This window comes from Trifolium pratense, linkage group LG1 (genome assembly GCF_020283565.1).
Source record: "Trifolium pratense cultivar HEN17-A07 linkage group LG1, ARS_RC_1.1, whole genome shotgun sequence".
Taxonomy (NCBI): domain Eukaryota; kingdom Viridiplantae; phylum Streptophyta; class Magnoliopsida; order Fabales; family Fabaceae; genus Trifolium; species Trifolium pratense.
The window spans coordinates 48140637-48201584 of NC_060059.1; the positions used below are offsets into that span (position 1 = coordinate 48140637).

The 60948-nt window shown below is 31.9% G+C and overlaps 5 protein-coding genes and 1 long non-coding RNA gene across 7 annotated transcripts; 5 read left to right on the forward strand and 1 right to left on the reverse strand.

Moving 5' to 3' along the window:
• The first annotated feature begins 4998 nt into the window (after positions 1 to 4998).
• On the forward strand, positions 4999 to 24367 carry LOC123885407 (tyrosine-protein phosphatase RLPH2-like). The gene is made up of 4 exons (XM_045934689.1): positions 4999 to 5634; positions 7426 to 7493; positions 7660 to 7839; positions 23950 to 24367. Exons 1-4 carry the CDS (start codon positions 5115 to 5117, stop codon positions 24118 to 24120), a joined length of 939 nt encoding a protein of 312 aa, XP_045790645.1. The 5' UTR covers positions 4999 to 5114; the 3' UTR covers positions 24121 to 24367.
• LOC123885415 lies at positions 8877 to 14384 on the forward strand. Of its 2 annotated transcripts, none has more exons than XR_006801157.1 (4): positions 8877 to 8988; positions 10014 to 10159; positions 10872 to 10977; positions 14047 to 14384. It is a non-coding gene; the product is annotated as an uncharacterized LOC123885415 (long non-coding RNA). The 2 variants fall into 2 exon arrangements; XR_006801156.1 differs by having other exon boundaries at positions 8883 to 9529.
• Positions 19766 to 22799, reverse strand: LOC123885399 (protein FAR1-RELATED SEQUENCE 12-like). The gene is made up of 2 exons (XM_045934678.1): positions 20510 to 22799; positions 19766 to 20401 (listed from the first exon to the last, which is right to left on the reverse strand). The coding sequence occupies exons 1-2, from the start codon at positions 22793 to 22795 to the stop codon at positions 19880 to 19882; spliced, it is 2808 nt and encodes a 935-aa protein (XP_045790634.1). The 5' UTR covers positions 22796 to 22799; the 3' UTR covers positions 19766 to 19879.
• Positions 24368 to 35039: 10672 nt separating the features above from the next.
• LOC123902848 (probable serine/threonine-protein kinase kinX) lies at positions 35040 to 40637 on the forward strand. Its single transcript, XM_045952650.1, has 3 exons — positions 35040 to 36085; positions 37484 to 37670; positions 39873 to 40637. Exons 1-3 carry the CDS (start codon positions 35249 to 35251, stop codon positions 40376 to 40378), a joined length of 1530 nt encoding a protein of 509 aa, XP_045808606.1. The 5' UTR covers positions 35040 to 35248; the 3' UTR covers positions 40379 to 40637.
• An 8355-nt stretch (positions 40638 to 48992) lies between these two features.
• LOC123901321 (dehydration-responsive element-binding protein 1F-like) lies at positions 48993 to 49617 on the forward strand. Its single transcript, XM_045951621.1, has one exon. It carries the CDS (start codon positions 48993 to 48995, stop codon positions 49542 to 49544), a length of 552 nt encoding a protein of 183 aa, XP_045807577.1. The 3' UTR covers positions 49545 to 49617.
• Positions 49618 to 52196: 2579 nt separating this feature from the next.
• LOC123887452 (denticleless protein homolog A-like) lies at positions 52197 to 54617 on the forward strand. The gene is made up of 12 exons (XM_045936772.1): positions 52197 to 52231; positions 52610 to 52706; positions 52804 to 52861; positions 52985 to 53033; positions 53124 to 53200; positions 53296 to 53374; positions 53477 to 53553; positions 53638 to 53719; positions 53808 to 53876; positions 53973 to 54043; positions 54116 to 54161; positions 54352 to 54617. The coding sequence occupies exons 2-12, from the start codon at positions 52610 to 52612 to the stop codon at positions 54388 to 54390; spliced, it is 744 nt and encodes a 247-aa protein (XP_045792728.1). The 5' UTR covers positions 52197 to 52231; the 3' UTR covers positions 54391 to 54617.
• The last annotated feature ends 6331 nt before the right edge of the window (positions 54618 to 60948 follow it).

The following is a 60948-nucleotide window of genomic DNA, read 5'->3' on the forward strand; positions in this document are numbered from 1 at the left end:
TTAAGATCTGGAGCACGCCTTGGCAATGGTTGTATTTGAGAAGGGAGGCACAAACAAAGTAAACACTATATTCAAAATTCTATCATTTCTCATTTGGTTTAAGTTTTGAGATAAATCAGATTGTCAATCTTTTCACCTGCATAAACTGGCCAAAATTCAATTTTGCATTCCCTCCAACTCTCGACCCCCTTCGATTTCGATTCAGATTAAGCGACAAAGAAGAAGAAATTATGCGACGAAGAAGAAAGCACACAATTCAGGGAACGATTAGCACTTTTTGTTTGAATTAATGTGTTGACAACAAGGTTGCATGTGTTAGTATCGAGGAATAATAATAGTAGAAGAAATGAGAAAAAAGAGAAAAAGGACACAAAAATATAACGTGGTTCAGCACACAGTGTGTGTGCCTAGTCCACGGTTGCACTAGAGAAGAGCTTTATTACTTGGTATTTAGAAGTTTACAAGATGTCTATATATATAGCACTTAATGAGACATAATAAAAATAAAATAAGCGATGTGGGACTAATTTAGACCACACAACTCTAACAATTCTCCCACTTGGGGTCTAAGTTTCAAACAACAACAACTTCTTGTAAACATTGAGCTCATCTGCTCATTCCCTAGTGCAACGCCTTCGTCTTCAATTATCCTCGAAGGCCAGCTGAGGTTATGCAAAGCCTCAGCTTGTCAGTAGTGACAGTCTTGGTTAACATATCTGCTGGATTCTCTGATCCTGAGATCTTTAGCAATGACAACTCTCCATCATTTATTAGCTCCCTGATAAAATGGTATTTCAATTGAATATGCTTGCATCTAGAATGGAAGACTGGATTCTTAGCAAGAGATAGAGCACTCTGACTATCACTGAACAATGGAGCATCATCTTGTTCTTTCCCCAATTCTTTGAGAAAATTCTGCAACCAAATCATCTCCTTAGCTGCTTCTGAGATGGCTATGTACTCGGCTTCGGTGGTTGAGAGAGCAACACTATATTGAAGTTTAGACTTCCAACTCACAGCCGTACCTCCCAAAGTGAAAATGTAACCGGTGGTGCTTTTTCGAGTATCTAAATCTCCTCCCAAATCTGCATCTGAAAAACCTTGTAAGGAGATATTACCTTTTCTGAAGCACAAACACATCTCTGATGTACCCTTCAAATATCTGAGTATCCATTTTACACCTTCCCAATGCTCCTTTGCTGGATTTGATAGGAACCTACTGACAACTCCCACTGCATGTGCTATATCAGGTCTGGTACACACCATAGCATACATCAAACTCCCAACTGCTGACGCATATGGTACTTTTGACATGTAACATTTTTCTTCATCTATCTGCGAAGACTGACTCTTTGAAAACTTCAAATGAGATCCCAGAGGAGTATTTCTGGTCTTGGCATCTTCAAGGCTAAATCTATCAAGTAACTTGTGTATATATTTCTCCTGAGACAATTTCAAAGTTCCTTCTGATCTGTTTCTGAGAATTCTCATACCAAGTATTTGTTTAGCTGGACCAAGATCCTTCATTTCAAAGTTTTCTGCTAACTTCTACTTCAACCTGTTGATTTCTGCCATATTCGATCCTGGAACTTCAAAACCTTCTGGCTGAGTCATGTAAATGTCTTCCTCTAAATCTCCATGTAAAAACGCAGTTTTGACATCCAACTGCTCTAAGTGAAGATTCTCTGCAGCTACAATACTCAAGATAACTCTGATGGTGGTCATTTTGACGACAGGAGAGAAGATCTCTGTGAAGTCAATTCCCTGTTTCTGTTGAAACCCTTTCACCACAAGTCTCGCCTTGTATCTTCTACTACCATCAGATTCTTCCTTTAACCTGTAGACCCATCTATTATGTAAAGCTTTCTTTTCTTTTGGCAACTTGGTCAAAGACCACGTTCCATTCTTTTCAAGAGATGTCATTTCATCTTTCATTGCTAGCTCCCACTTAATAGAGTCATTCCCCTGCATAGCTTCACTAAAACATTCTGGTTCACCAGCATCAGTTAACAACAAATAATGTAATGAGGGAGAATACCTATCTGGTGGTACTGACATTCTGCTAGATCTTCTCGGAGGAGTTGATGGTTCTGATTCTGACTCAACCTCAATACCTGTATTCTGGCTTTTAATGGCTATATCACTTTCTGAAATTTCTTCAAGTGTTGCCTTTTCAGGAAGTTCTGGTACTTTACTAGCACCCACAGATTCTGCAGAAAGTCTGTCCTTATAAAATAAATTTTCATTAAAAGTGACATTCCTGCTTCTGATGATTTTCTTGTTTTGGTCATCCCAAAACCTGTAGCCATACATGTCAGATCCATAACCAATGAAATAACACTTTCTTGCTTTCGGGTCCAGTTTATCTCTATTACAAGAGTCAATTAGTATATATGAAACACAACCAAAGATTCTTAAATGTGAAAGTTTTACCTCCTTTCCTGACCATACTTCTTCCGGCAATTGATAATTCAAAGGAACTGATGGTCCTCTATTGATGAGATATGCTGCTGTGTTTATTGCTTCTGCCCAAAATACTTTAGGCAAACCAGATTGGATCCGGATACATCTAGCTCTTTCGTTTAAGGTTCTGTTCATCCTTTCTGCAACACCATTTTGTTCAGGTGTTCCTGGTATTGTCTTAATCATTCTGATCCCATGTTCTGAACAGAAATCTTTAAACTCTTGACTATCATACTCTCCACCATTATCAGATTTCAGACTTTTAATCTTTAGACCTGTCTGATTTTCAACTTCTACTTTCCACCTTTTAAATACAGAAAACACATCTGATTTATTTTTAAGAAAATAAACCCATACCTTTCTGGTGGAGTCATCGATAAAGGTGATGTAATAGCATGAGCCTCCAATAGATTTCACCGGAGCTGGTCCCCAAACATCTGTATGCACCAATTCTAGCTTTTCAACTTTGGAATTCTTCCCTGTTCTTGAGAAGCTAACCTTTTTCTGCTTTCCAAAGATACAATGTTCACAGACACCAACATCAACATGCTTCAAGTTTGATAACTTACCCTTTGTTGCCATAAGTTTCATTCTTTTTTCACTCATGTGCCCAAGTCTTTGATGCCATAAGGATGAATTATTGACAACCTCAGTAACTGCTATCATATCTTCATCTGCAACCATGTAAAGAGACCCTTGCTTCTTACCACGAGCCACAACAAGATTACCTTTTGTTACCTTCCAAGCTCCATCTCCAAAAGTGGTGTAATGTCCTTCACTATCCAACTGCCCTATAGATATCAGATTTCTTTTTAAGGCTGGAATGTGTCTGACATTGTGCAATGTCCAAAGAGTTCCACTAGAGGTCCTGATGTCAATATTGCCCCTTCCGACAATGTCAAGAGGTTTTCCATCTGCAAGATAAACTTTTCCAAACCTTCCAGAAACATAATTAGATAACAATTCTTTACAAGGAGTGGTGTGGAATGACGCACCTGAATCCATAACCCATGAATCAACAGGACTATCCAAGCTACATATTAATGCATCATCAAATTCATCAGTTGCTGCATTTGCGGATTCATCATCATCATGCTTTTTATTTCTGTGACTCTTGTTCTTCTTTGGTGCCTTGCACTGATTGGTAAAGTGGCCTATCTTGTCACAATTCCAACAAACAATATCACTTCGAAACTTTGTCTGACCTTTCCCTCTTGACTTTGATCTACCTCGACCATTCTGAGACTTTTGAGTTGTCCTTCCTCTGCTTTCAGTATTCAATGTTGAATTAGAAACATGACTGGAAGACTCCCCTGAGGCTCTCCTGCGAACATCTTCGCTTAAGATCAAGTTACGGATGTCATTGAGCTTCAATGTGTTATCCCCTGTAGAACTACTGACTGCTGTAACAGTTGCATCCCAACTATCCGGTAGTGATGACAATAGGATCAGTGCTTTCACCTCATCCTCAAATTTAATCTGCACTGATTCCAACTGGGAGAGAATAGTATTAAATTCATTAATATGATTAGTTATAGAAATACCTTCTCCCATCTTGAGGTTGAACAACCGCCGCATCAAATATACTTTGTTGGCTGCAGATGGCTTCTCGTACATATCTGATAACGCCTTTATCAAACCTGCAGTAGTCGTCTCGTTCACAATGTTGAATGCAACATTCTTGGCCAATGTCAATCTGATCACGCCAAGAGCTTGTCGATCTAACAAAACCCAATCTTCCTGCTTCATGTCATCTGGCTTCTTCCCTGACAAGGGTTGATATAACTTCTTCTGGTAGAGATAATCCTCTATCTGCATCTTCCAGAAACTGAAGTCTCTGCCATCAAACCTCTCAATCTTCACCTTCCCTTCTTCTAACGCCATTGCTCGACTATCTCCTCTAAACTGAGAAGACTCCCACTAATTCCTCTAAACTAAGGAATTCCCTTGGAATAACCAAAGGCTCTTGATACCAGTTGTTAGTATCGAGCAATAATAATAGTAGAAGAAATGAGAAAAAAGAGAAAAAGGACACAAAGATATAACGTGGTTCAGCACACAGTGTGTGTGCCTAGTCCACGGTTGCACTAGAGAAGAGCTTTATTACTTGGTATTTAGAAGTTTACAAGATGTCTATATATATAGCACTTAATGAGACATAATAAAAATAAAATAAGCGATGTGAGACTAATTTAGACCACACAACTCTAACAGCATGGATACCAGCTGTGCTGGAGACAATTGTTATGACAAAAAGGTCAACGTTTCTAAATGTCAAAGGAGGTTGACATTTGTAGCACCGATGAAAAGTGTGTGCTTTGTAAAGTTGCAATGACATGATTGATTCGTTCTGGCATCAAGTGATTTCAACCTTCTTCCTATCTAGTTTTCACCACAAATTTAATTTGATTCAGAAGTCAGTTCATTCTGACGTCAAGTGGTTCCAGTCTGCTTCTTCGTGTCTAGTTTTTAGTTGGAAGTGTGTGTTGTCTTTATATTAGTAGTGAATATCCCAAAACCATGAAAAATTGCCTTTTTTATTTTTTATTTTCTTGTGATTTTTTCCGTTTTTCTCCTCTCTTTAGTTAAAATAAAATAGAGCCTCATAAACCCGAACCAAAAGCATATACAAAGAACCAACTACAACAACAATGTCAGAACCCCCTGAATCCAGTAGGATCATATGCTGCATCGGCGACATCCACGGCTACATAACCAAACTCCAAAACCTCTGGTCAAATCTCGAAAACACAATCAACCCATCACAATTCAAAACCGCCACAATAATCTTCTTAGGCGATTACTGCGATAGAGGTCCACAAACTCGTCAAGTAATCGATTATCTCATTTCTTTACCAACTCGTTACCCTAATCAGAAACACGTGTTCCTCGCTGGAAACCATGACTTTGCTTTCGCCGCTTTCCTCCGCCTCCTCCCGCCACCGCTTGATGGATCTGATTTTTGTGATGGGTGGAAGGAGTTTGAGGAAAGTGAAGAGAGAGAAGGGTGGTTTAATGGTGATGGATATGAGAAGATGCATTTACAAGGGAGAAGATGGAGTGGGAAAATTAAAGCTAAGTTTAATGTTGCTAAAGGGACTGAGTATCAGGGTTCTATTTATGATGCTGGTCCCACTTTTCAATCTTATGGAGTTTCTCATGGGTCTGCTGGTAAGTATCTTTTTCTTATTCTTCTTTTTTTTTCCAAGAATGTTCTTATTCTTGATCGGTGTATGTTTGGTTCTGCTATGAGAAAAGTTGATTGAATGTGATTTATGTATAGTGATTAGTGAGTTGAATGTAAAATGATTTATGTTTTGGATACATTCGGGTAAAAGTGAGTTGAATATTAAATTCGAGTGTAAAAAATCAATTTTAGAATCATAAGCTACAATTTCTAGTTTCAAGTATAATTAATTCCGGAGGAGAATCAATTCTACTTTAAAGAAATCACCATGGTTCGATCCTCCACAACTGCGATCAGGTGGGGGCTGAAACCACTTAGGCCAGAACTGTCCCCGAACCAGATTAGGCAGACCAGTGGGCCGGAATGCCGGATACTGGTGGTGAAAATCCCCCCAAAAAAATGTCAAAATCAACACCTCTAGAATCTATTATGGTCTCTAAAAGTGGAAGCAAACATATATATTTGACTGGAAAAGTATCTTTTGGATAAAAGCAACAGAAACAAATGTTAGTGCTAGTGCTCACTGTGTGAGTTTTTCCTTGTTTTCGTTGAATCAACATGGTCATTAGTAAAGATGTGGAAGACCCTCTACTGTCATCAAAGTTTTGAAGACTACATGGGACACTTTGTGACACTTTCTCACCTAGCAATTGCCTTACTTTTGCAGAACTGTTTCACTCTCGTACCTCACATTATTGATATACCAAAATTATTCCTGAAGTTAGAAAATTCTAATCAAATATATCCCTCCGTTGGTATTTATAGGACTAGAATGACATTAAGTTGCTAATATTGGAGATAAATTTAAAACTAACTGAATAATTTCAAGGATACATTTTATAACAGATCTAAACAAGGTGGTGAGTGGTGACTAGTGAACTTGACTAACATTTTGCAATTCTATGGATCATTTTAGAATATTGATAATGTGGAGGACTAGGTACCCTTTAACTTTCAAGGACCAACTTGAGTATTTACTTCTTTTTTTTGTTAGTTATGTCTCTATGTCATGCCGAAGATGCACTAGTAGAAGGGACATTGGATTTATTTTTTATTAATAAATTGGGGTTTTGAATGTAATTAGAAAATGTTTTTATAATCACTAATAAGTATTACTATATCTGATTTTAACCATTTTTATTATAGTGAGAGTTTTTTTTTTTTTTTTACTAAAATTATAGTGAGAGGTTTAAATGTGATGATTGTATCAATTTCTTTTTTATAACCTGTATGATTCCATCAGTTGATTACAGGATGGGATACATATCTATTTCCTCAAGTCATTGTTGATTTTCAAAGTTATAAAATGAACTTTAAGTTATTTTTTTGACTCGGCTGTTATAAGTTATAAAATGAACTTTAACCTGCATTGCTCAATTTAGAAAATCACATGATACCGAGAATACCTGTTAATGAAACATGGTCCAGGGTAGATTGGACTAACAAGATAAAAAAGCTAGGGAAATGTTGATGCGCTGTTGAAAGTTATTTATTTAAGTTAAGTTATTTGTGAATGTAACTGAATTATAGGTGCGCGTCAAATATATTTTAGAACACACGTGTTTGAGAGAGCTTATAAAGTACCTTAGGATATATCTGAAAGCTGTTTTCAGCTGATTTTAATAAGCTTTCTATGGTCATTTATTAAAACAGCTTAACATATATGAAAGTAGTTGAACCACATTCTATCTTTTGGTTATGAAAACAACTTATATAAGTGCTTAATTAAGCTGCTCACCCAAACACAAGGTATAAAAGCAATTCATTGCATGCAGATCTGGTTAATGCAGTTCCTGATGAGCATAAGAAATTTCTTGCCGATTTGGTGTGGGTCCACGAAGAGGTGATGCTTACTTTCTTTGTCTCTTTGTTTCTATAGTCATATCACATGGCTCAGATTTCCAACTTATTCATGGTTGTTCCTTGGAACAAAAATCCTTGTTTTGTTTGCAAACTGATGTTGAATAAATGAACAACTTATGAAGTCTCTTTGGATCATGTTTTACCAGGATGATGTCTTTATAAACACTGATGATGGAGTTAAGTGCTGCAAGTTGATTGCTGTTCATGCTGGTTTGGAGAAAGGTGTAGATGTGAAAGAGCAGATGAAAATTTTGAAAGCTCGAGATACTCGGATACCAAAGGTGCAGCCTTTAAGTGGTAGAAAGAATGTATGGGATATTCCAGAGGTGATAGCTTGCTTCTTACTTTCATATTATTGCAACATACTATGAAACACCGACACACACATGAAACATACTGACTCCGACACTTTGTTGCTAATAATAAATTTAGAAAATAAATTAATCCAATGTAATCACACGTCTTAGTGTCATGTCAGACACTGACATGTGTTTGATACCAGACTTCAATCAAAATTGTTGGTGCTATAGAGGTGACATATTTACTAGGGGTGGGCATCGGGCGGTTATGGGCGGTTTCGGGCCCAAAAACAGCCACCGAGCAAAAACCGACTACCAAAAACACAGACCCACCACCGACCAAATAAGCAATCGGCTTGTTCGGGTGGCGGATGCAGCGGGTAACGGTTTTCACGGTTCGGTTTTTACGGTTTTGGATGCTCTTCTTCTTTGTTAAAATGCCGTCCCAATTAGCGGTACTTCGGCGACCATTTCTGGTTATTTCAACGCATTTGAAGTGCAGCTCATGAACTTGGAAAGGGAAGATTTCGATCTATGCAGCATCGACGATGAAAAGAGTGGTTGTGGCTTGTGGGCGTTGTTGCAGAAAGAGGAAAGAGGTTGTCGTTGTTGTTTAAAGATCCATGGTAGTGAGAAAAGTGTGGAGCTGAAAGACTTGATAGAGAAGAATTTTTGCTATGGTGTTGAAGAAGCAAAACACAAACAATTAATTTGTAATATTTTTTATTAGTAACAAGAGTAGTAGTTTAAAAAAAATCAAGAGTACTCTGTAAAGAAAGAGAAAGTTTGAACGCTTTAAAACTTTCTAAGTTCAAGTCTTCAAGATACTAGTAGTATTTTCTAGAGACTGGTATTGGAAATGTAATATGTTATTATAATAATAATAATAAAAATAGTTAAGGAAAACCCATGGAAATATAAAATATAGCTGGACTATACTGGCCTATAATGCTATCATAAATGACATAAAGCAATTGAGAATCTTTGCAGTGAAACGTTTTATCAAACTGACAAAGTTATTCACTTTATAATAATAAAGTACCCCAGTCTGACTGTAAAAAAAGGTATATTTATAGGGAGCTTCTATGGTGCATTCCAGCTTTGGAATGTATGGGTGCATTCCAAACTTTTAACCAATAGAATTCAATTTAATTGCCACATCAACTAAGGTCCATGGTGAGTCTCTTTTTCCTTAATAAACTTTTGTTTATTGCATATGAGTCCTCCATCAAATGAAAAATACAAATCAAAAACATTTTTAATTTCAATTTAAAATCATAAATCATTTACACTTTTTATTTATCATTTTTAACATTATTATTTGAACATATTAAAATTGAAAGTGAAAAACCCTAAATCCCAAATTCCCAACTGTTCTTCATCCAATTTGTTCATCCTTCTTCGTCCTCCTCCATGTCCTTCTCCTTCTTCGTCTTCGTCCTTCTCCTTCTTCGTCGTCGTCCATTTTGTTCATCCCAAATTCCTCCACTACTCTTCGTCTTCGTCTTAATCTTCCTCATCCATAGTCTTATTATGTCAGACTTCAGTTTTATTCGTTTCACTAATTGATATCAACTAAAGCATAATCGACTTCTTCCCTCTCACCCAATGTCGTATCCGTGTTCCTGGTCAATTTGTAATTCGCACCGGTTGTTCACCCAAAAACTCTTCACAGTTATTTGTTCTATGGTTCAAAGCATCGTCGTGTACTTCACAGGTAATTGTTTGTGTATTTTACCCTTTGAAATTATTGAATTTGGGTTTATATTATTAATTGAAGTTGATTCAAATTGTTACCCTGAAACGATCGATTTTTAATTATGTTAAAGTTGCTTTGAATTCTTACTGCATAAACCATCAATTTGGGGATTAGGTTTGTATTTACAATTGAAGTTGATTTCAATTCGTACCCAAAAATGATCATTTTTACCCATAAAGTTTTGAATTGGGGTTTTGGTTTTGGTTTTGTTAAATTTTGCTTGTCAATTTGATTTGGATTGATTTGATTTGTGAATTTAGATGCTGACACTGTGTTATTTATGGGTTGGGAATTAGGGGGATTAGGGTTTGTATTTCATTTGAATTGTGAAATTAGACTGTGATATTATTCACACTTAATAAGTGTGCTTATGTTAATTTTAATGTGATATTAGTGTGTTATTCTGAATTATTTGATCAGTTTTTGTTCATATATCCTGCAGTTAAGTAATGGATGGCAATATATATCCACTCTCATCCAAATTCAGGAATCCTGCGTTTATGAGGTTATCAGGACAGAAATGGAATAAAGGAGCTAACAGTTGACTTGTTTGAACTGGAAAACAGACAATGCAGAAGGGCTTAAAGGGTAAACAAATCAAGTTTTATAATGTAAACCTTATAGTTAATGATCTGTATTTGAGTTGAATAAGCACTAGTACATAAACTTTTAGTTAATGATATGAAGTCATTGCTATCAATTTAGCTAATGCTCAGTGTTATAGTTGAATACTGTATAATACATTGAGTTGTAGTACAATAACAATTTAAATTGAATATTGTAATCTTTTGAGTTGAGTAAAACATAGTACATTAGCTTCAGAAGGCTGTTCAATGTACCTTAACTTTTGATAAGCTATGATTTATACAATGTAATGAGAAAGATGAAACTTTTTATAAACAAGTCTAATTAACTTTTAAGCTCTCTTCCAAGGCTAAGTTAACTATTGATAAGCTATTATTTATGTAATGTAATGAGAAACATGCAACCTTTTTAATCTGTTCAATGTACGTTAACTGATTACCTGATGTGAATGATGAATAAGTTTTGTAAGTTATCATGAGAAAGGTGTAACTTAAATAAGTTTTTGTAACTTTAACGAAGATGATCCAACTTTTATAGAACAATGCTGTGTATTTTGGTCAATAATTTTTTTTATATTGATTATCCAATTTTTAAATAGTTTTGATTAAATACATGAAACATGTCTATTTCCAATACCAAATTTTGTTACAATGCTAAATGTATGTTTATAAGGTGATAATTACAGAAACTTAAGTTTTATTGCAATTTGAAACAGGTTACAAAAATATGCACGCAACATGGTGATTAGACTTGAAGTCAAAAATGTTAAGAAGGAGAAGGTGAATGATATCAGTTTTACTTAGACATAGAAGAACTAAGAGGTACGTTTATAGTATACATAAAAACTGTCATGTGTATTTGGTGTGTATGTAACATATAATGTTTTGAAATTTGTATGAAATAAACAAATAAATCATAGTAATGTAATAGTAACCATGTCATGCCAATGTGTGAAAAGGCATAGCATCAGATAGCAACAGCTTAAGACAAACATATAATAAACCTTAATCATAGAATAAACCAAATAAATGTCATATTTTCCAAACTAATAGCTTAAGACCACAAACACCGTCAACCGAATTCACCAGAAAATCCAAAATAAAACTTCAAACTGAATAAACCAGGATATCAAAATAAAGACCATATTGTGCAAAATACAACCACTGATTAAGGTAACAGTACAAAAAAAAAACAGGGAAAATAAACCATAATATCCAAAATAATACTTCAATGTTCAGACATCCATCCCATAGTCTAAGAACCAAACTTGAAACTTCAGATATCAACCAAAGCCTTCCTTTTCTTGTGCATATCATCCCAATACTTTGCAGCATTTGCCAATAGTGATTGTAACAACATATTATTAGATGAATGACAGAGATATAAAGCAAGCTTCATCCTTGTGGCAGTGTTAACCTACATATAATGAAAAAACAGTGGATGAATTAGAAATTTGCTTAGATTGAAAAATGTTTTACAAAAAACCATGACATTAATTCAACTTACAGTTATGCCTCCATAGTTACTATTGTATGGACATTCAATCATCCATTTAGCAACCCACACTCCACAATCATTCCTATGATTATTCATAAAATTGCATTAGTACGACACTAATATGTAGTTTAAGTAAAATCATTAATAGAGATAGGGGTTAACAATACTTACGATCCAGGTCGCTGATGCGGGAGACACGTAGGTTCAATCCTGGTGAAGTTTGTGATTAGGTTATCATGACCAATTAGATTAGCAACATCAACAAAACAAGGAAGAAGCAGGATTTCCTCAAGCTTGACAATCTGCCACAATAGTAAATATAAAGTAAATATAAAATTTGAATTAAAAAATCGAACAATAAATTTGAATGTAAAACAAACTATAGATCACATGCATACCAATCTAATAATTGAATGACGCCTAGGATGATATCTTTCATCTGAAGGTAAAGAGTCCAACCAATAAACTTTTCTTTCAGTAAACTCAACAACCACCAAAAACCAATGTGCTCCCCCATCATTCATAGGAATAAAAATCTGTAGTTATAGAAATCATTTTTAGTGGCATGAACTGATTTTCAGGTTTAAATCACACACTAAGCAGAATTTATAGAAAACTCACCTTTGAAACCACAGAGTTTGTTGGCATGAGTTTATCCTGATATATTTTCCGGATATAGTCAGCTGTGTATTTGTCATCCAGAGCATATTGCTTAAAAAGTAATGTAGTTTAAGTCAGTGGTTATTACTCAACTAATGTAAATGTAAATGTAAAATAAATCAATGTTAGTTGGGTAATTACCGCAAAATATGTAGGCAAATACCAAACAGATTTCATTTTTCCTAACGATTCAACCAGCCAATTGCTTCGTGCAACAACCAAGTTGATAACCTGTATAGCCAAATGAAAACAACGTTATGTCAAATTTTAGTTCACTTTCATCTGTCATAGCCAAATAATTACAATGTTAGGTCAAAATATAACCTCTTGGTCCACATTACACCTAGGCATCAACGACTTAATTGCTTTCCTGTCCCCATGAACACCTGATGTAGATTTAATCAGAACCTCGCCACTGCAACAGGTAGATGTATGAATTGTTAGATGTATTCAAATTAAATGGGCTAAATAAATTTACAGTTAGGTTTAGCAAGATATATTAAAAACACATACCCATGTTTCTGCTCATCATCGCCCATAAAGGCGTATGCAATAGTGTAAGCGCAAATATCATTCAGATTCATTTTTGGGGATGGCCTAAATGTGACAGGCATCCACTGTAATAAAACAAACGTGGAATAAATATTTTTATTAGTACTAAATGAAAGTGTTGTATTAGGTTTAAATATAAGACGATTAAATAACTTACCTCAGGAATAGGGACTCCGGTGTCGAAAAATTCATATCCCATCGGTGTCGATGGATGGTAGTTAATGTGGAAATCATTGTCATCCTCCTCTTCTGGCTGACAGAACAGAATTTTGTTAATCTTCTTATATTGCCTAGCTTCAAGCAATGCAGTCCACTCCTTGATATCCTTCAATCTCGAAGGTGCCGATGTTGATCCCAAATTGTGACAGATTTTTTTGTTGGCTGCTTTTGTTTCTGTGGCAGGGTATTGTTTTTTTTTCTCCTTTGCTTTTGGTTTTACAGGGGTTGATGCTGTTGAGTCACAATCTTTTGAATCTTCCTGGTCATTCCACCCTTGGGTGGTAGTGTGGTGACTGTTCAAACCATTTAACAAGATAAATTAAAATTACCTACTGGTATATACAACCATTAAGTCATATGTAGTAGCTGAAATATAAATTATTAAATAAAACAGTAAACTTTATTATATTTTTGTTGAAAATCATGATAGATTCAAACACACACATACACATACAAATCCAAAGACTGTTTCTTTATGAATGTTGATGGTACTTTTCGTATAAATTTGTTTAGAATCATCATAGATTCAGACACACACACACACAGACTGCTTATGAATCAATTATTAGATTAAAAAATTAGATTCAGACACAAACACACAACATATAAGGTACTACAAATCTGATTGGTTATGAATCAAATATTAGATTCAGACACACAAACACACCTCATATAAGTTTCAGTCACAAACACACATCATATAAATATTAGATTCAGACACAAACACACATCATATATATTTCATGCGTGTTTACAATAAGAAATGAGTCAATACCTGGATGATATGTAAACAATCTCAGCTTTGAATTTCTTTTTTGTAGTCTCAGAATGCTGCTGAGTTTCAGTCTTCTCAGTCTTAGTGTTCTGAGTTTTTGTCTTTAGAGTTGTAGTGTTTGTGGTAGTGTTTGAAGTAGTGTTTGTAGCTTCTTTTCCTCTCTTACTGGTTTTTGATTTTCTTTCAGGCATGGCGCGTTTTGTGCTTGGACTTGGTGGATCAGTGTTTATCATTGTGTTTTGTTTGCTGGATGATGAAGTTTGCTTAGAGTTGGACGGTTTTTGTGTTCAGAAAAGCAAAAGAGTATTATGCATGAGTAAAGTTAAGAGTTGGACAATTTGGGAGGTTGATACGTATTGGAAGTTGTAGCTACCTAGGTTTTATTTTTCAATAGCCTTTTTTAGTTGTAATAATTAGCAAGTGCAATGTGTGTAAGACTGTAAGTAGAAGGCCAAGCATCACGTTTTTGTGTGCTCAATGTAAGCTAACCAACATGAATTAATGTGTTGTCCATAATAATAAATTGTAAGCATGATTTATTTCGTAATTGATTTTTTTCAAATAAAAAGAATACTAACCTATGGCCTTATATTTGTATGAGTTCATAAGTGTCGGTGTCGGTTTCGGACGAGGACACCGACACGTGTCTAACACGGACACGCCTAATTTGAGGAGTGTCGGTGCTTCCTAATTCATAACTCAAATATCATAAAAAAAAAAAAAAAATTATAAAAAAATTATTAAATTTTGAATTCGTTATTTAATTTAGTTTTAAAATATCGACATGGATCCTTGTTTTTTTTAAATTAATAATAAATAATAATCATTTTTTTTTCGTAATTAATTTTTTTCAAATAAAAAGAATATTAAATTTTTATTTTTATTTTTAAATAAGTTACTAACCTATGGCCTTATGTTGGGCTATTGGTCGTATGTGATTATACACTGAGTTATATTTGTATGAGTTCATAAGTGTCGGTGTCGGTTTCGGACGAGGACACCGACACGTGTCTAACACGGACACGCCTAATTTGAGGAGTGTCGGTGCTTCGTAATTCATAACTCAAATATCATAAAAAAAAATTAATAATTATAAAAAAATTATTAAATTTTGAATTCGTTATTTAATTTAGTTTTAAAATATCTGTATTACTTTGTTTTTTTTTAAATTAATAATAAATAGTAATCATTTTTTTTTCGTAATTAACTTTTTTCAAATAAAAAGAATATTAAATTTTTATTTTTATTTTTAAATAAGATACTAACCTATGGCCTTATGTTGGGCTATTGGTTGTATGTGATTATACACTGAGTTATATAAGTGTCGGTGTCGGTTTCGGACGAGGACACCGACACGTGTCTAACACGGACACGCCTAATTTGAGGACTGTCGGTGCTTCGTAATTCATAACTCAAATATCATAAAAAAAAAAAATTAATAATTATAAATAGTAATCATTAAATTAGAAAACTTGTTTTTACAAGTTTTTAATTGTCATTATAATGACAAACTACGAACAAACTACTAAAATACATGGGAGCCAAAATACATACAACATCGGCGGCAAGCATCAAGTTTTCCAAAATATAATCAAAATACTAATGGTTACAAACTTTGAAATCAACTTAAGCTCCTCACATAAAAGGTATGGTCATCATATATGCTAGATGTGTTGAACAGTAGGCGGTCTCCAACTTTAAATCCGTTAATGGCAACAACTTCCCTCCATCCCCTAAAGATCGATACCACGAACGGATCCATTTGATACTCTAGCTCACACTTATGCTTTTCTCTGATTGTTCCAATAATGTAGATCTCATCCAACATCGTGTCACACAAATACTCCCCCATATCGTTTGGCAATATCTGCAACAGATCAAAGAAAATTTGATAAGCATCAATTTGTCTTAAATTCGGATAATCAATTTAAACATTAACAAAAACAATTGGATTGAGATACCAACCAAATATGGAACAATTTCTGGATCATCCTTCATAGTAATTTCGAAGGTAACAGCTTTCCGGAGGGCTCGTGATCGGGTATGCCAAGTAGGGAATTTATCAGGAGTAATTGGGTCCTCTTTGGGAATGATCTGGAACTGATCGTTCCCCAAATATTTGAAGAGAATTGGATGATGACCTTGAAATTGGTAATGTTCTCGTATAGTCATCCAACCGTCCGTAATTCTAAGGACATCATCATCATTGTTGAACTCTACGCAGAGTTGAAGACCTTTGGAATCAAACAGGTACCAAAATTGACCCAACTCAGCCTTGCAGTTTTCGTAAAAACTTCGTTCAACCTCGCCCTGGACCTAAAAAATAAACAAACCGAAACTAAGCATAATTGACGAAAACAGACACAGGACTCAATTTGGCGAGTAACAATAACCCAACTCTAAATCAGTGAAACATTCATACTTATTTACAAACGGAAACAAATAAAATTAACATCACACATAACATGCTCTGTTTTTTGGACAAAGATTTGTGACATGCTCTGTTTTTTGGACAAAGATATGCTCTGTTTTTTAAAATTTTTTTACTCTAACTTGTCTAAATCAGTGTAAGATCTAGATCCAGTTTCAAAACGAAATAAAAATAAATAAATACGAACAACATATAACATGCTCTGTTTTCTAATCTATGGTTTGAACATCATGCGATTTTTTAAAAATCATATTTGGCGACATGAACAGTCAAAAAAATCAACAACGAAATCAACAAAACATACTATCAAAGTATCAAACTTACCTCTCCTGCAACATGAACAGTCAAAAAATAATCCCTTGCTGGCTTTCGAAGAACATCGGCAAGAGTTTCCACCATTTTTTTTGATTGATTATCGTCGCAGGAAGTTTGAAAGACGGCCGAAAGTTGAAGGTGAAGGAAGGGAAAAAGAAGAAAAATGGCGTGTGAGAGAGTGGAGATATGAAGGGACTGGTTCAGTCTTGGTGAGAGGAAGAAAAGATTTTTGGTTAATGATCTTTCTTGGGAGAAGAAATGTAATGGTTTGTAATGATGATTGTTGGTTAGCAAAATTAATTGTTGTGTTATTGGTAAGGCGCGACGAAACAATTGGTACTGGAAAGTGGGAAATAACACTGTATCAAGTTGTAATTTGAATCGTTTAATTGGTTTGAGACTACAAACATTTACAGTGTCATGCAACACATGTTTTGGATCGTAGGATCAACATCGTTTGTCATCTAATGGTTGACATTAACAAGTTTACTTTCTGACTTCCTAAAATAATCACCGTCCGATTAAAACGAATCGACATGGAACATTGGATGATGTAAACACGTTAGCAGTTGTTGCATTGGATACATCACTCGTTTTTTAGCTATTAATCTTAAAATTAATATTTGTTGATGTTTTATTTTTTAAAACCATTAATCCTTAATAACCGGGATCATACATCTAAGTCTACTATTACGGTTATCGGTTCTTAATTGAAATTTAAACTTACTACGAACAAATTTTTTTAAAATTTAAAGTAATTACTCGTTTGAAATTTAAAAGTCACCGATATATGTTGGATCAATAGATAAGGCCATTAGTCCTTAATCGAAACCGAGATCATACATCTAAGTCCACTATTAGGGTTATCGGTTCTTAATTGAAATTTAAACTTACTACGAACAAATTTTTTTAAAATTTAAAGTAATTACTCGTTTGAAATTTAAAAGTCACCGATATATGTTGGATCAATAGATAAGGCCATTAGTCCTTAATCGAAACCGATATCATACATCTAAGTCCACTATTAGGGTTATCGGTTCTTAATTGAAATTTAAACTTACTACGAACAAATTTTTTTAAAATTTAAAGTAATTACTCGTTTGAAATTTAAAAGTCACCGATATATGTTGGATCAATAGATAAGGCCATTAGTCCTTAATCGAAACCGAGATCATACATCTAAGTCCACTATTAGGGTTATCGGTTCTTAATTGAAATTTAAACTTACTACAAACAAATTTTTTTAAAATTTAAAGTAATTACTCGTTTGAAATTTAAAAGTCACCGATATATGTTGGATCAATAGATAAGGCCATTAGTCCTTAATCGAAACCGATATCATACATCTAAGTCCACTATTAGGGTTATCGGTTCTTAATTGAAATTTAAACTTACTACGAACAAATTTTTTTAAAATTTAAAGTAATTACTCGTTTGAAATTTAAAAGTCACCGATATATGTTGGATCAATAGATAAGGCCATTAGTCCTTAATCGAAACCGATATCATACATCTAAGTCCACTATTAGGGTTATCGGTTCTTAATTGAAATTTAAACTTACTACGAACAAATTTTTTTAAAATTTAAAGTAATTACTCGTTTGAAATTTAAAAGTCACCGATATATGTTGGATCAATAGATAAGGCCATTAGTCCTTAATCGAAACCGAGATCATACATCTAAGTCCACTATTAGGGTTATCGGTTCTTAATTGAAATTTAAACTTACTACGAACAAATTTTTTTAAAATTTAAAGTAATTACTCGTTTGAAATTTAAAAGTCACCGATATATGTTGGATCAATAGATAAGGCCATTAGTCCTTAATCGAAACTGAGATCATACATCTAAGTCCACTATTAGGGTTATCGGTTCTTAATTGAAATTTAAACTTACTACGAACAAATTTTTTTAAAATTTAAAGTAATTACTCGTTTGAAATTTAAAAGTCACCGATATATGTTGGATCAATAGATAAGGCCATTAGTCCTTAATCGAAACCGAGATCATACATCTAAGTCCACTATTAGGGTTATCGGTTCTTAATTGAAATTTAAACTTACTACGAACAAATTTTTTTAAAATTTAAAGTAATTACTCGTTTGAAATTTAAAAGTCACCGATATATGTTGGATCAATAGATAAGGCCATTAGTCCTTAATCGAAACCGAGATCATACATCTAAGTCCACTATTAGGGTTATCGGTTCTTAATTGAAATTTAAACTTACTACGAACAAATTTTTTTAAAATTTAAAGTAATTACTCGTTTGAAATTTAAAAGTCACCGATATATGTTGGATCAATAGATAAGGCCATTAGTCCTTAATCGATGCCGAGATCATACATCTAAGTCCACTATTAGGGTTATCGGTTCTTAATTGAAATTTAAACTTACTACAAACAAATTTTTTTAAAATTTAAAGTAATTACTCGTTTGAAATTTAAAAGTCACCGATATATGTTGGAACAATAGATAAGGCCATTATTCGTTAATCGGAACCGGGATCATACATCTAAGTCTACTATTAGGGTTATCGGTTCTTAATTGAAATTTAAAGTTACTACGAACAATTTTTTTTAAAATTTAAAGTAATTTCTCGTTTGAAATTTAAAAGTCACCGATATATGTTGGATCAATAGATAAGGCCATTACTCGTTTCAAATTTAAAAGTCACCGATATATGTTGGAAATAATTCAAAATGAAGTTTACGATGTCGGTTCCTACTTTAAACCGAAGTTTAGTACGAGTTAAATTTTGAATAATAATTAATTACTCATTTAAATAATAATTACCCCCCAAAATATGTCTATTAAAATAAATTAATTTTAAATATCAAATTAACTACAACTTTACAAATCATACAAAATGAAATAATTAAAACATAAAATTGGAAATAATAATGTAAAAAAAGACCCCAACAGGATTCGAACTCCTGCCAAGTCTTTCCAAGATAAACGCCCTAACCACTGCACCAAATCAATTAATTCGTTATTCTTTCGCGCATCAAAATATAAATAACACAAATACTTACATGGCCTGCTTAAACATATTCCTTGCTCCTTTTTTTTTTTTTTTTTTTTCTCCTTTAGCATATGTTTTCAGTAATAGTGTTAACAAACATTAAGTACCAAAAATCAATCATAATTTAACAGTACCTTAAAAACAATAATTTATGGTTCAATTCATTCCAAATCTCAATGTAAATGTACATTTAAAAAATAAACTTAGTTTCAAAATATCATAAACATTACAGCCCAAATAAAGAAAAACTCATTGTTGTCCATCAGCAGATTTCATCACCTGTTGTAACAGACCATAACACGAAGTTGAATTTGCACCAACATTCATTCCATACATTTGGTATATAGGTGGTACATGTGGTACAGAAGTTACATGTTGTGCAGGTGGAACATGTTGTCCAGATGGTACGTGCATCTGTTGCATAACCGGATGTAACATAGGAATCATATGTTGAAATCCATACATCGGAGTGAATTGCCCGGTCGCACTAGTAACATCAATATGTGTTGGTGTTGACACATTAGCGCCACGCTCTTTCAGTTGCACCGAACATTTATTTTTCTTTTGCACAATACTTTCACAACGATCTTTCGGTAGCTCTGAACATTTCTTCTTTTTTGGTGCCACTCTACTTTCGCAAAGGTCTTTCGGTTGCTCTGCACATTTCTTCTTTTTCTGTCGCACACTACTTTCACCAACGTCAACCGGTAGCTCTGAATTTATGTCTTGCACACTACTTTCAGCGTTGCAACTTTTTTTTCTCTTTTTGTCCTGTTTATAACAATAAAAAAGAAATTTTACTACAAATATAAAACAATATAATTAATAAAACATATTATATGAGTCGAAAGATAAACAATCAAGAATTATTAAAATTACCGAACAAGTCCTCGCATTATGAGTTGTACTCTTGCAATGAGTACAATGCCTGAGAGCTTTTGCGTCATTCTTTTTTTTTTTTGGAGCACCTTTACTCTGAACCGGGATAGGATCACCAACAACTGACTTTTGTGTTCCAATAGGATCCTCAACACTGCAATATTTTTTTTTTAAATTCATGAGGTCATCCATAATGTCACCATACACACCACTCTTTTTAGAAGCTTCTTTGCAAAATGATGTCAGAACAGAACAATATGCACCAAAACGGGCAAGCTCAATCACATCGGAATCAACTGGATCATTAACATCCACCATGTTCAAATAATCAATTTTAGCATCCTTGGTCCATCGCGACAATACCAAAGTGCTAGGAATGTGATCAACATGTTCTTCCTTCATCACGTGAAAAATATGAGAACAAGGAAGTCCACGAGAATCAAACAACCGGCACGAACATTGGAATGTATCACCATCGTAAACAACTGTTCTTTCATACACATCCCGACAATATTTAGTCAAAGTATAAAACTTAGTATCTCCAATTTCCTTTTTATGCTTAACAATCAATTCACCGGCCTTCATAATTTCTTCTTTCACTTCTTTGAAAATCTCCGCTGTATAGATTTTAGCGGCATTGCTCTCAATCAAACGTAGTTGAGTTGTCAACACAGGTTCTGAAAACTTTGACTTAAAATCTTCAACAAGTTCATTGTTTCTGTAGCCTCTTAGAGCCTGCTCAAAATTTTGCATAAATTCAAAGATGCATCCTTTCTTTCTGACATAACTCTTTATTATTGCATTGATTGCTTCACATTGAGACGTAGTTCTTATACGTCCAAAAAACTTATCCCGCAGGTATGCAGTTGCCCATAGTAACTTGTTCTCGTAGGTTTTGATAACCCAAGGATGTCCTTCAACTCCATTTTCTTTAATCATCTCTGACCAATACTCTTCAAAATCATCCTTTGAAAAATTTGAGAACATGGCTTTTTTAAATCCCTTCAAAAAACCTGAATTCTTCACATTCTCACCTGCATTCTTATTCAAATGCCAGGCACATAACCGATGGGTCGCATCGGGGAAAACCTCTTTTATAGCCTCCCTCATAGCCCCATCTCCATCTGTCACCACAGCTTTTGGGCGTTTATTTTCCATACACTCCAAAAAACAATTCAACACCCACTTATACGTCTCCGTGGTTTCATCTGATACCAACGCAGCGCCAAAAATTATTGTTTGGGAATGGTGGTTACAACCTGAAAATATAACCAGCGGGAGGTTGTATTTGTTCCTCTTGTATGTTGTGTCAAATGCAACCACATCTCCAAAACAGAAGTAGTCAGATCTACTGGTCCCATCAGCCCAAAAAAGAGACTTCATCCGTCCATTGCTAGTGTCAGCAGCATATTCAGCATAGAGCATGGGATCAGTAGCTGACTTTGCATTAAGATAATGTAGCGATGCGGCAACATCACCATCTTTAACAATATCACGCATTTTTTTATCAAAATAATTATAAAGATCTTTCTTCGTAAACCCAACACCACCATATCCACCCTTCTGAGCAACCATGTACCCCATAATATGACAAGTTCTAATTCCACGTGACTGCATACCATCAACCTGAGCTCTATCTGCTTCGCTAATTTTACGATAAACCGGGTGTAAGTGCACAAACCTAGCTGATGTTAATTCATGGTTATGAGTCTCTTCAAACACAGACACTACAAATCTACCCTTATCGGCTTTGTATGTCACACGAAACCTAGCCGTGCATTTCGTACGTGTCAAACGTCTATGCTCTCTTTTCCTATCTAACCTAGATATGTGTCTCTTATCTCGTAAACCTTGTCTACTGCATACAAAAAGCTTGTTTGTTATTATTTTACTACCATCAGGCCCTATTTTTTTCTTATCATCACTTTTCCTAACGGAAAAACCTTTACATTTACCGTATTGATAATAAAATTCATAAGCTTCGTCAACACTACCAAATTCCATACCACGAATTTCATCAGCAGTCATAGAATTAATACGTACCGCTCTTTCACCTATAGATGCTTCATCACCAAAATCATGGTCATCATCATCATCATCATCATCATCATCACCATCATCATCATCATCATCATCATCATGGTGGTCACCAGTATCATCGCCATCATCTGACCTATCATGCCCACCGGACACCGAATAGCTGGAATCCTCATCATCAGATGTATGACTATCGGTTGAACTAACTTCATTCGAATCAACATCTAGAGACTCATCAATTTTTACCATTGTTGTGAACCTGAAACACAACAATTGTCACCATAAAAAACAATACCTCCAAAATTCATAAACAAAATGAAAGGTAACTAACACAACTGAAAATCAAATTTATACACACGACTAATTTTATACAGAAAACAAATTAAATCTAATTCCCAAATTGAAAATCAAACTAATTCTTAATAACTAATTACAAATAAAACTGCAATTCAATTTCAGCATGAACCCTAACTCCCAAACGAAATCAAACTGATTTTCTGCATAAACCCTAATTCCCAAATTGAAATCAAATTAATTCTTATGCACACGCAAACTATTTCTGTTTCGTATTTACCTTATGCAAACGCACACGCAAACTTCTTCCACAAACTCGCCGTCGAATGGAGTTTCTTTCAAACTCAGAAGACGAAAACGATGAGCTAGCAAGTTCGTCCAACAATGGCGAGCGTATTGGAGGTTAATGTTGATGTTTACACTTTGTTGGTGATGAACACAAACTCAAACTCAGAAGATGATGATGTTGTGTATTTGCTGGTAATGAACACAACCTCAGAAGAAGGAAAACGATGTTTGATTGAAAAAAATTCAAAAGTTAATTTGTCATGTTTTTGTTTTATTATTTAATTTTAGTTTTAATTGATTTTACATTCATAATTAAAATTAACAAAATATAAATATTGGGGTAATTGTGTAAGTTTTAATATGTAAGGGACTTAATTGAAATATTAAAAGATGGTAAGTTCCATGGTAAGTACCATACATAAAGGTTGTATCATATCATTCAAAGTTGGTCAACACTGCATCCTCATTGGCCAGTTTTGGAATGTACCAAAACATTCCAACTAAGGAATGTACCATAGAATTTTCCATATTTATATTAAGAATGTTATTGATCGGGCGGGTCGGCTATCACTGGGTGTAATATTTTCAAACCGGACCCGTCCGAATAAACTCACCACTAACTGACTTTTCCTCATATAATAACCCGACATCCGACTCGACCCAATTGTGTAGTAAATTTTCGGATCGGATAAGACGGGTTTCGGGCGGGTCGACAACTTCTGCATAGCCCTAATATTTACATGTCATGCACATTGTTAGTATTTTTTTTCAGTTGCTTTTGTAGCTTATTCAAATATATTGGATTTACTGTTTTCTTGTAGGAACTAAGTGCAAGTCCAACTATCATTGTTAGTGGTCACCATGCAAAACTCCATGTTGAAGGCTTAAGGTTGATAATTGACGAAGGCGGTGGATACCCTGATAAACCAGTAGCTGCAATTCTTCTTCCTTCCATGAAGATTATTCGTGATACTGATGTATTGGCAAAATAGGTTTGTATTTGTGATAGTCTTGCTCGTATACAAAGTAGTCAAGTTATTAAGACTCTGATAAATGCTAGACCAACATTGTAAGGCTGTAACATTGTGTCTATTCCTTCTCATCTTAAACTTGGGTATGAAAGCAGCCATTTTCTTTGCGCGTGTAGGGTTCACAATGACAAGAAAATATCCATTTAGATAAGAAACATGCATACACAATAATGTATATACTAGTATTATTATAATCTTCATCCTCAAATGTAGAACTCTCTTAAAAACAATTCTTGTCACGATACTCTCGCAAGAGGGCTTGTCACAGTTCATGAATATTGGGTACAAATAACCTTCCTCTGAAGTACAGTAACCCATGAACAAAATCTTAACAACTTATGCATGTGATCATCATTTCTGAACTACTAGTATTAGTTTTTTCCCCTTCTGTTTTATATACATAATACTCTTTTAGTCTGTTAAATTAAGAAGAAATGGTATTGGTGATGGTGATGAACACATGATAATATGATATGAAAGAGATGAACAACAACATTATATCATTAAACTTCTCAAAACTACATCAGCAACTCAATTCAATTTTATAGGAATTGGGTTGAGGGTAGTTGTATCTGGGTGGGAATTCATGAATTGTTCATATGACAGGAAGTCTTCTTATCATTCCTTTAAACTTGAACGTGGTGCCTATTTTCCAGCAACACGTGTTGATTTTACATCTAGGTTTGGGGGCCTAAAAGCACTGCCAGGGGCCTAAAAAGCAATTTTCATGAGCTTTTGAACCACAAGTTTGACTGTGAATTAATTGGGCCCTAGCCCTTATATTGTTGCATCAAGAGCCAAACGAACAAACAGCATATTATGGAGATTTTAACAGATAAATAATAAGTAAATATCCATGAACGATCAGATGAGATGATGCAGGTATCTTCTAACTTAACTTATGTTTTTAGTTCGACCTCTGATTTGGAACCAAAGACCTAAGTTAAAACTCTTCGATAAAGTTTGTCACCCATTTAGATCTCACAAGATTCAATAGATTTACGTCTTCTAACTTAACTTATGTTTTTAGTTCGACCTCTCATTTGGAACCAAAGACCTAAGTTAAAACTCTTAGATAAAGTTTGTCACCCATTTAGATCTCACAAGATTCAATAGATTTATGCCAAAAAAAAAGAGTATACAATGCAAGTCATTTACCATTTTACAGTTTCAACAAAAATGGGTTAAAGAAGGGTTTAGTCCCTCATTGTTATATAAAAAAGAAGGTTGAAGAAACTACCAGGTGCAGGCGGTTACTTTGTATTTGGTATTTTTGACAGGGATTTACTTTTGTCACCCTACCGGTTACTCACACGTCCTACGAGTTTCCCATTTTACCCTTCCGCTACTTGAGTAGCGAACATGTAAAAAATGAATAGTTTTTGAGTAATTACACCCTACCAAAAATTTTATAACATCCGCTACTTAAGTAGCGGACGTTATAAAAATCTTGGTTAGGTGTTTTTTACTCAAAAAATCTCATTTTTATAACGTCCGATACTTAAGTATCGGACAAAATCCTAAATGGTGCGATGTCATAAAGTCTTACATTTGAAGTACAACTTTCATATATAATGCAAAAATCTTGGTAGAGTGTTTTTTCCTCAAAAATCTCATTTTTATAACGTCTGATACTTAAGTATCGTCTATCGGACAGAATCCTGAATAGTGCAATGAAAGTCTCACATTTGAAGTACAACTTTCATATATAAAGCAAAAAGTCTTACATTTGAAGTAGAACTTTCATATATAAAGCAAAGAGTCTCTCATTTAAAGTACAACTTTCATATATGGTTAAAATATTACAAATTTATAAAAATGAGAAATTTTTATAACATCCGCTACTTAAGTAGCGGACGTTATAAAAATCTTGGTAGGATGTGGGATCTCAACTGATTCAAAAACTAAGGAATTTTTACACGTCCATCACTTAAATGTCAGATAGTATTCCGTGACCTAAGTAGTGGACAGGGGTAGTATGATAATTTCGTAGACATGCCCCAGTAGGGTAGCAAAACTAATTCTCCTTTTGATATTGTATAATTGAAGCAAGTTAATTGAGTTATTTTAAACTCATCAAAACATAAACCTATCCAAAGTCCACACAATGACCAGTTCATAAAAAATACGGTCTAGGGGCCACAAGTCGACTGCATAAAACAAACAAAATCTACTCTATGCTTCATGTAAGATGATTTTTGTTCTATGTACATGTTCTGATTTTAAAGAAACAAAGTCAAGATCAGTTGAATCTAGTTCATCCGAAATGCAACAAGATGAATCGTACCAAAAAGCATATCTTCCACTGTTAGATATGAAGAATTCGGATTTAATGTGTAACTACTTTAGTAGTAAATGGTAATGCACACTGTTTTTTCTCTCTAGTTTTTATATATTTTTTAGCAATTATTAATTTATCAAATAAAATTGAGGAAATAATATGAATTTAATGGATATGTTATGCCTGGTGTAAAATATTTTTACAGACGTCCAATAGGAATTAACTATTCCTCCACATCATTTCATGGAAGTGGAGATATAGTGGAGTCATTTGACTGAATACATGATTGATATTAGATGACAATGTAAAATTATTTTACACATAATATAAAGTTTTTTTTTTTAATTTTAAATATCAACAAAGACATATATAAAGTGTAGCTTATGAAATTTTTGATAATATCGCAAAGATAAGAGAAAATGAATATTTTAAAATATAAAGAATATGTAAGAACATTGACCACTTAGGTCGGATATTATTGACCCAGAACAATCCTCTACGCACATTTAAAATACAAAGAAGTAAAATACAAATTTAAAATAAAAGATATGTAAATGATAAAAATCTTATTTTCACGCACATTTTTTCACTGAGGATATTACATGGCCCCAAATGCTTGCTATTTTATTTTTGTCTTAAACAATCGCTACAAATTGGAAAATCACGTAATAAATTAGGAATTACAGTATGAGGTACAAAATTTCATTATGAATATATACAAACAACAATATCAAATTGAGTTGATTTATTGTCAGTTGCCAAGGATCTTGTCGAGTAATTTAGATCCATGAAGAAGCCTCCACGACATTTACTTCAATGACTCGTTTCACAAAACTTAACATTGGATTCCATCACAATACATATTTATATATTTATTCAATCATTCATGTTTTCACAGCATGAAGCCAAGAACATGTTTACTCGTATAAGAACCAAACGACGTTGTTGCCGCAATAGTCATGCAAGTTAATATTGTAATTTCAGTATGGTGGAACATGATCAATTCATATACAAACATTTATTTAAAATATTAGTTCCATATCTATCACTAATTATACACTCCCTAACTAACAACATGTTCCATATAATGCATTTATTTAAAGCTTACGAAGAAATTATTTTTTTTAAAAAATGCATGCGTCAAGAATAGTGTTGTATAAGTTGTCTTTAGTCAAAAAAGTTGTATTTGATATAAATTTTTTATGAACAATCATATGCAATTTTAATAATTTCATTTGTATATGCATTTAAGAAATTATATTCGTTTATTATGGATATGGTCCAAAAGGGGACGACCATACTACTTATAATAATATATTTGTTATTATAAAATTTAGTTAAATTGATCATAGGTAACTTACTTCGTATTCTAAAATTTTGTGAGAATTATAAGCGGCAGTTTTTAAAATTTTCACAAAATATTTTTGTAGAAGTTAAAAATCTCCGCTAATATGTTTAGGGTCCGTTTGGTGCACATGTTAAGAGATAGGATAGAATAATTGTATCATATCCTGCCGCAATCCAGTGTTTGGTGATACAGCAGGATATGATAAGTTAATCCTGAACCTTATCCTATCCTGTCTCTCTAGTTATAATTCTTATCCTGAATTTGAGCTAGGTTATCAGCAGGATATGATAAGAAAAAAATTACTGATTTATTTTATAAAATATATTTTAAAATACATAAAATAAAATTAATAAAATATAAATAAAAAATAATTAATTTTTAAATATATATGTGGTTTTCTCACAGGGGTAATTTTGTAATTTATATATTGTAAAAAATTAAAAATTTACTAAAATTACAATATTTTAAAGTAAAATGATTATTAAAAAAATTGACAAATATGGATATTAATTTAAATTTTATAAAATTAAATATAATTCTTTTGCAATAGTAGTTTTATTATTTACGTATAAGATATATCATATATTTATTTGACTTATCTAACATGTATATATTATTGAGTTATTTATTTGATCATGATTCATATAAAAAATTAAACTTGATTATTTTCTCATGATTTTTATTTGAAATTATATAAAGTTATTTGATTACTTATTTATATTTTTTATTTATAAAATTCAAAGTATTACAAAATAATTTTAAAAAAAATAACAATTGTTTTACAAGAGTAATTTTGTCATTTAAATATGTTATATATCTTATCATATTATTATGAGCAAGTATGTATTAAAAACAAAATATAATAGTTATCATGTTTGTTATCCTGTGTGCACCAAACACAGGATATGATAACTGAGTATAACTGTTATCCTGCTGTTATCCTATCATATCTTTATCATGTTTTATATCCTATCATGTCACTATGCTATCCTGCGCACCAAACGGACCCTTAGAGTCTTTTAATAGAATGACTGGATTTCATGCACACTTATTAAAAAAAAATTAACATTAATTTTAAAAAATTAAATGAGAAAAAAATTTCATAAATTGAAAGTACCTAAATGTCCACAAAAATTGCATTGCTAGATAAAGAAAGAGAACCTCTAGTTTATTAAATGGATCTCAGTTACCTTATTGAATTAGTCTCTGTGATTGCGCGCGGAAGATACCTTTAGTTTAAAAAAAAGTAAAAAAATAATAAAAATAAAAAGAGAGAACCCTCTAGTTGGAATGTTTGGTAGTGAAGAAAGAGATAAATTAGTGCCTTGTGTCGTTTTCCCAATACATTACTGGATACCCTTATTATAGAAGGTATGGTTTTGTCTCCTTCATGCCTTAAAGAAAGATTTTCATGTCTGCTTGGAGTGACTCAATGACCTATTTTAACTATTTACACTAAAATGTCGTATTCGTTCGTTGTACCATTCGAAGTCTCCAAATTAATTTATAATAATAAAATATGTTTGACCAAAACCTTTAGAAAATACTACAAATAACTGGGGGAATGGGAACAACAAAAACTACAAAAGCCATATTTTCCCCATGCCAACAACGCGTGGTTCATTTTGGTACGTAGGAAATTGTCTAAATAGGACAAAACTAAGGTAGTGTAGTATATTTTAATTATTTTTTATTTATGATTGTATTCGTATGTAAAATAGTTTTCAACTATCTAGGCATAGATTTTGTTTTTTTAATCGAAGAGCATGTAGATGTGAAGGGATAAAACAAACTTGACTCTCATCTATTGTTTATGTCTCCTTATATATTAGATAAAAAATTATATAGAAAAATTGGGGAGGGGTGGACATAAACCTATCTAACTTAATGCGTCAACACAAAAGCGTAGGACAATTTAAAGATAATCAATTTCTAGTTAAACCTAACAAGACTAATTAATAGTTATATTTTGGTGAATAGACCAATCATTAACATGAAACTGATCCAAGAATCAATAGCTCCTTGCAGCGGACAACATCAAGCAAGATACTCTTTCGAGCCATATAGTGTCAACGAGAGCAATGACGAAGGTATCATTGACAATCTAAAATCAAACCCGATTGTTGATATAGATATTCTGTGGCACACAACCAAGTGAGGTAACTAAAGACGAGCCTGGATAACTTCAAGCCCGTCATTGGGTACGAAGGGTGAAACCGACGACAACACGGAAGGGATCAACTAACCGACAACTTGTTGTGAACAACAAGTATAACAAAGCCCTTTCGAGCATAACAATCCTAAGAAAGTCACCGCCTACCATTGAAAGAACAACACAATAACCAAAATGGCGACATTGGCGAACCAAAGCAACTCATGGCGTGAAACATCGGGAATTGAACCAAACATGAATGGAGAAAACCAAACACCACCTTTGTAGACGATTCTAATATGCAAAACCAAACTGCAAATATCTTTGCACGAGACTTGTCGTCTGCAAACGATCCTTTAAAACATTTCTTCTTAAATAATCGTGCATCATATCCGCATAGTACTTACACATTTCTTAGGTTTAATATTATTTTGTGGGGTCACCATGATATAGGGACTAATATCTGGGAATCTTTGGGTAAGTAAATTAAATTATATGAGAGATGAATTCTTCTCTTTCAACTAAATATTTCGCATATGAAAGAGTCAGAAAATTGAACTTTTGACCACCTGCTTAATGTGTTATATATTATATGTTCTTATCAACTGAGTTATGTTCGTGGAGAACGGTCATTGCAGTTTTTTTTTTTTGTCAAATAGTCTAGTGGCTAGAATTTCCACCCTTAAGGTGGATAAGTGAGATGACTGAGGTTCGAACTCCAACCCCTACATATATAATACATTGTCCTTGCCAACTAAAATAAATTCACGATATTTTACAATATATGTTTTTATCAACTCGGTGAATTTTAGATAATACTCCGTATTTTATTAAATTTTAGTGTTTTGGTAAACTGGAATCAACTACATAAAAAAAATCGATTCGTAATTTGCTAGATGATTGTACATAATAATAAGGGTCTTGTTAACATGTGCATATAGGACACATGATAAGGTATCTTAATATAGAAATTTAACATTTAATGATACAAGACATTTAATGCTTGAAAAGTTAAAATGTACAAATTTTAAGGCATAATTTCTATTTTTACTACCTTAACATATATCATATATATGCACATGTTAACATTCTCCTAATAATACTAGTAATATATATTCTACATTTTCAATTTCTTTTACCTCAATTTTTCACCACAGAAAATAAAACGTTGAATACTACCAGCAAACAAACAATCTTGCAAACATATTTTATTCCGTTTAATAATTAAAAGGAAAATGTCAACATCTGCATTCCGGGCACATGTTAAGAATACAAATGTAGTAATATTCTCTTGTAACTTGTGTATTATACTTTTTAAACATTAAATTTTTCTATATTATCAAATGCATATTTCTATTTTTAGATACCTTAACACATGTGCCCTTGATGCACATGTTAACAAGACTCTAATTAAAATCCTTAGATTAGAGATCCACACACGACAGAAGGTTTGGTGATAAAAGTGTGCGCATGCATTGCACCTGAGGACGGAGAAGAGAATCCAATGTAATGAGTAGGTTGTACCACGTCACTATTCGGGGAACAATTAATCAGACACGTGTGAAAATAACTCGCACCATTGGCTGTATTATGTGGGGGTACACCCAATGACGGTGCATTTATTACACAATATTATTTTTATCTTTTTAATTTTTTTTTAACGACAAAATATTATTAATAATAATTGGTCACTACACAAGATCAACAGAGGCCGGGATAAACAAACTACAAAAACAAAGACGTCGTATCCATCACAATTATAAATTGCTTTATAATATTAATAAAAAACTTGAAGTTATTTTTTTTAGTGTACAATCTTAGAAAAAAGATTTGGTTAAATAAATAAAGTTTGACCAATAATTATTTTCATAAAATTCGAATTTGAGTTTTCCTAAACGATTTTGGTTAAACCTAAATCAACTTTTAAAAAATTGATTCCTAATTTAATAATATTTCTTTCTATTATACCTTTTATTATTACCACTTTCTTTTATTAATTCTTCAATTTGTCTTTTTCATATTATTAATATAGGATAATTTTGTAAAATAACTTATCATATATTTTCATAAAAAAATTAATTACAATTACTTAATGCTATGGTGGACCAGTTTAATAAGTGGTCCACCGTGGACTAATGCTTGAATCATCAGAAATTTTAACGACTGTCAATTATATTTTTTAAAAATAAAAATTACGATTCTTCTCATTTTTATGGTTAAAAAACTGAAATTATTAGTCAATTCAGGACGAGTCACATGTTTATTATATGTCATTTTAATCAAATCGGTGTCAATTAAGTCATTATTTTAATCATAAAAATGAAAATAACCATTAAGGTATACTTTCTAACATCAACGTATATTATCGATAATATTTTAAATATTTTTTAATACAGCAGGTCCACCATAGACCACTCGAAAAAGTAGTCCATATTAAAATTTACCATAGTTTAGAATATAGTAGTATCATAACTTTCTTGTTTTAGTATAGGAACCACCTTCTGGTTAATTTTTTTTTTCATTTTAATTTTTTCAGCTAAACAAAGATACACCAACCATCGATTAGTCTAGATGGTTAGAGTCTTAAATCCTTTAAACAAATAGTTAGTGGTTTGATCGGTAATTTAACTTCTAACTTTTGCATGTGAAAAATATATTTTTTAGAGGGATATATCCACCTTAGAGATTAGTCACCCTATAAAACAGCGAAAAATTCATGCATATAACATAGTAATCTAAAAATATAACATATGGCGTAAGATAACCTGGCCGGTGAAGTGGAACAAAGTTTGTCATGATATGGAGGTACAAAGGGTTAGAGAATTCAATTTATCTCTTTTAGAGAAGTGAAGGTTGTTGGTTGAGCAAGAGGGGTTGTGCTATAAGGTTCTGGTTGCAAAATATGACGTTGAGGATGGGCCGTGGGCGGGTGAGGGATGGCGGGAGGAACACATCTAGTTGGTGGAAGGATGTGTGTGAGTTTTACAAGGGGTTGGTTTGAGTTTTGGGCAGAGGTTCGATCTTAGCTTAAGTAGGAAGGTGGGTAATGAGGAACGCACTTGATATTTTGAGAGCTAAATGGTTAGGTAATGAACCTCTTAACATTAAACTTATTAGACTGATTGAGTTATCCGTAGATAATATTATTTCGGTGGCAAATATGTATAAGATGGGGTGTGGAGTGGGGGAAGCAGGATGGAGATGGCGGCAATGTCTCTTTGTGTGGGAGGGAGAATTATATATGGAGTGTGTGCCGCTTTGGATTTTATTTTCTTGCAGCATGGTACACCAAATTGGTGGAGGTGGTTGTCTGATGCTAATACAAGTTACTCAGTCATCAAAGCTTATCATTTGTTAACTACTTAACTCTCATTGTTCCGTTAGTAGTGATTGCCCAGAATGACGTTACATGGAACAAAATTGCTCCCTTGAAAGTATTTATTTTTGCTTGGAGGTTATTAAATAATAGGCTTCTAAAAAAGATAATTTAATTCGTCGAGAAATGACTCATTTGGATTCAATATTATGTGCAAGTGGTTGTGGAGTCGCTGAAATTTCCAACCAATTTTTTTTTTTTTTTGGAATTTTCTCATTTTCTTTGGAAAAAAATTCTTCATTGGTTAGGTGTGTGTGATCGATTATCAAATATTGTTGATGACCACACTTCACAATTTTGTAATGCTTATGTTTTTCGTAGAGAAGTTTGATAAGGTTTACAAGTGGTTTGGTTGACTTGTTGAATTCAGGCCCGGTTTTGGGCCAGGGCAAGCAGGGCCCGAGCCCAGGGCCTCCAAATTTTGGGGGCCTCAATATTTTTTTAGGCCCATCAAGTTAATAGTAGTCAAGTATTGGTTTTGCAAATTTATAACACAAAATGAATGCTGTCCTAGTGGTTGGCGTGCGAGTTCGGTACCAAGATGGTGTGATTTCATTTCAACTCCCATCTAGTGCTTTTGTTTACTTTTATTTTGTTGTAATCCATTTCTTTTCCTGATGCTTTTGTTTACTTTTATTTTGTTGTCATCCATTTCGTTTACATTCATTGTAATCCATTTATAATGAACATTTCATTAACTATTTTTAAAATTGTTTCCTTTTTTAACATGGTTAGTTTTTTCTAAAAAAAAATCACTTTATATAATTTATAAATAACTTCACTACTTTATTTATTTTTTTTAAAAACTACATTTTATTATTTCTTTGAAAATAAAGAATTAATTTATAAAATTAAGTTGCAATTTTTATTGTGAAATGACCTTATCTTTATGTTAGTTACACGGATAAATGACTATTTTTGATGTTATTGATACTATTTATAATTTAAATAATTTTTTTTCATTTTATTTTTTTCAGGGGTTCATTTTTATTATTTGTCCTGGGCATCTAAAATCTCGGAACCGGCCCTGGTTGGATTCTCTAGAAGAAAGGAATCAATAGAATTTTTGTTCATAAAAAATCTTCTAAAAAAGAAATATTTTAATTATGATTTAAATATAATTTTCGGATTGTTGATGTTATTGCATTTTTTGCATCCTCTTGTAAACTCTTTGGTTAAACACATATTATGCTTAACTTTATTTAAATTTATAACATAAAATTTAAAGCAAAAAATATATAGTATATATTTATTTATAACTTAGGATGAGAGAGTATACTTTAAAAATAGAGGGAGTATGTAGTAGGCAGTACAATGGGGTGGTGGTTTTTGCTTAAGTCTTCCCCATAAACGACAAAATATCCTCTGATAGTCTCAACTCAACTCTCAAACCAAGACACAACACACCTACATACATTTTGTTTGCACTTTGCACCCAATTTTATTTATTTATTTTTAAACTCCATTAATACAACTGGCAATATTTTTACACCTTCCATGTCATTAATTTAACAAGGGTCATATTAAATTAACCGATATCCTCGAGACACCGATTAAGAAAACTAAAAAGTGAAAAATTTAAATTAAAAATAACACTTTTTAGACTTTTGAAAAATTAACCGAACAAACTTCAATATAAAATTACTATATTTATTTCTTTAAACGATGCCCGAGATATTATTTAGCATTTTTCATTTAACAATATTTTCATTACCACAAGTTCACCCTACTTTGCCTCGATATTTTAACCCATCATCTTAGATTTGAATCACGAACTCTCCTCATTCCTTCCTCTCTCTCTCTCTCTCTCAAATTTTCTCCTTCTATTTAACCCTTTCAAAAAACACACTTCAAAACCTCTTCAACATCACAATTCACATCAACACCTAACTTAAGCTCTGTTTGGCAAAACCATTAATTGATTTCTGTATTATGGCAACAGCAGCTCAGAAGCACTTACATGAACTACTCAAAGAAGATCAAGAACCATTCCTTCTAACCAACTACATTACAGAAAAACGTATTAATTTACTAAAAAGACCTTCCACAAACAACACCATACAATTGAAGAAACAAAAACCAACAACAACAGTTAATCTCTGCAAAAATGCTTGTTTTTTCTCATTCCAAAACACACCAGATATAAAAAAATCACCACTTTTTGAATTCTCTTCACCAACAAAAACCACTTTTCAAATTCCTGCTAAAACGGCGTCGCTTTTACTCGAAGCAGCTCTCAAAATTCAGAATAATAAGAAACCCCATTACAAAAACAAATCTTTTGGGGTTTTTGGTTCGTTGTTAAAGAAACTAACACAACGAAACAGAAACAAAAAGAGTGAATCATCAACAATTGAAGGTAATAACAATGTTTCTGTTAAGGATATTTTGAGATGGGATTCTTCTATTGGAAAAAGAGATAGAAAATGTTACAATGAAATCAGAGTGTGTTCCTGTGAAGTGGGGTTTACATGTTCTTCTTGCAATTGCAATGGAAGACATAGTAGTAGTGGTGTTTGGTCTGAGAGTAATGAAGATAAATCGTTGGATACGGAAACTTCGAGTAGTGGAAATTCTTGTGATGAGGTTGATGAGTTTGTGATTAATAAGAAGAAACAGAATGAAGATTGTGTTTGTTTTGATCATCGTGGGTTTTTGTGTGAAAGTCCTTTTCGTTTTGTTCTTGAAAGGAGTGTTTCTTCTTCCTCTGGCCACCGTACGCCGGAGTTTTCTTCGCCGGCGGATTCACCTAGTCGTCACCAAACAGAGGTTTGTCATTTTCTTAAATGTTTTTTTTTTTTTTAATAAAAATATATAATTTATGTTTTTTTCTTAAATGACTTTAGTCTCTATTCTCTAATTTTTATTTTCAATTTTAGTCATTTTTTTTAACAGCTTCAATTTTAGTCTGGTTAAACAATATTTTACTCTCTATCTCAAAATAAGTGTGCATTATTTACATAACTTACTTTGCTCATTTTTTTCTACTATGAAAAATGTTAAATATATTAATATAAAAATAGATTTGTTTCAATAAAAATACTTTTAAAATATCAACTTTTTCATAATAAAAAATAATACATATTTAAATATATGAATGGTAATTTTTTTGATATAAGTATGCAATAGTTAAATACTACACTTATTTTAGACCGTAGGAATATTATTAAATGTAGGAGGAGAATGTAACATAACCCATAGCTCAATTAGTAGTGATATCATATATATTATGCAGAAGTGAGATTTGAATTTCTGACACTCCACTTATTTATCTTTTAAGGTAAAAAATTTAACAACTAAACTATTAGACTGAAAAGAAAAAAAAAATTTCTGTATGGTCTAAATTCAAAATATTCTTAATTTTTGCTAGGTAAATAAAATTTGATAATTATTCTAATTAGAAATGGAATTTAAAAAATTTGCTTATAAATTGTTCCTACTAAGAATTCTACATTTGAGACCAAATTGTTTGGTTATATTTTCATTTTTTTTTTTTTGATAAATAAGTACTATATTCAACTTTATCAGCTGAAAAAAAAATGTTGTATATCAGCTGATTTTGTTGATCATTGTTTCAATTCAAGTGGCGGGTCTCACTCGGTACTTTGTGGACTAGTGAGTTGCAGCACCGAGTTAAACTCGTGAGTTTACAGTGTTTGTTTGTACTGTGGTGGTTTATTGTCGGCAAATAAGATCCGCATTCTGTGACTGATAATTTTGCGGGAACTTTGCTATTTACTATGACAATTATACCCTTTCATTTTTGCCAAATATGTTAAAATATCAATTTTAGAAGAGGGTAAAATAGGTAAATTCAATTCAATGGATTTGGTTTGGTGTCCTTACTTTTTTAACTACCAGGTGGTGGTTATTCAGTAAATAATGACTTTATTATGTTTTTTGTTTGTTCTATGGTTATTATCTGATTCCGACATTCTATTTATTAGTGTATAGTTTCTCATTTGTATTTTTGTTTGTCATTAAGTGTATTGTTGTGTAGTAGCGATTAAAGTCAATAACAACCCAAATTTATGAATAAAAAACCCAATTATGGATCAAGTATTGAGTCTATATCATACACATTATTAGAATGATTAAGAAATTATGTTAACTACTCCAATTATGATATTATTATTCTAAATTAAAGTTGTTATGAATTTTTGATAGGACAAAGAAGTTGACGGTGTGAACAAATTCCAATCAGCTAAAGATGAGGAAGAGAAGGAACAGTGTAGTCCAGTATCTGTTTTAGATCCACCCTTTCAGGATTATGATGATGATGATGATGATTGCCATGAAAACGATGATGAAGAGGATGATTATGATTTGGAGTGTAGCTACGCCAATGTACAAAGTATGTCATTATTTTATTTGGTTTTAGAGTTAATCATCAATTTAATCATAAAGCATACTGACTCCAGTTTAATCACTAAGTTACATAAAAATAACAAGTACTACGGCTCATTATTTAATGTATGTTAAAGATTAATATGAGGGACCTGTAAGTGTGCTCCTCTTAAAGTCTGAGGTTCGATTCTCTCTGATGTCAATTTGTGTGGGCTAATTTAACTTCTTCAAAAAAAAAAAAACATGACAACTTCTTGTATTCGCTAGGGAATGAATCGACAAATATAGGGTGTGTTTACATGAACTTAATTGAGTTTATCTATCGACATAAGTTTTATTATATTAAATTGTTTGGTAGAATTTATAAAAACTGTTTATGGTATTTTTATAAGCTTTTTTCAACTTATTTTATAAGTTCTCTAATATAGTTTATGAAAATAGCTTATAGCATATACAAAAGTAATAATAAGTAGCATGTACTATGAGTTGAAAATAAGCGGTTTGTTCAAACAAAGCCTTAATATATTTTAGAACTTAGATGTTATTCTTATATATTTTAAAGTCTAGAATTTCATCTTTCAAGATAAATAAATAAATGTACAAGGATTCGAACTCCGAGTTCTTGCATATTTGATACAATGTCTGCATATTTTTAACTTATGCCAATGTTGCATTCTCATTAAGCTCAATTTATTTTAATATTTTTGTCATTTTTTGTTGTATAGTCGTTTTCCATCAAAATACCATCGTACACGTTTCTTCAAAGTTGATTGTCCGTTTTCCATTAAAAAAAAAGTTGATTGTCCGATACAAAAAATACCATAAGAGGTGCTAGTTGGTGAAATGATTGTGCTCAAATTGAAACATATTAACATCCAACTTTGTGGGTTCCATTTAAATATTACAGTAGTTCATCATATAGCAGGCATTTTGCATTGAATGTGAATTTGGCTCACTCTTTGTTTTTAACCATTAGACATAATCACTTATGTATGGTTATAAATTTCAACATGACCCACAAAATTTCTTAATGTCAGAAGAAAATCTGTCTTGATTGCGATGCTTCTATTCAATGTCTTGTATAAGGTTTCAGCAATATGAGGTTTCATCATGTTTTGATGGTAATTTTTGGTTGTTGAGAATTTAGTATTCTTATGTGTGTGATTTATTTAACTTGGTCAAAATGTTGCAACTTGCCATGTGAGTTATTGCTTCACTCACATGTGTGCATTTAAACACTTGACTTAGTTTGAATTCTTCAAGACCTTTTTATGCATTTTAATTTTAGGAAATGTATTACATGCTCTAAAAAAATCATAGTCAATGCCGTTAATATATTTTTAAAGTTCAATGAAGATCAGATGATTCGAATTCTAGGTTTATGTTTTGAAATTAGAATATAAATGATCTGATCTTGTTTAATAGTTAAGATATGTTGACTGTATGTAGTGACTGAGAATTTTTTTCTCTTAAAAAAGTTTTAATATGTAAATTTTCTATTACTTCAATTCACATTGTCCCTAGAGCTTTTATGCATCTACCTATTTGGTGTTATCTCTATGTCTAGTTCCTATTGGTGTTATATCTATGTGTAGTTAATTGCAAGAATTAAGAAATTTGTTCATATTGTAAAGATAAAAAAAGTTGAAATTTGATGTTTTAATTTGAAATGTCTTATGTCAAAATTTTTTTTTGCAATGTCTAAGCAATTTTATAATTTTTATTTTTTATTTTTATGTTACCTTGTTGTTTGTGAAGTATTTTGTGCGAATAATGCTTTAATATTTTTGAAGATTTTAAATTTAAATATATTTTAGAGTTATATTTAAAATAGATATTATTAAGATTTAAGATTTATATTTCTGTTTAAAATTTTAAGAAAACGTTTAGAATATTTAAAATTAGTTTGTTATTTTAAAAGATATGATGTAGAAATTTGTTTTTCTTGTAGTTTTATATATAGAGCAATATAACTATGAATTATAAGGAGGATAAAAATAAAAATATGAGAGTATTCTTCAAATCACACTATATTTCAAGAGTGTTTCCCCGAATACAAAAAATCATATCAGTATTCATGGACTTTACTAATTTCGGCCGTAAGAACCTACCTGCGGGTCATCTGCCCCAGCCTAGTTTTATTGCAAAATTAAGCTAATCTTGTGAAGATATTTATTATTGATTTTCTTTTTGTGTATTAAATTTTCAGGAACCAAGCAACAACTATTAGATAGACTTCGTAGATTCGAGCAACTTGCAGAATTAGATCCATTAGAACTCGAGAAAAGAATGCAAGAAGAAAACGAGTGCGAAACATTTTTCGAAGACGACGATGAAGATGAAAGCGATGCACCATGTGAAGAAAAGGCTCTAAGAGAAATAGTCAATGAAATCCTCTACAATTCAAGTGTTCATGATAGATGGCAAAACCAAGAAGTTCTTAAGAGACTTGTTTATGATCTCATTAAGGAAGAAGAGAATGAACTTAATTGTTCACAAGATATGAACAATGTAATGAAAAAGGTATGCAAGAAGATGGAATTGTGGAAAGAAGTGGAATCTAACACTATTGATATGATGATAGAAGAGGATTTTACTAGAGAGGAAATTGGGTGGAAGAAACATAATGAGGAGACAAAAGAGCTAGCTAGAGAGGTTGAGCTTTCTATCTTTAGCTTTTTAGTTGATGAATTTTCAGAGGAATTGGTATGTTAATTATGTGGGTAAATTTTGAGGCAGTTTATAAGGTACTTAATTATGTTAATGAATATTGATTATCTTTATTCTTTTATTATTAGATATTAGAAGAGTATAGTATGAGTTGAAACTTATTTTAAAAATAGCTAGTTTTAGTTAAGAAAAAGAGGCCAAAATTTAATTTGGGTTTGAGGGGAAGCATGGGGGATATGTACATGACTCATGTATGAAGTTCGTTGTTCTTTGAGAATGCTGTAAATCACTTTTCCTAATTAAATTTTGTTACAAGTATTGATCTCGAGCTTATATATATTATCTAACCGATTTTATGGTGCAGCCGATTGTAGAGGATCCATTTTGTTCACTTCATGGGTTAGAGTGACGGAGAAAAAAGTTATAAATGATTCCGTTCGACTTTTAAAAATATATATGACATGATAAGATTAAAGAAGAAAAAAAATAGAAAGAGAAACATGAGTAAAAGAGACTTGAGAAAATTTGGGATTGACTTATGGTGTTCTATTTTTATTGATGTAATGAGGAGTAATGAGATGGGGGTTAAACATCAATGTTAATCTATATATATAAATCCTAGATAGTTGTCCAATTATCTATCTAAACCCTAATCCACAAACCAATCAAAACCTTTTATTTAGCCACATCACTTACATCCATTTAATGTGTGGTAATAATAATAATAATAATTATTATTATTATTATTATTATTATTGTTTTGGGTTTTTATCCATTTTAATTTTTTAAAATTTTATTATTTTGTGTATTTTATTGTTTTTTTTTTCAAAATAGTTAATGTTCAAAATTTGTCTATTCTTTGTGTATATAAGGAGTTGGTCGATTGTTATCCAATTATCTATCTAAACCCTAATCCACAAACCAATCAAAACCTTTTATTTAGCCACATCACTTACATCCATTTAATGTGTGGTAATAATAATAATAATAATAATAATTATTATTATTATTATTGTTTTGGGTTTTTATCCATTTTAATTTTTTAAAATTTTATTATTTTGTGTATTTTATTGTTTTTTTTTTCAAAATAGTTAATGTTCAAAATTTGTCTATTCTTTGTGTATATAAGGAGTTGGTCGATTGTTAGGACTACTTCCTAATGTTAGTAAAAAAAAAAAATACTAATGGTTGGTATGCACCGCATGATTTTTATCATATTCGATTTTGAGTATGAGTTAAGTTGGTTTATCGTTACTCCAATGAGTTTCAAATTAATATAAATGACAAATTCAATAATAAAGTAGTTTATCCAACTCATAATCATGCCTTATTCAACGTCAATTGTTTTTCATGGTCAATTATATGTTGTCATTTCCAAAGTTATTTTAAAAAATGAGTTAAAGATATTGCTAACCAATGTTAACGAAGAAAATACCAAAGTAACTTCAAATGTGATGTATAAATAAATAAGTTTTTTAAATGTATAAATACATATTTAACATCTATATCACATTTAGATAACTTTTATTGTTACTATTATTTTGATAATACCAATTATTTCAATTTGATTTTTTTTTTTTGAAGGATATTTCAATTTGAAATTACTACTTATACAAATAATTTTTTGACATTATAATATAAAATAGAGCATAAGACCCGTGCATCGCACGGGTAAGCGTCTAGTTTTAATAATGAATTTTGAATCCATATATTGTTTAATTTCCAACCCTATTATCTTAAGATGAATAATGAAGACACTTGTTGCCAGCAATGTGAACTAAAGATATCATGCAAAACGTCTCTGTAAAGTATATGTTTGGGGAGCCTTTAGTATATCAAATAAAGTGGTTGAGAATGCAGTGTATATTACTCTATCTTCCTAGTTATTTTTCAACTTCTTCAGAAAGAATGATATATACTAAGCTTGTGGTGGTGTAGAAGGAATTGTAGTTGGGGTCTGGGGGACACTAGATGGAATAATATTGTAGTTATAGTGAAGAAAGGAACAATTTGACAACAACTAATCAGTCCAACAACTCCCTTTGCTTTAAGAGTTCTTCTTTTTGCGCCCTCCATTGTTTCCTACGTATCCTCTAAAATTACTAAAATGTCCCCTTCGCTACCTCAAATGCGAGTGTTACAAACAGGTAACCGTTGAACCGTTCCTGACATTTTATGGGCCTTAGGCTAAACATAAGAAAAAAACTTACTATGTATTTCATTTAACATAATACGCATTAATACATGATAGTTTTACAAAATATCAAAAAACTTGCTTTTACTCGAAAATTCATAAGAAGCGATTTCTTCTAGCATTTTGAAATAAAAATCATTTATAATCACATCAATATCAATGCTCTCCAACATATCCCCCATCCATACAACCTGCTGCTACAATCACAAGATTGAAAGCAAACGAACGCATGCAGAAATTAGGAATTTAGAAAACAAACACTAGAATTTTCTATTGATTAATTAGAAATTTAGAATTGAAGAAGAATTGAGTTGGAATAATAATAATATTCAGTTGGGGCTGAGTGAGTGTATGAAAGGAGTTTCGTCTGAAAGCAAGCGTTTTGCCTTTACTCAAATAATTGATTTTTTTTTAGAGTCAGGATCCGTTGACACCAACTAGTTTGACACCAAATGTTACACCTCTCAATAACGTTTTAACCGATATAAATTTTATAAAATCCACCGTTGGATTGAAAGTTTACATCATATAGATCATTTGTGTAAAATTTCAGACAAATCCAAAATCATTTGATATGCTATTGAGACACATAAAGATTAACGACATTTAAAAAAAATACAAAAACCGTTAATTTTGATGTATCTCAATAACATATCAAATGATTTTGGATTTATTTGAAATTTTACACAAATGATCTATATGATGTAAACTTTCAATCCAACGGTGGATTTTATAAAATTTATATCGGTTAAAACGTTATTGAGAGGTGTAACATTTGGTGTCAAACTAGTTGGTGTCAACGGATCCTGACTCTTTTTTTTAATATAATAGTAGGTAGTTATAAAAAAAATATGGGCTAATGGCCGTAGACCAATCAAAACATTAAAAACAGGACAGAGTTAATTTTTTTTTTTACAATGAGCTGTGGATCGAACTCAGGACCTATAACGTACTACCCAAACCCCTCACCGCTAGACTAAACCTAGTGGCTTAGGACAGAGTTAATTAACTAACTGTACTAATTAGTTAATTGACAACACTTTGATTTCCTAACGTTTCTCTTTTTGTAGATAAAAATTGCTCCCTGATGATGCAAGGCGACACTCAAACTCGAAGAAGTGAAAGTTCGGGTAGTGTAGATGATGATGAGTCAATGGATGAAGAATTTGAAGCACTGGAAACTTGGGAAGCTGGTTCAATCTTAAATTTGAAGGCGCAGTGGATGTTGTCAAAAATATCATTCAATTAATAAGCGGCTTTAATGCTGTTTTGGTCCCCTATTTTGAAAATCTTGAATTTTTTATCCCCTATCTTAAAAGCAATCTTTTTGATCCCCCTATTTTAGTTTTTTTTATGAGTTTTAGTCCCCCAACTCATTTTGGTCAATTTTTTGATGATGTGTCAAACTAATTAGTGACGTGGCAGTGTCCTTGTTGAACAAACATATTCCATGTCATTATTTTTTTATTTAATCAAATATTAAAACAATAAAATAATTAAATAAATAATTAACAATAATTAGAAATTAGTAAAATGAAGATAACGAAAAAGAAAAACACGGAAGTAAAAAAAATCAGAAACTTATTCCCAAATCATGGAACCAACCCTAAAGCAGAGTTTGAATATTTTGTTACCACCTAACTTAATCCATTACAAGATATCTTAGAACTTAATTAAACCGCCTATTTCAACATGATTGTTGCCACCAACAAGAAAATTCTCAAAAACCATTAGGGATGACAATGGGTAGGGTATGGGTAGGGTACTATAATACTCATCCCCATACCCGCAGTTTGAAAAATTACCCGTACCCATCCGCATACCCGCGTGGGAAAAAATCTTTGTCCCCGTCCCCATACCCTATGAGTAGAGGTGGGAATAGGCTAGGCCGAGCTAGGCTTTGCCAAGCCTGAGCCTGGCCTGTCAAAAAATCGAAGGTCTGAGCCTGGCCTGTGGCCTATCATAGGCTTAAATTCTAGGCCTGAGTCTGGCCTTTTGAAAGTCTGATGTGGCCTGTTAGCCTGTTTAAAAGCTTATTTCATATGAACATATTTAAATAAATAATTATATTTATTTTGAAATATACTTATGAACTAATAAAATAATGTTCCATTTGATATTTTAGAGAATTTGACTATATATGTCATCATATTTCAATTCTAGTTTATAATAATACATTTATATATGTTAAAAACTAATGTAGATTAATAAACTTAAATTACTTAAAAAGTTAATAGATTTATAATTTAATCAAAGTATAAATTTTAATATATAAATAATAATCGTAATAAAAATATTATTCATGTTAACTTAAATAGGCCGGCCTTGTAGGCCTAAAATGCTTTTTTAATGGCCTGCGACCTGGCCTTTTTAGCTAAATAGGCTTATAAAAAAGCATTGGCCTGCTCTATTTAAAGAAATAGGCTGGCATATGAGTACCTAAGTACCCATACGCGTTACCCGCAGTTTTGCTAAAAATAAATCGATCGATTATAAAATATCATATCGTTTTAATATAATTAATTTTTTTTAAGATTTTAATGTTGACTCATGAAAATTATAAACAAAAAATTTATCAACCTCATGTTAAAGTTCATTTCTTTGTTGACATATTCACATTGTGTTTGTATTATATTATAAATAAATATTTTTATTAAAAATGTGTAATAATTTAATAGTTGTTATATTTTTTAAAATTGGTATACATATGTTATTATATAAAAATATATACAAAATAAATAAATATATATTATATGGGTATGGGGCGGGGTGGGTACTAAGTTACTCGTACCCGCACCCATACCCGTTTAATTTTGCGGGTAATTACTCATACTCGTGCCCGTACCCAAAATGCGGGTTTTTACCCTACCCGTAATGAGTATTTTTTGCGGGTACCCACTGGGTATGAGTCAAATTGCCATCCCTAAAAACCATGACAACTTCATTGAAGAAGATGGAGACTGAGAGAGAGGAGGAGCAATATGAAGGACACGATTGAGAGGATGATAAACTTTATGCGTTGCTGCGTTTTTCATATTTGTGTACTTGTGGAATTTTATTGGAATTAAACTGATTTTCTAATTATTGTTAATTATTTATTTAATTATTTTATTGTTTTAATATTTTTAAAATATAATATTTGATTTAAATTTTAAAAAATAATAACATGGAATATGTTCGTCCAACATGGACACTGCCATGTCATTAATTAGCTTGACACATTATCAAAAATTGATCAAAATGAGTTGGGGGACTAAAACTCATAAAAAACTAAAATAGGGGATCAAAAAACTGACTTTTAAAATAAGGGGATCAAAAGTTCATCATTTTCAAAATAGGGGGATCAAAATTGCATTAAAACCTTAATTAATAGAAGCAATAGAAAAAGAAATAAAAGTGCTACTGTTGCATTGGTTACCGTTTGGTGTGCTGTTGGACGGTATTCCGTGGAGTTCATTTTTTATTTATTTATTGGCTACATCCATTGCGCCTTCTAGGTGTATTAAGGTGCTTTTTTTGTGTTGCAAGTTTGTCGTAATCCACGATGGAGCTCTCCATTTTTTGGTACTTAATCGGGTTTCACGTGTACACACCACTTATTTATAATTTTTTAATAGTAGTATCTAATAAGTACTCATCCCTCCTACCCAACAATTTTTAAAAAGTTTTAAATAGGTCCCACCAATAACACATCTAACTAATAACTCTACATCATTATAAATGAGTCTCACAAAAAACTATATAGGTACCAAGTCTTATTTTAGAACTAGTACCTATTATGTACTATTTTGATTTTGCTCCAATTGAAGTACCTATTAGGTACTAATACTTAAAAAAAAAAAAGAACCACCATTAAAGATGGTCTTACATTAATTAATGGATGACCGTTAAAAATCACAAAAGTCTAGCATATATGTTTCACGTTATTTTATTTGTTTGTTTCCTTTCAATTATGTAGTATTTGACACATTCTCTGATGCTTAATTTTTTTTTATTTACTTTTTTATATTATAATTTATTTGGTTAATACTACTTCAATATAAATCAAAGTAAAGAATATTTGGATATAGAAAAAGCAAGCAGGCTTGTTTTTGATAGAGTGAAAGAGGTTGTTCAAATACAATAGAAACCTCCTTCTAGTGGGTGGATTAAATTGAATACTGATGGCTCGTGCTCTAATGATGGAATAATAGGATGTGGTGGAGTGTTGAGAGGTAGTGAAGGAGAATGGCCGGGAGGATATGCTAAATTTATTGGGGTTGGTAATGCTTTTATAGTTGAGTTGTGTGGTGTACTCGAAGGGCTGAAACATGTTAAGAGACTGAATTTCAGAGCGGTGGAACTGAATATCGATTCATTGGCGGTGGTACAAGCTATTTCGGAAGCGGGGAGAGGGAGTCATCGTGGAAGTGCTTTGGTTCATAAGATTCGTCAACTACTTGAGATGGAATGGGAGGTTGTTATTCATCACACTTACCGTAAAGCAAATAAATGTGCAGATGCTCTTGCCAATATTGGGTGTTCATTGAGATCTGATAGTATTTTCTATGATACGTGTCCGTCGCAATTAAGTAGTTTGTTACTTGCTGATATGTTGGGGATAACTATCCCTAGACTAGTCATTATGTAATTTTCCCTTTGGGCTTAGGCCCTCATCATTATCAAAAAAAAAAAAAGTAAACTCTCAATATTAATAATATATTTTATACTGTAGTATATTAATGAAAAAAATTATTTTAAAAAACTTTGGTCTTTTTTCTAAGAAATTTTGTCAATTTTTAAATGTTTTAAATGTCTAAAAAAAAATACTTTTTAGAAATAACATAAATTAATAAGAATCAATTTTCCAAAAAAGTCTCCAAACATAAATCAAGTTAGGTTCAACTCAATTCTATCAAACTCAATTGTACTAAACTCAATTCTTACCACCGCATAACCAAATACATACTAAATCTCATCTTTAATGGTTGTGATTTATGTTTTTTTTAAAACACTAAAAAATTTAATTTGGGATTTTTAGGTTTTCATTTTGAAGAGATAATCAATTAAGGAACTAATATAGGAATTTTTTTTTTTTTTACTAAAAACTTTATGTTACTTTAGATTCGTTTGAATTAACTTATTTTTGTGCTTATGCAAAATAATTTATACAAATAAATTAAGTTTTATGTTAATTTATAAGTTTTTACTAATAAAAATTATATTTTTATAAACTATTTTATCACAAGTTACATTGACAAACTTATAATAACAAATAAAAATTTATTTATTTGCATTAATTGTTTTATATATACTAAAAAATAAGTTAATAAAAAAAGTCCATTGTTTACTTTATTTTTCCCGCTCGTGGCTTAATTTCTTCCTTATAAAGTTTTCATGGCCCACCCACGTGCTGCATAAAATATTAACTAATCTGTGGATTAAACATTTTAAGCACGCGATTAGTAAATCAAAACATTTTAAGCACGCTTCTCACACCATCCTTGTGCTAATAAGTCACTTTCTTTGCCAACCGACATTGTAGTTCCACTACCCCCAACACATTTCACACAAGTTTCTTCGCGTTCCCCATCATAGTATCAATGAAAAGTGTATCTTTTTCTTTTCATAAGAAAAAATTGTTCTCATTTAGTTCCCCACTATCTTTTTCTTTTAAATTTGGTATGTTTTTTTTTTTAAAACAAATTAAAAATGCATCAAAATCTAAACCATTCACTTTTAATCCGATGACTGCAGATGTGCCGAATACTTGAATGCGGCAATAGTTAGCTTTTGTTGCTAACTACAACTGCTTTCTAAATACTTTTAAGTGTCACAAATTGATCATATAAACTATCACATAATTTGCTTTAAGATATTATTCGATTTGTCTCAACGAATATTTTAAAAATATAAACATTTCATAATTTTTTATAATAAATAATTAAAAATAGATTTTTTCTAACTAATTTGGAAGTATTTATCCATCAAACTATATGAGAACAAACTATATGCATGTGAAATAAAAGTTTGTTATAAGTTAGTTATGAGTACCACATGCAAATTCACTTATGTGACTTGTTCTCATCGGTTGATGGATAATTATTCCCAAATTATGAAAGGATAGAGTAAATACCACCTTAAAAATATTAGTGATTAAAATTGTACGTTTAGTTGAAAATGACACTTAATAAAAAAACGAAGTGATTGTCAAATTTCCTCATTTAGAGTCACTAACTACTGCTGCGGTCTATTTGCTTATTTAATTTAATCCCATTCCGACCCTTTTATTGCTCGTGTATAGTTTACACATAGCTGGTACACAATTGCATGCGTCACACTCACACACCTTAGTGTAAAAATGAAATGTGTCACGTTGTTTACACCAAAAAGAGAAAAGTGTCACGTTGTTTTATTTAATACTAAGGTATCAATATATAAGGTAAGTTGTTAGATAGATGGACACACATTTTTATTACACACAAGATGAATAAAAGAAGAGCTGGAAGGAAGAAATTCCATGAGACTCGACATCCAATTTACAAAGGAGTGAGACAGAGAAATGGAAAATGGGTGTGTGAGATACGACAACCTAGCAACAAAACTCGTGTTTGGCTTGGAACATTTTCTCACCCCGACATGGCAGCTATAGCTTATGATGTTGCTGCTTTAGCTTTCAAAGGTGAAGATGCTTCCTTAAATTTCCCTCATTCAGCTTCCTCATTGCCGCGTCTTAATTCACGGACATCTTCTATTAGGTCTATTCAGTTTGCCGCAACAAAAGCTGCTGAAAAACATTTTTCTTCATGTCAAGATTCAGAACCATTCTTTGCAGAGATTACAAAAAATGATTCTGAATCCTCCTTGGAGAAGTCTTTTTCTGAAAGCTTTTTCTGGGATGAGGAGGAGGTTTTCAACATGCCGGGTTTGATAAATAGCATGGCAGAAGGGTTGTTAATTACACCACCGGCATTGCAGAGAGGTTTTAATTGGGTTGATGGGGATACTACCATGGACTTGTCTCTATGGGAAAATTAATCTTGATTTTCATCACTCCAATTATTTGTAAACCCTAAACACATCTTCGATACACATTAATTAATAATTAGAGTGGAAAATGCTATGATATATGTGTTACAAAATTAATTATTAATATATATATATATTTCCATGGTATACCTCCTTCGGAAGCACTTTTTTCGCATTATGTTAATTTGAATTTGGGTTATAATCGCCTTGTCTGATTCACTTGCACCCTAGATATTTTTGATAATACTACCAAGTAAAGTCTACCACTTGAAAAAAAAATAACAAACATTATTCTCTCAAAGTTAATAATCCTTTTCCAACTATTTTATATGAGATTTGAATTGCATCCATTAAAGTTATATAGTTAAATTTTTACCACTGAGCTAACATTTTTAAAGGTGACTTGAAATAAATGATTAACATGGATGAAAACATGTCTAAAAGATATGAATAGGTTACGCTAAAATCTGCAAAATTTGAATCTAATATATATATATATATATATATATATATATATATATATATATATATATATATATATATATATATTGAAATCGCCTGTGCCATTTTCATTATTATAGCTAGAACAATTTTAGTCAAATTTTACTTACCTCACGACCAAATTATGTATTACTGTTGAGGCAAAATCCTAATTTGATGTTTTAAAGATAACAAACATCTTAATTATATTTTAAGTGAATTCTGATCTTTTTGTGATCTAACAAGTGCTCTTGAGTGATTAATATAGACATGAACAAACAAAAGCTCATTCATTATATATCACTACACTTAAATTGATTGAAAACTGCAAGTTTATGAGAATGATCAGAGAACATTCTCCAGTCTGCACTTTTTCTCACGTGCAAAGCTATACATCAACAATAAGCACTTAATTGATATCATCTGAACAAGAGACAAATAAGCACTTTTGCAAAAGACTTCATTGAAGAGAATCTCTACAGGATATAAGTCATTTTAAGGAATAAACATGAACATGTCTTTGACAATTTATTTTGGACAGACCTTCACTAAAACGGTAATTAATCTCTCTCTATAACTCCAAATTTAGTGGAGTTTGATTATGTGGAAAGTTAACTCGATTACGGTCGTTTCGGTATCCGTTTTGTGAATTATTGATGCAAATTGAGTTATGTGCGAAACTTTGAACTTGAGGCTCAGAAGCAGATTTTATGCAGAATTTTGGTGGGAGCAAAATCCAACAAATTATAAAATAGGGGGGATAAAATTCCGCATTTTGCAAAATAGGGAGGGTAAAATTCCGCATTTTTCAAAACAGGAGGATAAAACTGCATTTAAGCTTTTTTTTTGTTTTTTTACGGACTTGAAAAATGAGAAGGACACAACATTATTCTTATTGGGCCTTTTCCCTTCACTTGTGGGATTTGTTCTCTAAGTTGCAATTCTTACAATCCTAAGTCTGCGGCAATAGAGGGTGAGGTAAGATTAAAGAAGCAACGAGAGAAGAAGCAAAATTGTGAGAATATAAAAACACAAATTTCCCTCTTCATTTGAAGGGTTTGAGCTAACATTGAGTAAAGAAGAGACAATTTTCAAGGTATTTCGTTCTTTTACTAATCTACATCTCAACTTTTTCTTTGTTGATTTTTGAAGGTTTCACTGTGCATGATACATAATTTGCTGTTCAAAAAAAAAAAAAAATTGTTATCAACCGTATAATCAAAAAATTAGTACTAATTAGATGTTATAGTTTAATTAACAAATTAGTAATTAGAGATTCTCATTCCGTTATATAAGTAAAATTGAAGTTCCCGCCAAATTGTATTTCCTCTAACCGTTTTCCGTTATTCACTCTTCTTCTTCTTCTTCTTCTTCTTCTTCTTCTTCTTCTTCTTCTTCTTCTTCTTCTTCTTCTTCTTCTTCTTCTTCTTCTTCTTCTTCAATGGTCTTTAGAAAACCAAACTCGGTCCTCCACTGTATCGCTTCAAGGGAGCTCAATTCCTATCCAGGTTCTTTCTCTTTGAATCACTACACAGACACTAGGCAATTTCGTTTTCTTTACGATTTCGTTTATCTCTCTGTATGTGGTTGTTACAGTTCGGATACGGCCTGAAACTGTCTTCAATGAAATTGGAGCTATAGATACACAGAGCTATGTGCCCTGCGCTCTCTCCTTCAGTAAGGTACAACACACACACACACCTTCAATTGTCTCTGATTTATTTTTTAATTTTGGTTTTTGATCTTTGATTTTTTAATGTAGACTGTAAAACATTCTTATGACCTTGCTGTAGCTGATGACGATGGCTATGTGACTTTGTTTAACACTCGAGGGAGAAGTTTGTTCTTGATCTTTGCTAAATATCGCATAATTTCATGCTTTGTTATTTACTTACGTTTTCGTTTTCGATCTCAGGTATTATTGGCGAATGGAGAACGCACGAAGATACTGTTTATGGTGTCTGTTGGCTTAAGGTAGCGTCTATTTTGCAATCAACTATTCACATTTTTTAGAATATGTTTTGTTTAGCAACTTGTTTGATTGATTTTTATTAATTTCAATTGTTAATTTCCAACATTAATTCTATAGCATAGCTAAATTGAAACCATGAAAATGTCAAAAGTACCCTTCTCATTTTAGTAATGTCTTAAATTGATTTACAACTATTTGCTTGCAGGATGATACTCGAATTGTCACTGCTTCTTGTGATGAAACTGTGAGTCATTGCATAATTATTATTGATTTAATGTTGCTTGCTTGGATTAACTTGAATGACCGTTGCACATTGTTGATCTTGATTTATTTTGTTTCTGATTCGCATATGCTACTTGCTAGATTTGAATCAGAAGAATTTGATTTTTGTGCACCATACAAGGGTTGAGTGTTAGCATAGGATATTATTCCCTTTTAAATTGCAGAGTTTGTGGATCAGATTTAACTGAACTCTTCAAAACAAAAGATACCAATTTCATGCTATTCAATTAGAATGGGATAGGTTTTCATCATCTTTGTAACCAGATATATTATAGTAGCATAAGAGTAATTTCCTTTAGGCTAATTTTATCTTGAATGTTCTTGTGGTGAGCATCTACAGATGAAAGTATGGGATGTTGAACAAAAGACGTGCCTCAGGGAGCTAAGGGATCACGAGGACCGGGTTGAAACTGTTTGTTCTCATCCTACTAATGATGGTAATATTACATTGTATATGCATCTCAATAATAGATTTTCTTCAACTGCAAAGTTATATATTAGCCATCAGCATTCCCTTTATCTCTAAATTCTCAGATATAATCGTCTCTGGTTCAAAAGATGGATCCTTTCGTCTTTGGGACTTGAGATGCAAGTAAGTTCCAGGTTTTTATTGTCAAATTCTTATAATGAGTATTAACATTATCTGTTTATTATCAGTTTCAAATGAACTTACTGGCTTATTCAAAGTTCATATATAATCGTTTTGCTTTTGTAGTTCAATTACTGTTGTTGGAAATGCACACCGATATCAAAGTTATGGACAAGTAAGGAGGGGCAGGGTTAGTTTCTTGTGGTGTGCCATTCCTTCACATTTTGCAAACTAAACGATTCTGTCAATAATTCTAACCTGTCAGGTTGAAGCCATGAGAATTACATCTGTTCTTTGGCTCAAGGATCAAGTCTCCATAGCCACCGGTGGATCAAAAGATAGGTTAGTTGGATGAATTACTCAGCAAAATAAATATTATATTTTCCAATGCATTTTGCTGATTTGATTGATTTTACCATGCAATTGGTAAATTTCAGTGTGCCAAAAATTTGGGATATCAGAAGTTTGGATCGTGATGTCTCACCCATAGGTCCTCTTCCTCAGCCAGCAGGACAGGTTGGTGGAAACTGTGCTATGAAGTGGTACTGTGGTAGATATTGTAAAGATGAAAATGATACAATCTTTAGTGTCTATACTGAATCTTCTTTGCAATTGCAGCAAAGATTAGAGGGTATAACTAGCTTGTCGCAAGATGACCGCGGAACTTTACTCTCAGCCTCCTGCAAGGATAACCGGTATCCTCCTAAATTATATTTTTGAGAGTCGAGTCATGGTTTAGAGAACACACTACAAAACATTAAACTGTTTCTTCCTTGTAGAATTTATCTATATAATACACTTCAACTTGAAAGGGGGCCTTTAAGATCCTATGAAGGTGGTACTTTATCATCTTATATGAAGGTGATAATTTTGCTTGTAACCTAATTTTCTTTGCATTCAGTTTCTTTCGAGTCCCGACTTTATCTCTGTCTGATGTATGCAATTCTAGGCTGCAATTAGCCCTGATGCATTGAACATAGCTAGCGGTTCTAAGGAAGGAAATATATATATTTCGAAGGTTACATATCTTACTTTCACAGTTTCACTAAGCTACAATAAGTTTGGCACTTGGATTGCAGTAGGGATGGAATTTAACTGAACTTTCAAACAACAGGTCAACAAGCCTCATGAGCAACCTACTATTTTGTTTCCGCGCGCTGGAGAAAATGCATCCTTAGTTGACTGGTAAATTAAAAAATAAGATTGGTTTTAGTTCTCTTTGATATATGAATTATGAGTTACTTATTTCTTTGGCAGGTCCTTCTCCGAGTTTGGAAAATTAGCAACTGCTGGTGAACACATAGTAAGCAAAAATGTATCTGTTTAAAATTTCTTAGAAAGCCTGTAGTTGAGTTAAAAACTAGATATTCTTGCATATTGTTTGCAGTCCTTCTGTGATCAGGACTTTCTATTCACCCATTTTATTACTGCTAGTCTGCTACATCTAATTGATTCTTTCAGAATTGTAACTCTTACTAATATGGCATTTTTAGGTTCGAATATGGGATCAAGATCATCCAGAAATGGAATAAAGAAGTTTAAATTCCAGGAAGAAAATCATCTGTTGAGTTTATTACTATCAAATTTTTGTGAAGTTGGAGGAGGCTAAAAGCCAAAAACATGTAAATCTGGAATTTTTTGTTTTTGCTTCTGCTGATTTGCTAGAGTGAGACAAAGGGGGCTTGTACTATATCTACTTGATGAATGAGTATCATGATTTTTTACTATATTTGCATGGACCTTTAGTGCCTTAAATGAAGAACTCATCCTTTGTAGGTAAAATGTACAGAAAGGAAAGCACTAACGTTTTAAATGCTAATGTGGACAGTGATCTGATTTTTTCATGGTGCAATTGCATATTTTTCTTGGGTGAAATGGTGAAATACACTTTTTGATGATAAAAAATAGTTTGGCAAGTTATCTAACTTAAGTGAAAAGACCAAATTATGTTAACCTAAATTTTCTAAGAATTAAACTCTCCTTTGATTAACCTTGGGGATTAAGATTGCATTAAAAAAATTAAAGGAGTCTTCAACCCTCTCAATCAATAGAGGCTAGATCGGACTACGGAGAGAGAGGTTGAGTATGGAAGCGAAAGCGGAGATATAGGCTAGCTAAATGCCCTGTGAGAATATTGACATGAGTTAGGATAAATCTGAATGACTAGTGGCCATAACTCATTAAGCAATCTTAACCTTTTTCACTTACAAAATTAATACTTGGTAGATTATGAACCAGTATTGGGTATCCGTACGACGTAACGAAGAAATTGCCAATATGTTGAGTGGTGACTATGTACAAGACAATTTGCCAAATCAAAATTTTGATGTTGCTGTACTGCAAGATCCAATTTCTTTGGGAACAATTGTAATCTTGATTATTGTTCAATTGTTGCAACATTATGAACTATAGCTCATTATGAAGACACCCAATCGCATGATGCTCTTACAAAGGTTGTTTTAACTGTATTCCTTTTATTAATATTGATGTGGAGTGTCAAATTACAGTATAAATCATATTGATAGACTATAAAATCATCTTAAATAATTATTTAGGAATTTAAGTTAGGATCATAATTTATATTAGTTAGTCTTTTTTTTTTTTGGGATTAATATTAGTTGGTCTTTTATTTGAATTATTATTTAGTTAGGTTTTTAATATTTTTGGGTCTTGTAGGTAAATTATCCATTGCAAATATTATATGTAGTGTCTTGGTGACACTTGAAATTGAAAATCACCTAAAATGAATTAAAGTGATTTTAGCAATGAGAGGTGTTGAAATTAAAGAATGAAAGCATCAAATGATAATAGAGAGTTAAAACTACTTTGCTGGAAAGATAAAAGGAAGTATGAGAAAACATAAATAAAAGACATTAAACTAAAAAAAATAAAGCATTTAAATTCATTTTGGGTGATTTAAATAGAAATCCGGAAGAAAAAGAGTCTTGTGAGGTGGGTGGTTCGATGGATGTCTTGTGGGATGGGGGTTCAATGGATAATTACCTACACGGCCCAAATATTAAGAGACTAACTAATATAAATTCTAATACTAACTTAAATTCTTAAATTATTTATTTAATAAGATTTCATCCTCTATCATATAAATATATTAATAGTTAACAACTAATTACTAACTTTAACTGTTTTAAAAACAATGTTGTCAATTTATGAGAGAGATAAACACAACTATTTTTATAAGTGAGCTCCAATAATAAGTCTAAATAACTCCGATAATTTTTATAACAAAAGTGACAATATTTTAGTCATTTTTATAAGATATTTTGACCATTTTTTCAAATGTTTCACTTATACCTTTATTTATTACGTGTATAAGGGAATATTAAAATTAAGTGAATTTGTGGAATTGAATGTACTATATAATAAATAGGAGTATCCATGAAATAATTATATATTTTTTAAAATATTAAATAAAAATAATTATGTACAATATACTCTCTCCGTCCCAAAATATAAGTAAAAATGAGTCAAAAAAAACTTGAATTATTTCGTTAAAGATTTGGACCAAATACATTCACTTTTGTTGACCAACTTTTGCTTATATTGGAACGGACGGAGTATTATTTTTTATCGTAATTATTTTTGTGTTTTATAATAAAAAAAGAATTTATGTGTTTTGTTACTACGAAAAAAGATTGAAATTATGTTTAGGCTTAAATATCACATTAGTCCCTGTATGTTCCCGGTTTTTTGGTTTTAGTCCCTGTATTTTTTTTCAAAACAGTCACTGCATGTCCAATTCATTTTGGTTTTCGTCCCTCCCCTCTCAAAAATGTTGATGTGGCTAACGGTATGACATGTGGCATGCTAATGTGGCAAATGAAGGATCAAAATAATAAAAAATTATTATTGAAAGACCAAAACCAAAATAATAAAGTTTAAAATCCCTAAAATTTTTAAAAAAAACCAAAAAAATAAAGTTTTTACTTTAACGTTTTATAATTTTAAAAATAAAAAAAAAAAACAATTTTTTTTTATGTAAGACAAGTTATATTATTAACAACTTTTTAGTGTCTTTCCTTAAAAAAAAAAAAACTTTTTAGTGTCTTAATGGTCACTTGTTATTAGTTTGTGCAATATTAAGGCTTCGTTTGGATTAGCTTATTTTTGACCTTATTCAAACAGCTTATACAATATAAATTAGGTTTTATGCTATTTTATAAGTTCACACTAGTGAAAATTGTATTTTATAAACTATTTTATCATAAACTACCTTGACAAACTTATAATACTCCTTATTGGTGAATTAAAATAAATGTATAATAGGAAAATAAGGTGCAAAAATACACTTTCTTATTATTATTTTTTTTCTAAAATGTCAAGTAATTTGAAACGGATGGAGTAATACATAAACTCCAAGAATACCTCAATTTATTGGCGGATTTAAATTACACTTACAGAGGGCTTAAACCCTCAATAAATTATTGGCGGCCTAAGCCCTCAGTAAGTGAGAAAAAACCATCACAACATTAAAAAACAATTTTTTTAAAAGTACATATAACTTAGTGGCGGCCTAAGCCGCCTGTAACCTAGTGGCGGCATAAACCGCCAATAAATTGGCTATATTGTTCAATAAAGTGACGGCCTAAGCCGCCAATATATTATCCACAAATTAGTGGCGGTCAAGGCCGCTGTAAAATATTTAGAAAAAAAACAAAATCTCTCTCACCATAATTGTTTGTTGTTTCTCTCTCCCTGGATAAGAACAGAACAGAGCAGATGAACCCAAATCCCTTCCCATTCTTCGTTCTTGTTCTTTTCACTCGAAAGCAAATCCTCTTTCACCATTCAACAATAACACCATTAATATCTCAAATTTGATAGAATCCAAATTAAACCCATAAGCACATCCTTCAAAACAAACTCATAAACATTTTTTATCAAAATCAAACAACACAAAATTAAATCTAACAAAGTGAAATTTCTAGAAAAAGAACCTAGATCTCTCTCAAAGGAAATCGTTCATTGCCTATAACACCATAACAATGTTCATACGAAGTTAAGTGTTTCCAAATCGTACGAATTCTGCAAACCGTTCTTGACTCTGTACGAAATCTGCATGTCGTTATTACTTCTAACTCTGTTCATATTTTTCTTCATCTTGCAAAATTTTGCAAACCCAGTTTTTGTGTTCGTCATCCCCAAGTCAATTCTTCAAAAAAAAATTGTTTTGGCTGTCGACGGAGAGAATTGTTTGAATGCGGTCGTTGTCGTCGGCACGGAGGAGATCAAGAGCTTTGCCTCTGGCGACGAGATTTCTTGACCTTTGCCGCCGTAGAAGTTGCCATCGACGGCACAGATGATAAAGGTGTGGTTCGAGAGTGAGAGATTATAGAATTAATGAATTTTTTTTAATTAATGAATAAGAATAATTCTATTTATAAATTAATAAATATAATAATTTCAATTTTTAAAATAATTACTTTTAGTTAGTGGGCTTTGGGCGGCAGAATTTTTTTTTGTTGCAGCTTTTTGCCTTTTGGTGGTCTGGGCCGCCAGTAATTTCAAAAATCTTGCTTTTACATATTGGCGGTTCAGGCCGCCAGTAAGTTGTTGTCATCGTATTTTTGGCGGTTTTGGCCGTCACTAAATGTACCGACGAGCTATTTACCGGCAGATTTTGGCCGCCAGTAAATATTAACTTTTTGGCGGTTTTGGTTAGTTTTTGAGGGTTTTTGGCCCTCTATAAATCAAGTTTTTCTTGTAGTGAAAATTGTATAAGCTGTTTGCATAAACTCAAAAATAAGCAAATTCAAACGTGGCCTAAGTTGATGTGCAATTTTAAGCACACTGTCATTATAGCCAGATTTTTTAGCATGTCCTAAATCAATTTTAGCACAATGTGAACAAGTTTTTACAGCATAGGGTTATGGATTTTAAATTTTAGCACTCTTATATATATATTTTTTAAATTTTGTTTTCTATTTGAAAAAAAAATTGGTTTTTTTAAAAGTAAAAAATGTTAAAAAAAATAAAATTTAAAAAAATTACTTTAGGGATTTTGTTTTTTTTGTTTTGGTCATTCATTAAATATATTTTTTTGATTTTTGTACTTCATTTGCCACGTCAGTATGTCACATGTCATGTCATTAGCCACATCAGCATTTTTGAGACGGGAAGGACGAAAACCAAAAGAAATTGGACATGCAGGGACTATTTTAAAAAAAAAAAAACATACAGGGATTAAAACTAAAAAAACGCGAACATACAGAGATCAATGTGATATTTAAGCCTGATTATCTCTCAAATTCCACCACCACTAATCAACGGTTGCTCCAACAGTACAACTTCTGAGATTATGCTTTGCATTGCAAATTGTGTGATCCGATGTTTCAATGAATGAATCGACAAAACGTGTGGGTGGGATATTAGTAAAATATGAAAAAGAGTGTGTTCGTGTGTCATAGTAAAATCAAATGTTAAACACAAATTTGTGATCCATCAATCCAATCCTGTCCGTCCGTCCGTCCGTCCGTCAGGAAACTATATTAAGACAATGACTTAAATGGGTCCAACAATCCAATTCCTTGTCTTCAATTAATTCTTTCAGACAATAGCATTGGGGCCTGGGTTCATTAAACCCAGTAATTAAGTAGTATTAATACAGTTTCAGGCCCAGTTATTACGTTCAGACTCGAATAACCGATCATTCTTTCGCTCCTTATTCTTCATTTTCTTTTTTACAAACATAAATTTATATCTTATACTCCCTCATCCGAACACAAATATATGCAAAAAAATACTACAATTTTGGTTACTATTTTTAAACTAATTAATACTACTATTTATAATATATTCTTATTTAATTCTATTTTATTTTAGATATTTATTTCACTTTTACAGTTTTCAAAATGGGTAATATAGTAAATTTAATTTATGTTTTGCATTAAACCAAGAAAATTAACTACATTTAACTAAATTTTTTAAACACCGCATAAACAATATTTTTTGCTTATATTTGTGTCCGGAGGGAGTATTATTCAATAATAAAACTTCCATACAAATAGGCATCTCTCAAAAATATTACGACCAGATCAAGAAATGGCCGCTCTAGCAAACTTATGGGCAACCATATTCGTTTGTAGGGTTGCTCAAATCCAAACAAAAACCGAAAATCGATCAAAAAAACCGAAAACTGCAAAAAAACCTGAATTTTTTTGGATGTGTTTGGATGATCTTTCGTGAAAACCGCTGGATCGGATCAAATTTCTGATTGATTTTTCAAAACCAATCCAAACCGAATCAATCCGCATACATACATGTTAATACTTATTTATGTTTTTATTAGTATTTTTTTGGTACAATTTATGTTTTTATTAGTATGAATATATATTGCATTAACCTATTTTTTGTTCATTTTAAATTTTATTAATACTATTTGTTAGTTTAATTTAATCTATTTTTTACTTTTTGATATGTTTCAAATATAATTGATAATTTTTTTTTGAGAAAAATATAATTGATAATTGTCATTCCAAAATATTCATTTTTAAAATATTATATGTTATATTTTACATCAAACTTAATATTTATTTCGCAAAAAAAGTCAAACTATTATTTTATAGTGTTTTTATAAAAAAATTATGATTTATAATTTGGATATCCAAAAATCGATCCAAATTAAACCGCATAAAATCGGATTGGATCGGATTGATTTTTTTTAAATTTTTCATCCAAAACCGAACCGAACCACGGATAAATTTATTTTTGGATCGAATGAATTTTTGCTTTAAAACCGATCCAAACCGAACCGTGATCATCCCTTTTCATTTGTCATTTAATGAACTTCAACTCAAAGTTCGTAGATACAGACAATATATTTTGAATCTTACAAATCAATGAACTAAACTCTGATACATCGGTATGTAATGAGTAGCATCCACTACAATCTTTGAGTCAGTTTCAAAGATGACATTTACAAAGTCTCTTCTCTTCACTTCCTTCATAGCTTCCATAAGGGTTATAGTTTCACCTTCAATAATTGAAAACCTTCCTTGTAGCCAAGAAGTACATGCCATTACAAATTGACCCGATGAATCTCTAATACACCAATCAACGCTTGTTAACATCAT

Bases quoted from the DNA above. Each gene is read 5' to 3' on its own strand.
- LOC123885407 (XM_045934689.1), top strand. From the start codon at position 5,115: ATGTCAGAACCCCCTGAATCCAGTAGGATCATATGCTGCATCGGCGAC. The intron at 5,635-7,425 runs GTAAGTATCTTT...CATTGCATGCAG, and splicing joins AGTTTCTCATGGGTCTGCTG to ATCTGGTTAATGCAGTTCCT. The intron at 7,494-7,659 runs GTGATGCTTACT...ATGTTTTACCAG, and splicing joins TGGTGTGGGTCCACGAAGAG to GATGATGTCTTTATAAACAC.
- LOC123902848 (XM_045952650.1), top strand. From the start codon at position 35,249: ATGGCAACAGCAGCTCAGAAGCACTTACATGAACTACTCAAAGAAGAT. The intron at 36,086-37,483 runs GTTTGTCATTTT...AATTTTTGATAG, and splicing joins CTAGTCGTCACCAAACAGAG to GACAAAGAAGTTGACGGTGT. The intron at 37,671-39,872 runs GTATGTCATTAT...TTAAATTTTCAG, and splicing joins TAGCTACGCCAATGTACAAA to GAACCAAGCAACAACTATTA.
- LOC123887452 (XM_045936772.1), top strand. From the start codon at position 52,610: ATGAAAGTATGGGATGTTGAACAAAAGACGTGCCTCAGGGAGCTAAGG. The intron at 53,201-53,295 runs GTTAGTTGGATG...GGTAAATTTCAG, and splicing joins ACCGGTGGATCAAAAGATAG to TGTGCCAAAAATTTGGGATA. The intron at 53,877-53,972 runs GTTACATATCTT...TTCAAACAACAG, and splicing joins GAAATATATATATTTCGAAG to GTCAACAAGCCTCATGAGCA.
- LOC123885399 (XM_045934678.1), bottom strand. From the start codon at position 22,795: ATGGTAAAAATTGATGAGTCTCTAGATGTTGATTCGAATGAAGTTAGT. The intron at 20,402-20,509 runs GTAATTTTAATA...TGTTATAAACAG, and splicing joins ATAATGCGAGGACTTGTTCG to GACAAAAAGAGAAAAAAAAG.
- LOC123901321 (XM_045951621.1), top strand. From the start codon at position 48,993: ATGAATAAAAGAAGAGCTGGAAGGAAGAAATTCCATGAGACTCGACAT.